This window comes from Bufo gargarizans, chromosome 10 (assembly GCF_014858855.1).
Source record: "Bufo gargarizans isolate SCDJY-AF-19 chromosome 10, ASM1485885v1, whole genome shotgun sequence".
Classification (NCBI taxonomy): domain Eukaryota; kingdom Metazoa; phylum Chordata; class Amphibia; order Anura; family Bufonidae; genus Bufo; species Bufo gargarizans.
Window position 1 is genome coordinate 110,577,633 of NC_058089.1, and position 72,089 is coordinate 110,649,721.

The following is a 72,089-nucleotide window of genomic DNA, read 5'->3' on the forward strand; positions in this document are numbered from 1 at the left end:
AGCGTGTTTGCGGACATGAGGGTAGAAAGGGCCAGCCACAGGGTGGACACGAGGGTAGCAGAGGCCAGCCAGAGGGCCGAGGTTCAGGGTGGACATGAGGGTAGAAAGGGCCAGCCACAGGGCCGAGGTTCAGTATAGATTATTCCACTGGCCTGTCCTTCCACGACCTCTAGGGAGATATAAAAAAAAAAAAATGATGGTTATCAGAGGAAACCGAGTGATCCATTGAAAATCCCCTTTATCCAATTTTTATGCAGCACCAATAGGAAAATAAAAGTATTTTAATTGGGGCATCCTAGGAGCTAATCTAGTGGAAGCACCCACCAGACATAACACGGGGGCTGCAAGAAAGCATCAGTAACTAGATCAGAGCTGCAATAACAGGCACGACCCATAGAAGAAAGGGGGTCTAGGAGGAACATTGGCCCCTTTCTGTAATCTCATACAACCTCTCTGCCCCCAATAGGATTTCACAGAGTGGGAGTCCTCTCCTGGTATCCACCTCTATTAGTCAGAAGCGAGAGCCCCAGTCTAAACGGGACAACCCCATTAGGGTCACAAGAATAGAGGGTCTCACAAGATTCTTATACACCTCTCCTGACATGCCTGTTTTAGTAACTACTTGCATTCCCCATGTAATAATTGTGGGGCATCTGTTCTTTTGACTATGTTGTGCCATTATTCCTGCTAGAAGTTATGAATGAATTGCTAGCAGTTTGCAATGAAGGTCTAAATGGGTGTTACGAATTTGAGGGAGGGGGGGGGGTCTCTGCACAGTTTGACACTAATCAGTGCAGGTACACACACCCAACTGGTAACACCCAGCTGGACCTTTGTTGCAAACTGCTAGTAATTCATTCATAAATTCTAGCAGCAATAATAGAAGGAATGGCACAACACGGTCATAAGAATAGGTGCTCCAAAATTTTTATTACATGGGGAATGCAAATAGGTACCAAAACACACTCCTCAGGGGAGGCGAGAGGTCCTCTTTAAGCTTATAATGGGAAAGAATACAGCAGCATTCCTTGACCAATATCACAGTGGGGCAGTCACATGTACATTTACACCATAAAGCGCTGTCCTTTGATAAAAACGAGTGCACTGACCTGTACGGACGACCCCTGGGCCTCTGACCCCTCTGGAAGTTTCCCCTGAGCCCTCGAGGTCTTCCGCGGAAGCCTCCCCTATCTGTAGTGCTAATTCCGGGCATGTTTGTCCTCTTTGGTTGAACCTAGAGAGGTGTTACAAGCCATGGTAGGAGCTACAGTTAATTGGGTCTCCATATGTAAAAGAGAATCTGGCAAAGCACAGGAAAGGTATCTGCACAATGAACTGGTGAGCATACCCCCTCCATAAGGGTATATCCAAAGGGCGCCCCCTCTTCCAAGGATTAGTCTATATTTGTTACACAAGTCCTCTCAACCATGTTAAAAGGTTCAAAGGACTCGTAGAGTAGCAGCCCTTGTTCCCTTAAAAAAAAAGGGACCGATCTGTCTTATGCCTACCGGTAAGTAATTATTCCCACTGTCGGGAAATATATACTCACTGACCAAAAAAAAAACACGAACCCAGATAGAAATATCAGATTGCTGCAAAACTCAGCATGCAGTCATGTCTCAGGCAGATACAGTATTTAAATTATTAGTTGTGGTCTGGCCACAAAAGGGCATAAAAGTGCTTCCCCAGATGCCCTATAAAAAAGGATCTCAGGGGCTACTTTCGGGTAGTGTACCTTACAGTGAGAGATCGTAGACTGCCAAAGACATTGAGATGTGGCGCATCATTAGACTGAAAGAAGCAGGATAGTCGTTTCAACAAACTGCCTGCCATCTAGGCCATTCTGCCCTAGTCTGTCAGGAGGTGCTGGGAGTAGTGGTTACCTGAGGCCCTCTACGACCCCTAGACAGACCAGCAGAGAGGATCATTTGATCCTTGACAAGTGCGAGCAGCTCCGAGAATTTTGTTGTCCACCATACAGACAGGTGGCCCCTTCATTACACATCATGGTCGCTGCCGGGACCATTTCCAGGTGCTTAGCCGAAGGAAATTTGGTATCACAGCGCCCATTACATGCCCTGCCATTGGCAGCCATCCACAGTCACCTTCGTTTGCAGTGGTGCAATGAGTGAAAAACCTGAACTGCCATGGATTTACTAATCCTAAAGATGTTAGCTTAGACCAGGGCTGGCCAACCTGCGGCTCTCCAGCTGTTGTAAAACTACAACTCCCACCATGCCCTGCTGTAGGCTGATAGCTGTAGGCAGACTGGGCATGCTGGGAGTTGTAGTTTTGCAACAGCTGGAGAGCCGCAGGTTGGCCATACCTGGCTTAGACAGTCTGTCCTAGACCTGCACCAGATTTATGACAGAGGCTCAGGCTGGATGATAAATCTGATGCAGGGACAGACACTTGTCTGGTTCTCCACCAACTACTGGCCTACTACGAGATATGTTTGCGCCAGAACTCTGGCGCAATTTTAGAGCAAAATGGTGCAAGTTAGTCCACTCCCTTTTCATGCAAAGCTCCACCCTTTCCCACTAAGCTCAATTCCTTTTCGAGCAAGTCAGAAAAAGCGTAGCACCTCTAGTTGTATCAAATTGCGCCACATTTTAGGTGCAGACAATTAGTAAATCTGGGCCACAATTCTCAATGAACCTCACCTTGATAGTTCGTCCACGGAACACAGATTCATCCATCGCCATGGCGGCTTCCGCCGAGCTCTTTTCTGCAAATTCTATATATGCATATCTAGGAGATGGAATATATTAGGGTCCACTAAGGTTACATATTATCTGTATTAGTTAAAGGGGTTCTCTGGGAATGAATGGCCGCCAGCAACCGGTCCTAGAATGTGAGCAGGACTGGTTGGCATAACTTGCAGAGCTGCCTGGGGGAGAGGGGGGCGGACTCACTACACACTGCCCTGCTCTACAATAGATGGTAATGTGATCCTGCCTATGATATGCCATCATGGCTGAGCAGCCTGACAGTAGAGAGGCCTCACCCCCTGGGCAGCTCTGCAACTGGAGGCAACCAGTACTGCTCACATTCTAGGACAGGTTTCTGATGACCTTTTCCTGGAGAACCCCTTTAAGATATTGCTTGTAGGAAGAAAAACAAATCTGTAATAGCTACTTGAAAATGAATGCTTACCCTTTGGGATGGCCAGAAAATTTGTCACATAGAATGGTTATCCGGTTGATGGACCCGCAACTGCTGAAGTGAGATTCTAAGTCCCGGGCTGTGCCTCCATAATCCACCTGAGATATTGAGACACAGAAGGGGCAGATTTCATTTTCTAAAGAAAAGGCTCCAGAATTCTGGCGTAAAACATGTGCCCCTCACTCTGCAAGTGGGGTGAATTTGCTGGAAAAGGGTTGTGGCTTGGTGGAAAGGGGCGTGAAGGTTCACGTTCCAAAAAACGGCAGAGTTTTACAGCAAAGTAAGTTATACAGAAATAAATACATACAGAATGTACTTTTGCACAACGCTGCCAAGTTTTGAAGACTTACATTTCCTACATACACTGAGCGTTTGTCGGCCTCCCGCTTTTCTTCTGTGGTCAGAGGACGAGGAGGGCCTGAGAAATGGACATAGTACATATATGAACAAGAAGATATCTCCCCCATCGAGAATTTCTGGATGGGGCGATGGATCTTTCATGCACAGCAGCCAACAACCAGCTTGGCTGAAAGAGCTTGGAACGACCACAGGAGGACATCTAGAATCTGTATGGCCCATACCAAGCCAAAGCGGACACCTGTATCGCAGGAAGGGGAGATGCCACCTAGTATTAATGTCACTGTCTCATCATATACCCTGCTGCAGAACCCAACATAAAGGGCACACCATCTTGGTTGTTTGACCACTGACCGAGCACCACTAGCAGTTTATACTTTCATCAGTCTCAGTTTTCCAATGCATGTCCATAGCCCCCTAACATGCATCTATCACATTACCTACCAGCTTTAGCATTTTCCTCTGACTTGGTCTCATCCCCGGTCAGCCCCTTCAAGCGTTCCGTCTCCTCTTCCATCTCCCGTACTCGCATCCTTATAGCTTTCAAATCCTGCAGAGCACAGGAACGATCACGTGAATACACATACGACTGCAACAATCCCTTTAATTACTGCACATACGGCCATCGTCTCACTCCCACCCCTCCCATAGGGCTATGGGCTAGTGCTACACGGCTACTTGGTCCATGAGTATTTGAAATAAGTCACAGTCACGCGCAGTGTTGGAGATGATGCTTGAAATTAGTGGCCACAAATCCATCAGGTTTGGATTTCTCGTGACTTTGGTGTCGCCATCACGTGTAGCAACCACAGTCAGAATAATTACCTGCGACGTAGACACCATAGGTCCACAGCTGCCAAATGGCCGCGGCTACACACAACTCATCCAGACATGCAGGTGGGTGAAAGATAGGAAATAATGGGGTCCAACATTGCATCTGTGGTTCAGGCAGCCGGACCCACAGTGAGGAGAATGGTTGGAAAGCCTGCTTGAATCCACTTATGCACAGGAAGATTTATTTTTTAGCATTATATTTTATATATTTTTTTTATTACCAGCTGTGCAGTAAATATTTAATCGCATTTTTTTTTTTTCTATGCCATATTCGGCAGTTGGGTGGGACGAGGGGGCAATCCAGTCTCAGGAAAGCAACTAACATTTACACCTGGAAACAGGAGTAAATATTGGCAAAAACCTATGCCAGACGCAACAACTGTCCCAGAGGCGCCAAATTTATGATAAGGCTCACACTTCACTATAAATTAGCCGAATCTTACAGCAATGCATGGGGGCAAATTAAGACCGGATGTAATAATACCATATAAGTAAATGTGCCCCTGTGACTTTCATACATTATGGAAGCAAAGAAGCTCTTCCGGATCCATCATACACCAGACCCTGACGTACCGCGTTTGCCTATAATGGGGCAGCAAGACTAGTCAAATGCAGCAGAAGTGTTGAAGACCCCCTTTCCAATAATGGGCAGGTAGGGCAACATACTAAAAATGCCATGAAAGTCTAATTAATGATGTGACTGCTGGGGTAAGGCCTCATTCACATCTCTGTTTGTGGATCCGGCAAAGAGTAGGCTGCCAGATCCCCATTGATTTCAAGGGGTCCGGCGGCGATCCAGCCTATTTCAGGCAAAAACGGCTGGAAGAGCCTGCTGGATCCACAAACGGAGATAGGAACCAGGCCTAAACAGGTCCCCAGTTTGTTTCTACGGCCAAAACCCACACGATCAGACAGCTGAGCTCCAGGTCTTGATTCTTTCAGGCTGCAGTGATCTGCGCATGCTTCCCTGTGCTTTAAAAAGAGGTTGGAAAACATGTCTGCTTCCTTCTATAAACAGCACCACATTCAGTGTCTGGTATTGCTGCTCAGCTCTATTAAAGGGCCTGTGGACAGGTGTGTGTTTTTTTTTTTTGTCTAGACGGAATGAAGAGCAGCGATGCAACTTACAGGGTCATCATGGTCGCCGTCTTCATGGTGGTCTCCATCACTATGCGCTGGTTCCGGTTCTGAATCTTTCCCAGACATATCCCACGTTACATCCCAGTCGGAAGGCAATCGGTGGATGGTTACCCACACCTTACTAGTATGGTCCAGGCCTGAGGAACACAACGGGTACAGAAGCCAATAGAGATGGAAGGGGATCAGTCGCCAAACCTGAGCGTGTACCTTTCACAGACACATAGCAGAAGAAGCCATTTTATAATGCTGAAATTCAATGGAGTCTACAACATAGATCCAATACATGCAAACACTGGACTATACACACACAATGGGGCACACTTCTCAAACTCGCCTGTTTTTAGGCTTTCAATTAGACAGGAGTATTTCCTTCACCTGTTGGTATTTTGCTGACTATCCAGCACTTCATGAATTAGACTAGGCGTATTGGTATTCGTCTGACCTCTAGTGGTTCTCTATCAGTATGACAGGTTCATATTCACTTAGACTGGTCTAATTAGTATGCAGGCGAGCTGAATTTAGGCACACGTCTCCACATTTTTTAGCCAAACGTAGCACAACTCGCCACTCAAAACAGATGCAGAGAAGTACACCAGTAGTCCTGAGCGAACTTGTGTTTTCAAGTTCGGGTTATCTAAGAATCCCGTTATGGATTCCTGTTACCATGACCACAACAGAATTCTATGACGGCATGCATCACGGAAGCCTATAAGAGGCATTCCATCATAATAGAAGTCTATGCTGGCCATGGTCCGCGGTAACAGAAAACATAACGGGATTTAGATACCCTGAACCTGTACACCGAACTTGAAAACACAACACTATACGCCATCCTTGGAGTGGAGTAGAAACTAGACATGTTTTTACGACTAAACCATGCGCAAAAAAAAAGGCGCACCTACATAAATAGATTTGAAAATAGGCGTAGCAGTTAGAAAACTTCTGAATTGGTCTGAAAAAATAAAATAAAATCAGAACACGCCAAAACAGGCATATTTTCAGTAGAAAAATAAGACTGTCTAAAACGGCATTTTGATGCCTAAAAAATGGCGCAGACACAATAGTAAATGTGCCCCAACTAGTTGGTTCCGCAGATTAGATACACCAGTAATGGAGGCTGCGACCATTCCTAAACCATCTCATGAGCGATTTAGGACGTGGCCACACAGGTGGATGTTTTTCAGGGATGACTACATTTTTTTGTAATGGCAGAGGGGGTGCACAGAGTTACCTGCTGATATCATGACACTCACACCAAGGTTCCTGCAGAAAGCTGCATGGCTACAGGGAGGAGACAGACACGGCTAATACAGCCACCCTCATGGTGCACACCCCTATCCCACCCTTTCAGACCCAGGAGGAGGCCTAATACTCAGCAGGCTAGGCCTCATACTACTCGGCAGCAATGCAAGAGTTAATGAGGCAGGTGCAGGGGCAATCAGGGACAGAGGGTGGTGGTGGGGGAAATGTAGGCAACCAAGCCTCTTACAGTCTTTAGGCTGGAGCTACACGGCCTGTATGGCAAAAAGGGCAAGTGAGAGGGGTCACAAAAAAAATTTCAGCGCTGTGTGACCCCATTCACACTTGCATTACAGCGGTCTTGTCATGTGACTCCTCTCATGGCCCATTACAATAAGTGTCATAATTGGTTGCTATGGGCAAATGCTCATTTTTCTTCCAACCAATCAGATAACTCCTCTCATTTTCTAACCTGTAGTAGGTAAAATAAAGCTTGAATCCGATTGGGTGGTACTGGCAGCACAGTAAGATGGGCAATCATTTTGTATGGACAGCAACCAATTAGAGCTTAGCTTTCATTTTCTATGCTGCTTTGGTTGCTATGGGTAACAAGGTCACATTCCCGAGATGGTTTAAATATGAAGACCCTCGTTTGATTTAGATAATTTTTTTTTTACCCATCTCCTGTAAGGCCTCCATATACAATTTTGCTCTGGGTTTTTTTTTGCCTTTCTAATTCATACTGGCATTTTTGTACTTTATGTGGTGTTTTTTTGCCTTTCTGAATGCTGTTTCTGCCATTTATTTTGTGGTAAAAAAAACACTAGACAAAATGAGTGGAGTAGATTTATCAAACTGGTGTAAAGTAGAACTGGCTCAGTTGCCCCTAGCAACCAATCAGATTCCGTCTTTTATTTTTCAGCGCTCCTTTGGAAAATGAAAGAAGGAAACTTATTGGTTGCCATGGGCAACTAAGACAGTTTTCCTCTACACCAGTTTTGATAAATCTCCTCCAATGGCTTTTTTTTTTCCAATATCACAGCAACCACTGAGCCTGGCATTTTATTTTTCTCATAGACCTCCATTGTTTGGTTTTGTTTTTGCAGCTTTATGGGGGCACAAAAAATGGCAGGTGCTAGAACATAATGTGGTGAAAAACATCAAAAAACGCTGCTGAGCCCACTCCATCACAGCACCACACATGTACGGTTTGGGTTCACTAATGACCTTCTTTGGGTGTCGTACATGTACAGCATTTGGTGGGTAGGGGTTAACTTCATGTATGTCATGTGTGTGGCCAACTTTACCTAAAGTGCCTGTACGGAAATGTGTTTGGGACCCTGCTTCACTGTGCATGCGCCGAGAATAGGACACAATAGCGCGTGTGTGAAATCTGAGGAGTTGGTAAATTCAGGGCATGTAAGCCCCACCCTCGGAATGACCCAAACCTATATGAGAACACCCGCATTTGGGTGTGGCCTACTCATTTTTGCCCTGAGACAGCCCAAATTTGCTAGAACTAACTTTGAAAATTGCAAATTCGTGACTCTTGGCAACTATGTACTGGGTACATGAGGAACAGAACGGTCAGGTACTACTGGCGGCAATGTCCAGCTGACACGCTCCCTTTAGGCTGGGTTCAGACCTGAGCGTTTTACAGCGCGTTCCTACGCGCTGTAAAACGCTCAACAGGCAAGAACCAATGATTCCCTATGGGAATGGTTCTCACCTGAGCGTTTTACAGCGCGTACGATCGCGCTGTAAAACGCCCGACGCCCCAAGAAGTACATGAGCTTCTTTGGGGCGTCTTGTCGCGCGTTCCCGTACATAGACTTCCGGGAACGCGCGACAATGGGCGTTCGCTTGTCTCTGTATGCGCGATTGCAAACGCCGGTACAATCGCGCATACAGAGCGCTCCATCGCGAACGCTCAGGTCTGAACCCAGCGTTAATAGTGGCAATGCACTTTATTTTTTTTATTTTTTGTAGATTTGGCTCCACACAAGTTCTCCATGAACAGACTGCACTTGACAAAAACAATAAGAGGACATGTGGTCATCAGAATCTCTCAGTAGTGCAGCCTCGAGCGTTGGGCCTGTAACTTCAAAAGAGCATATCTCAGCCTATCAGTGCTATAACAAAAAAATTGAGGTCACATATTTAATGTATAGTAAGGGTCTTTTAAAGGGGTCTCCCATGAAAAATATTATACCGTTTTCAAATGAGCACCTGGATCTGAACACTTTTGTAATTGCATGTCTTTTTTTTTTAGCAAATTTAGCATAGCCACTGAGTTATTCAATAAAATGTACTTGTATAGCGCCACCTGCTGTTTATTTTTTTCTTATTTCTTTGTCCGGCTCACTGAGGTGGCCGCACATGCTCAGTTTCATCCTTCAACTGCCTCCTGAGTTGTAATAGGGCTTATGCACACAAACGTATGTATTTTGCGGTCCGTGTGCATTTCGTATTTTGCGGAACGGAACAGCTGGCTCCTAATAGTACAGTACTATCCTTGTCCATGATGCGGACAATAATAGGACATGTTCTATTTTTTTGCGGAACGGAAATACGGACATACGGAAATGGAATGCACACGGAGTAACTTTTGTTTTTTTTTGCGGACCCATTGAAATGAATGGTTCTGCATACGGTTCCCCCCCCAAAAAAAACGGAACAGACACGGAAAGAAAATAAGTTCGTGTGCATGAGCCCATAGGGTGAGAGATGCAGCAGAATGGACACGCCCCCTGAGCTGCAGCAGAAAGGACACTCCCCTTGAGCTGCCAGATTGATATAAATCTAGCAGAGCAATGAATGGGGAGATCTCTGGATCCATGTGAGGTACAGGGCTGGTTCTAGTTTTGTTAGAAAGAGGTCGTCATGTACTATATGTCGATATTTTTTTTTTACATTAGTCACAGGATAACCCCTTTAAGTGTTGATGACGTGTATATGTATATACCGTGTACTGTATGTTTAAGACCTTGTACAGAAAACAGCTGAGTCTCCATATTAAAGTTTCCTTTATGACACATATACCGATCACAGAACAGACATTGATCTGAATGAATGATTACAGCTGTCACAGGTCAGACATACAACACATTGAGATACCAGCATGCAAAGATACGCAGCTCTGTGTCTGGCTGGGGCCACAGGGGCCCTGCCTTTCCCATCAGGAACGCAAACCCCTAGTTCTCTCTGCCTTACAGCAGTCCTGCTCGGTGCACCTTCAGTATGCTCTCCCGTAGCCGAAATCCCTTAAATGACAGCGATGACTGTCCCCTAGAGGTAACCTAACTCTTTTCGGACAGTGGCAGGAGGCCATGACCAATTTACAAATGAAAGTAATGGATACAAACAATAAGCCCATTGAATAGCAATAGTTTTTTAATAGTTTTTTTTTCTGCTTTTTTTTATCTCCTCACTTCTAGGAAACTGGTGCTTGAAAAAGTTTGGTGGTCAACTAGCTCCCTGCTCCGCCTACAGGACACAGCAGGTATTACAAGTCATAAGAAACTGCTTACAGGTAACAGCTACAGATGTAGCAGAGATAACAGGAATGGTGAGCAAACAATGGCAAGAAAATGTTAATTGACTTTTTCAATGCCTTTTGTCACAAGATAATACCCTGACCTGTGTTATCACAGTTCCTTTTAATTTTGCTACATCTGATACCTCTGCAAGAAAAATTTAAATCCCAGTTGACGTCATGTTCACCTCCTCGTTTTACTGCTTCTTAGATAAAAAGGTGTTTTGTTGCTTGTGCTGTGTGCTATCTTGTCTATTCTTTTCATTTGTTAGGCTACTTTCACACTAGCGTTTTTGCTGGATCCGGCAGGGTTCAGCAAAAACGCTTCCGTTACTGATAATACAACCATCTGCATCCGTTATAAACGGATCCGGCTGTATTATCTGTAACATACCCAAAACTGATCCGTCATGAACTCTATTGAAAGTCAATGGGAGACGGATCCTGGGATGCGGAGCAAGACGGATCTCTCATGACCCCCAATGCAAGTCAATGGGCACGGATCCCTCTTTCTCTGCATCCCAGGACGGAAAGCAAACTGTGGTTTGCTTCTCCGATATGAGAACGGAACGGAATGCATTTTGTAGCATTCTGTTCTGGTCAGTTACGTTTTGTCCCTATTGACAATGAATGGGGACAAAACGGAAGCATTTTTTTTCCGGTATTGAGATCCTATGACGGATCGCAATACCGAAAAATATTAACGGTAGTGTGAAAGTAGCCTTACCGTTACAATGGTATTTCATCTTTGATATTTTTTTACTCTTTGTTCCATTGAATGTAATGTTAAAAAAAAAAGAAATAAAGCTTAATCATTATATAATAAAAGGTTCTAAAGCTTTCTAATATGCTTTGTGTTTCCATTCCTTAGTTATTTCAAAACCTCTGATTGCTGTCAATGAATGGAAACATTACGTCCGTAACAGCGAATACTCCTATTTATGGCCAACTGATGCCGTTGGGTGGTTCTAATACGCTTAACGTGTCCACCATTATTTTAAAAATATAAGTAAGGCCTCATGCTCATGACCGTATACGTTTTCCGGCCCTGCAAATCACAGATCCGCAAAATAAGGACCCATTGACTTCAGTAGGTCCATGGTCCACATTTGCGGACATATTCTGTCTTTTTGCGGAAGGGACACGGATGCGGAAAGCACATGGATGATCCGTGTGCTTTCTGCATCCATATACTTGGTCGCAAAATGCGGACCACGGACCCACAGAAGTGAATGAGTCTGCAAAAAATGCGGATTCAACATGGACGGGTGCCATATTTTGCCAAATACATACGGTCCGTGTGCATAAGGCTTAAGTTCAAAATAATGTGCTAATTGATATATCTATAAAAATATATCTTTATAGTAGGCTGGCTCCATTTTTCTGACACAGAGCTCCAAATACTCTGCATCACAATGAATTATTCCATTCAGTTGCCACTAGGTGGAGCTTTAGGAGCTCACGACATAATGGTTTGTTATTGAGTTCAATGTATAAACAGTACACAGTAAGCTCATAAGCTCCCTCTAGTGGTGGCTGCAGGTAGGCCGAATTTTATCCTTTTTGTCTATGCAGGAGATTTGGAGCTCTGTATCAGAAAATAAATGGAAGATATCTTAATAAGTAAATTTTGGACATGGTGTTAAAAGGTAGACACTATAAAGCCGGTTGACCAGTCTGGCCCGATGAAGTCAGGTTTCCAGCGTCTAGATATGAAAGAAGAATTCTCACATTCATGGACAGCAAGCAGAGATCTTGACAACAGTGAATAATTTGTGAACGCTATACAAAGTTTCCGTCGCTTTTGTTAAATAATTAAGCTTTATTTACAGAATTCCGGAAAACCTCTTTAAATTGACGGTACCTTTGGCAATGGAAGTGATGTTCTACCAGAAAACACAGCAATGAAATAATTTACGAAATAATTTACAAATACAACATGAACCTCCTACAATGAAAATTCTCAACGACCCGGATTTTTGGATGCGGGTGACGGACAACCGGTAAGAAGGGGCTCTTGCAGGTCGGCAGTGTGACACAGGAAAGCCACGGCAGAAGACCTCCCCACTGCTTAGGAGAATCAGGCTTGTTTTAGGATACGTGGAGGCCAAAGCAGGAGATAGAAGAATGAATTTAAAGAGCTGCCATCTTTTAAAGCTACGACCTCTCGGAGTTAACGACAAGCCTCGGACTGTGAGGTCCCTGTTAACTGATCCTTGGGACATTGTATTTTGTATTAAAGCTGCTTTTTTTTTTTTTTTTTCCAGTCTGCACTGCCCAAGTCCTTTCTCCACGTTGACATTTTGGTTTAAGAAGGTCGGTGGCCAATGCGTAGTTCCACGTCGGGTGATGAACTTAAGAGGTAGTGCAAGAGAATTAAGAAGGGCAGTAATCCGTGCTGAGATTGAAAGTCCAGCTGTTCAGATCTCCTCCAATCCACCTTAAATAGGGTGCCATGTGGAGGCAAGTGCATTGGCTCTAATACCTCACAGCATCGTGGATGCAAACTGTGAGTTACATAAAAACTGGCCTACAACAAACTGTGCAGAAGGAAGTGCGCGAAGAACGTGGAGATCAACAGAACAGAAGACGCCGCATGAAACAGGATGGACGCCACCGTAAGAGACTGGTGGCCCGAGGGGTATCATACATACAGTAAGAGGATTAGAGAAGCAGTAGGGGTGCAGCATTACGCCGCTATAAATACGCACACACATCACATAATTTATATATTACTTTGTCACTTCCATAAGATGTATAAAAAAATAAACATCCTTCATATCTGAATCGTAAAGAGGTGGTCGCACGCCAACACAGGGGGCTCTTTTAAAGGAATACTCTCATATATTATGTGTACGTGTTATAGAATATACAGCATCCAGGGTTGCCTATTGAAACGCACGATCAGTTGTCTTATGAGATCCCTTTAAGAAGAAGCCGTACCCTCTCCCGACATGTCTGTTTTAGTAACTCCTTGCACCCCACGTGTAATAACAATTCTGCAGCATCTATTCTTATGACTCTTTGTACCATTCCTTTATTATTCCTGCTATGAATGAATTGCTATCAGGTCCAGATGGGTGTTACCAGTTGGGGGGGTGTCCCTGCACAGTCTGAAATCCAATCAGTGCTGCCCCAAATGGTAACTCCCAATTGGATCTTCACTGCAAACTACTATAGCAATTCATTCATAACTTCTAGTAGGAATAATAACGGAATGGCACAACATTGAGGCATTAGAACTGTTATTACATGGGGAATGCGAGACATCAGGAGAGGTGACAGCTCCTCTTTAAAGGACAGATTTCACCTTCACACTGGTATAGCATTATAATAATCCTATCATTTCACTAGGACATATTGATATTGTAGCGTGACGTGATCGAGAGACTCTATTAATAACATTTTACCTGCAAAAATGACTGTGGTATTTTATCCATGGGCAACAGGTGTCCATTGAGGTTTTGGAAGCATTCATCATTGTGGCCAGCAGGTGTCACTATAGCTGCTAAGAGCAATAGTTACTTCATGTGAGTGGTTTGTCATCTGCAGCCCAAAATCTGTTCTAAAACTACAACTCCCAGCATAGTCAGGTTGCAGACCATTGCTCTACACAACCGATACTGCATATCTTTGTGGACATTTATGTAAGAAAATGCCTTCCTATGCTATGGCAGGGGGTTGGGGGAGGGTGAAGAATTTACATGATTTGCACCATGTGGACACTAACTCCTAAAAATCCAGTGCATATAAGCTGGCGCTTTACACAGGCGCAGTAGATGCCTGTATTTGGTTGCAGTTGGAATGATGAAGGATGTTCACCCATGTACTGTTCATGTGAGGAAGACATATTGATGACCTATATTCGGACGACCTATAAGAAAGAGGAAGATGGGGAATTCTTCAAAATCATAGGTTCATCCAGGAATTTGATACTGATAGCCTATCCTCAGGATAGGTCATCAATATCTGATCTGTGGGAGTCCCACACCCAGGCGCCCACCCCCCCCCCCCGATCAGCCGTGTTAAGATGAGTCCCACACCCGGCAACCCCCCCCCCCCCCCATCAGCCGTGTGAAGAGACTGTGGGCCTCCGGTGACCTCCGTCTCACAGTATATAAATCACCGCGCTATACATTGTATAGTGGCTGTATTTGGTATTCCAGCCCGTGCCCATTCACTTGACTAGGACTGAGCTGCACATAGGCCATGTGACCAATGAACGCGATGTCACTGACCTAGGAAGGCCGCGGCCTCTTCAAACGGCTTATCGGTGGGGGTATATATATATATATATATATAAAACCTATCCTGAGGATGGGCTTCAGTACTAAATTCCCAGAAAATCAATTTAACCACTCTGTTATTCTCTATTATAGGATTGTGTTGTAATATTGTGTACTCAGGGATGTGTAATGAGCCTTTATGGTGGTCTCTGCTTCCTACTAGATCTTTTGGTCAAGCTTGGACTAATGAGCCTATATGGTGGCCTCTCCTTCTTATCAGATCTTTTGGTCAAGCTCAGACTAATGAGCTTATACAGTGGCCTCTCCTTCCTACACAGATGTCTTGGTCAAGCTTGGACTAATGAGCTTATATGGTGGCTTCTCCTTCCTATACAGATGTCTTGGTCAAGCTTGGACTAATGAGCTTATATGGTGGCTTCTCCTTCCTGTAGAGATCTCTTGGTCAAGCTTGGACTAATGAGCTTGTATGGTGGCCTCTCCTTCCTATAGAGATGTCTTGGTCAAGCTTGGACTAATGAGCTTATATGGTGGCTTCTCCTCCCTGTAGAGATCTATTGGTTAAGCTCAAACTAATGAGCTTATATGGTGGCCTCTCCTTCCTATAGAGATGTCTTGGTGAAGCTTGGACTGATACACAGTGGAAAAGGTGAATCCCTGGTAGACCTCAAAGTAAAAAGTGCATGTTGGTAACGTGTTTGGCCACACTGTGGCTGCTACGTAGAAGGTCACCCTTTCCAGTATATGCCATAAATGCCACCTCAGGGATCCTCGCCTATCGGGTAAACTTGAGCCCACCAATTTCCATCTGCCACAGTCTCTATACACTTCAGTGGAGACGTATCTGCGCACAGACGCAGTGGCCTTTCCATCGAAGTTTATGGAGAATGGGGCAGTGGGGAATTTGCCAAGAGGGGACAGGTAATATTTGCAAGCAGCTGTACAGATGGCCCTTAGAATTAATTTGACTGGTATGGCCTAGGCATTCCAGTTCAACACTGCTCTCGGTGAATTTTGCCAAGTCACGTGGCAAGCTGCGGGACTCCAAAGAAGAAGAGTCTTTGCAGATGCAGAGGGAAGTCACAAAGACAATTGGTCATCTAGTGGTTAAATTTGTCCCCACTATTAGGGTATGGGCGTACGGTGGGGACTGATTTTAGCACAAAATCGTGTGCCCATTATCTGCTGCAGGTGGACATGGCTTGGTCACTTGTGGCCAGCTGCACTGTGGGGCCCTATCCTTATAGTTGCACTAGGATATCCCTTAGATACCTGAGTTTACATTGGTATATCACAATGACAGATTCTGTTTGAAAGCTTATAATAAATGCTATTATGGTATTGGAAAAGTTGTGATTGGCAGTGCAACGTTTGCAATCCTAAATGGGCACTAACCTTACAATAACTTGTCATAAATCGCTAGTACAGGTGAACATAAGAAACTCTGTAATATATCTAATTGGAGAGAAAAATGCCTCTTTCTGCCCTATCCCTAGCAGACATTGTCTGTTGAATCTTGAGAGAAGAGACCGACTGCTCACTGAAGGATCAAATTACATACTGTCCATAGAGGTCTATAGAGAGGGGAGGAGCGAGGAAGAGTGAGCTGCTAAAGGGGGGGAAGGGGGCATAAAAAAGCATTTTTTTCTCAGATATTATATATTACAAAATTTCTTATATTCACCTGTATTATTCATTTATGTAAAGTGTGTTGAAAGGTTAGTGACCATTTAATGTCACGTGGCCACAAGTAGCCCTAGCCTTAAAGAGCGCTGTCACCTTTTAGTCAATATTCACTAGTATTCTCTACTCATTCATTTAATAGCCACTGTTTATGAGGCTAGGCCAGATTAATGAGTTGCTGGTTGCCAGTAAACTGATTTGCTGCATCCTAATAAAATGGCTTCAGCCCACAATATGTCTGTAGGTGGTGGGTGCCCTAAAACTAGCTGCCTCCAGGCTGATTTATGCTAAGAGGTTAACATTCAATCACTTTGCCATTACAGGTCTGCAGAGCTTCTGGGGAGTACAGGCCTCCACGACACAGTCCTGGGCGCTAGTGCTGCAACCAAATTATACTGTAAGGTCAGTTTAAGATGGTTGATGGCTAAAACCGGTCCTAGATCAGTGATCTGCAAGCTACAGCTATAACTCCCAGCATGCCACGTCAGGGTTTGCCTAGAGTTGTAGTCTCACAAGAAGCACAGTGATTAGAGGGTGCTGGTTCTACATGTGGAGATCTATTTGGTTTATGGAATCTTTTAGCCAATGCACCATAGGAAAAGTATGCAAATGATCTCTCCTCCAGAAGGAAGAATGCCGTCTCTCTAGTGCCACCTATAGGTATAAAGCAGAATTAGCCTGATCTGGAATTTCTGGCATGCACAGAGCAGATGGTAATGAACTGCCTCACATGAAAACAGCACAATTGTCCTTTGGTTCCTCACAGGTGCCACATTATACATTAGGAAGAAAGGGAACAGGCTGTTTAACTACCGCCGAGAAACATGATGGTGGTATTACTTTTGGGACCACAGCATAAGTCAATGACGGCAAGTCATTGCCCTACTTCAGTCATAGGACAGAAAGAGGAGCCCTCCACCACACATGGGTGCACACCTAAGTTCAGGCATCCTCAAACTGTGGCCCTCCAGCTGTTGCAAAACTACAACTCCCAGCATGCCCGAACAGCCTACAGGTATCAGCCTACAGCAGGGCATTGTGGGAGTTGTAGTTTTACAACAGCTGGAGGGCCGCAGTTTGAGGATGTTCCTCCACCCACCTAGGGTACGTACATCCTTGTCCACCCTGGATATGCCCATGTTTTTGTGCACAGTCTAAATATTTCTGTAATAAATCCGAGCTGGGGGGAAGGGGGGCTGTGATGTTCTATAATAACCATACGCATACCTTTACTGTCTATAATCACACAGCCCTTGTCACACTTCCGAATTTTTTTGATCATTCAAACTCCTGAGACCATAATGGGAGAGTATATGAACTGCTACTTCTAAACAAGCTGCCACGACATTCATGCCTGAAGTATGCTTAGGATAGTTGCACGCTACATTATGATAGTTTCCCTTTTTAGGGTTCACATGGGCAAGGTTTGTCCCAGCAACCGTGCACCCTGCTGGCAGTGTACTCGTGATGGGGACCACTGCCATGGTAGCTGCAGTATGCCACCGTCACTGAGTACAACTGCATACAGCACTGGAGCACAGAGGCTAAGACAAATGTTTGGAGAATACGACGGATCCGTTTTAGACCTCTGCTACGGTCACTTTTGTGTTGATCTCATCTGTCGCCCATTTTAAAAAAAAACTAATATATAAATTTGCAGCTGGCTCCCCGCCCATCAGTAGCCTTGCACTTTTTATATTGCACTCGTGTCCCCTATATGGGAATTTTTGCTTTTATAAATAGGAAATAAAAAAAAACTGTACAATTTTCCCCAAGGTGGGCTAAAGTCTGTGAGCCAGTATGGGGAGGGTCCTGGGTTCACCTTCCACCAGTCCCCCAAAGGACGATTTAGCTGCAACAATCCATGAAATATTCCAATTCAGGGAATCTCCAACGCTTGACACAGAGAAGAGCAGAACTGGGGTGTAGCAGAGACACTTCTACACAAGATCTCAATGTCTGTCTGAACGGGACACAAGACATGTCTCTAGGCGTCTTTTTTCCTTCCTCTCATACAATCCAAGGGCTGGACCAGAAATCCTCCTTGGACGGATGAGCAACGCGAGAGACAATGTACTGGACCAGAGGTAGAGGAGGAAGATCCAAGTGCAACGACGATGGGGCCCCCTCCGGGGAAGAATTTACCCAGAGGAACTCCCAGAATGCAATGGACGCCTGTTGTCCGCAAGGTGACTCCCTCCGTTCCTCTTGCCATGACGGACCAAGCTTTGGCAGGGCTGGTAATGTTTGGATTAGGGTTTCATTTTTGGGATTTCTTTTTTTAAAAGAGGTGTTCTTGGTGTCTGACATTTCTTGGCTGTCTAGCAAGGTAGTTTCATTTGTATATGTTTTTTTCTTTTTCTTTTTGGATTTTAATTAGGTTTAAAGCCAAAGATTTGAGTGTAGTTTTAGGTAAAATACTTCCCGCACCCCATAGTGTTCTAAGTCTGCCCCCTTTAAAAGGGGTTTTAAGCTCCAGAAAAAAACAAGAAGGGGTGAGGGCTTTTCTACAGTTAATTCCATACCACAGTGTCACAGATCCTAACCCACCCACAGGCAAGAGGGGGCTGTGATATTTTCACGGAATTTGACAAGAACCCCTTGTTCCCTGTCGGGTGCAGCCAGCCATGTGACTGGTCTGTGTTTGCTGATGCTGAATGCCTGTTGTACCCATTAGCGAGAAGCGGTATCCAGCAGGAGAGGTGTGGCAGGGGTCCCAGAGCGAGAGGCTGAACTGCTTGTGGTGGGACTGGCAGCAGGTGTGGCTGGGGTGGTGGGTGCTGGCTGTACACTGGGTGGGTGGTGCAGGGTCTGGCCGCAGACATGATGGTGCTTCTCCCAGTCTTTGTGTTGGCAGAAGGAACCACAATATCGTGCCGTGTTGCAGCCGCTGCAAGTCTCACTCGCTTTCCGGCCGCAATTCCAACAGCTCTGCGTGAGTGAAAACAATGAGATACCAATTAGACTCCACATTATTCTAGTCTATGAAAATGTAAAACCAATTGTGTAGGTGTATATGTATCCGCAAGACTCTGCGCAATGCCCGTGATCTTATCGCCTCGCTGTTAGGGCTCATGCACACGTCTGTATGTATTTTGCAGTCCACAAAAAACTGATCCGCTAAAAATACGGGTGACATCCGTGTGCATTCCATATTTTGCGGAACGGAACGTCTGGCCCCTAATAGAACAGTCCTATCCTTGTCCGTAATGCGATTTTTTTGCAGAACGGAAATAAGAACATATGGAAATGGAATGCACACGGAGTAACTTCCGTTTTGAAATGAATGTTTCCGCTTACGGACAGCAAAAAAAAAAACGCAACGGACACGGAAAGAGAATACGTTCGTGTGCATGTGCCCGTATAATGCTACATAAAGTATGTTGTGCTCCATGGCTGTTACCTCACTTGAGTCTTCCTGCTGATTGATGACGGACACGGCATCCTCTGATGCTTGCCGTTTTGCTTCCGCCAATGCTCGCTCCATTTTGGCTCTCTCTAAAGTGATGAGGTCGTGAGCCTTGCGTTCCGCTTCGGACACAGCTTTCTGCAACTCCGACATGGCCTGGCGTTTGACTTCGTTCACTGCCTCCTCTGTGCGGGCAGAGAGACAGCTCAGATGGGAAGATGAGCCCTGAGAGGTGGGGGGACTCAGGTATAGGAGGGGTTTAAAGATTTAAGTATATACCCTACAATACAACTTTTATATGTGTTATTTCATTTTATACTGGCCACGTAGCGGAAATGCATGCATATATCTGCTACAGAACTGCAGCCCGTACATATAAAAAGCATCATATACAAGCACCACAACAATTCAGTAGATGTATGCTATATCACCGAAGTGGCTTATGTTCTAATATTCAACTAGGGCGCAACTGACACTCTAAGGGCCCTTCATAAACCGCGAGCGGCAAACGGCAGGGTCACACATTGAGAGAATACTGGGTGCGAACACAAAAGACTGGGCAAAATGAGCAGTGAGATTTAAACAGGGATTTTCCAAGACTTTTTAACTGATGACTTTTCCTCAGGATAGGTCATAAGTATCTGATCGGTGGGGGTCTGACACTAGGGACCTCCGCCTGATCAGCTGCTTAAGAAGGCCCCAGTGCTCCTGTGAGTGCTTCGGCCTTCTCGCAGCTTACAAAGCACAGCACCGTCCATTGGATAGCGGCTGTGCTTGGTATCTCATTCACTTAAATGGGACGGAGCTGCACATGGCTATGTGACCGATGAAGATAACAACACTGGTCTAGGGTAAGCTTCAAGAAGGCTGCGGCATCGGTTCCTTCTCAAACAGCCGATCGGCGGAGGTCACCTCCACCAACCAGATGACCTATTCAGAGGATACGGCATCAGTTAAAGAGTTAAAAAGTCTCGGGAAAACCCCATTAAGGTGGACATACATCTTAGATGAAGATCCCGATTTTGGTGGGACGAGCTGACTATCTAATGTGTATGGGAGTGTCCTGACTCCCTCAATGGCAGATGTCAGGATCCCTTTGTTCTCAAGGGAGGTAAGCTGACATCAAAGGTGTTTGGCAGAAGCCTACTCCTCTCTCCCTATCGAAAACACATGTATACATGCATGCTCAGCCAAGCCAAGCATGCATATGTATCAGGGGATGGAAAGGAATAGCTGATGGCCAAATGAGTGTTCATCCAACACTTTTTTAAGATGCATGGCTACCTTTACACTGCAAATATGGCTGCATATGATAGGAGGATGTTAGTGATGAATGCATCAATAGCCCCTTGCTGCATTGTACCCCCTCACGGAGGCCCAAAGAGTTTATCACTCACCTGCCTTCCTCCATATCTCTTCTGGCATATATCCTGGTGGTGGCCTATGTAGGAATTCCCGTGATGGTTCTAAAGGGGAAAAATTGAATGTCATAAATGCGAAAGGTCAAAGAATTCCCTTTCCAATTCCTATCCCAATTTTGCTTGTCATTGCATATGTGTCCCTCGGGCGCTGCTGCCGCTGACCTGCTGGAGAAGACTCGGTGCTAGAGGAACTGTTGAGGTGTCTCCCCGGCTGGGGCACAGAGCTGACATTCTTTTTCAAGTCCTCTGCATCACTGTAGCGGCGTATCCAGTGGTTAAGCTCTTCCCTGTCTGCTTCTTGGCATCGGCGGAGGACGGTGAGGGAACGTCGTGTTTTTTCCACCATATCCATTATGCAGTTTAACAGCTGATAATAAATAAGAACGGGCAACGGTTTAAGAATTCATTTCTTCATACATTTTTTTTCAGACACTTACTCATTACCAAAAAGCACAAATCCGTCTATTGAAGGAAATATACTCTGGAGAAGCCAGTATCTATCAGTCCATTCTTAATAGTCTAGAGAGAAGGGACTATTTTTTTCTAAAGCAGTATCACTTTCCCTTTAATACCAAGGTTGCCTTGGCCCACTCACGTTGTTGAGATGCTTCCATTCCTCTGCCCACTCGCGTTCCGTCAGCCTATGGTCTATTACCTCGTGCACGGCTGAAATGCAAAAACATAATCTGGTTAGGTGAGGTCCCTTAATGGCTTTGTTTTACGGCAGTTGAAGATCCTCCTTTAGGGCTGTTTCACACGAGCGGATGCCGTGCGTGACATCCGCTGCGTGAATGACAGCCAAGACCCGATGCGGACAGCAGAAGCACGGAGCAGTAACATGATTGATAATGCTCCGTGCCTCTCTGTGATCTCTTTACTACGAAATCACAGTGAGATAAAGTTGTCACTGTGATTTCGTAGTAAAGAGGTCACAGAGAGGCACGGAGCATTATCAATCATGTTACTGCTCCGTGCTTCTGCTGTCCGCATTGGGTCTTGGCTGTCATTCACGCAGCGGATGTCACGCACGGCATCCGCTCGTGTGAAACAGCCCTTATGGAGTACGGACTGACGGGTGTGCCGCTAGCAATGCAAAACCGCAATACATCAGTGAGCTAGCAAGTGTCTTGTATGTCAGTGGTGTGATCACACCATTCTCTAGTAGTGATGTGATTGCGCTGTACACAGCTTGCAGGCTGGACTGTGATAGGCACGGAGTATGGCGGTGTTATCACGACAACTGATGTATGAGTGACAGGGTGTAATGGTGCAATCACACTGTTTTATTGGCATCTGCACCAAGAATAGACAATGAAATAAGTGCATGCTGTAACTCTACTACAACACATCAGATCTCAATCACTTGGCATGCCTACAGATATTTCTTCCATTCATTTCTTCAATTTATGGAATGAAGACACCCACTTCCTGTAAAGAAGCCAGCTTGGCGATCAGATCACCGGAAGTCCAGCATCTGAAATCCTTTAAGATCTGCTGTTATTGCAAGGGAAATTTGTAGCCAACCATCCATTTCCCTGCAGAGACTCCTTCATTCAAAGACAGACCGGGTCCGCTAGAGCAGGAGCGTTCATGGTTAGTGGCTCTCCATTCTGGAAAGCCTAATGCTAAGGACCCCCACTTTCAAGAGCGTCTCAGTAATAAAATATATACTCCAAAGTCTGAGCAGAGAGAACCATATACCTCACCTGCCTGTCGGTGACGTTCTCTCATCTCCCGTGGATCTGTATGTCGGTAGTGGTGGGCTAGCACCATATCCTCTAAGCGATAGTGTTGGGTAGGTGGGGGAGTGGGGTGCGGGAAGACCATTGGTAGGTGGGTGAAGGAGCCCATTACTGGGACTGTATCTTTGTGCTGGACTTGTGGTGCATGGACGCTTGGGGAGGTGATCCGGATGGAGACCTTCCTGCGCACTCTCTTTGGTCCTGACAGAAAAGAAGAGGATAATTAGTCATTTGTGGTCCTCTGCATTTCTGCAAAAGTAAACCATTTTTTTGCAATATCCTGTCCCTAGAAATGTCCTCAGTAACTTGATTATGCATACATGGACAACCAGGGACATCCATGAATGACCAGTTATAATAACCTGTGAATGAACTGGTTTCTGCGGGGATGATCTCTCCTTAGTAATAGTCTATGAAAGTGACATGGACATCCTGAAGGTGAGCCACCTTGACCTGCTCCAGCAAAGACACCCTGAGACCTGACTGTCCCTCTCCTCAGGTCATGTGTCCATATCACTTGCTTTCATTGTAACTAAAAATCCTATGGGCAGAATTTACTAAGTCCCAAAATTTGTGACTTTTCTACCCTTTCCAGCACCCTGGCCACTTTTGTATAAAGTGGGGAAGGCCACGGGCATGACTTTCACGGCCCGACACATTTACCACTATGTACACCAGAAAACTGCCCCACATTACACCAGAAATATACACCAGCAAAAACAGTTTCATTAATTTCCTGCTCCGAGGACCCTTGAAGATGTACTAAAATAATTAAGAGGCCAAGCACCTGCTTATTAGACTGGGGTAAGAAGTGCAGGTCTTAATAAAAGTGCTGCTATGTATATGCACCGGAGGAATGTTCTAGATCAAGCATTCATGTCAGATACCTATTGTCTTCTCAGCTATTGCCTAATCCTTTGATCTTTCGTGGAAAGTCACACAAGACGTTGGTTCTCTTTTAAAAAACTTAGTTTTGCCTTGCAGGGGACGCTGTACCTGTCAGGTGTCCTCCTTTTACCGTTCTCATTCACTTCCAGTAAGATCTCGGAAGAATCGCTCGGGGAGCTGCTGACGCTGGTGTCAAGGAGGAGCTGTTCATGTTGTGCTAAATACTGGGCAGGACTTTGCTTCGCCAGGCGAGCACAATGGAGAAGCTCCCGCTGCAGTAACGGGAGGTTAGCCTACAACAGAAGGTAAAAGTAAGCCTATCATTTAATGTACTTCAGTACTAGGATGCTCTAGTTGGCAAAGAAAATTTAAAGTACAGAGGCGGATGAGCAAGAAAATGGTCTGAAACAGCAGGTAATAAATAGGAAGGGGTCTGACTACTGGGACCTTTAGCAATTCCAAGATATAGGCTTCCGAGTGAACCCTCTGAATGGCGCTGTAGTATGTGTGCCAGTCCACTTTGCATTTACCTCTATAGGACTGATGGAGCACTGCCTATGTCAGTTCCATATAGGTGAATGGAGAGATGGATTGACATACGCACTTGTGCTCCATTCAGAAAGAGGACGCGGGACCCCCGTTCCAGACGTCAGACCCCAAGCGATTTATAACCTGTGGATAGGTGATAAATACTTTTCCCTTTAAGTGTCTACATCTTAGGGGGTTATACCTTAAGGAAGGGGATGACAAATGGACGGAGAGGAAAGTTGGTGGCTTCTTGTAGCTTCGAATGAAACTCTTCAATGGTAAGTGTGGAATTCTGCAAAAATAAGATAAAAAAATTACAAATTTTACTCCTGACGCATCTAGGATCTTCTTGATTCTCCAAGAAATCATTATTTCCGATTTGTTAGAAAGAAAAATATATTTTTTAGTGTAGTGTCCATTAGGCTATCAAGTTCAACACTAGTACATTACAGGCTCTGTTCACATCTAGTCGGGAGTATTCTCAGCCTCTGACGTACGGGGATACAGTGGCATATATTGGACACTGACTCCAGCCGCTACAAAAAAAAATACTGCATAGTGTGCACTTTTTTACTGCATCACTCTGTATAGGTAAAAGAGTGGGCCAAGCTTTCCTACAGGTATACCGACACATACCAGCCAAGCCTACGTCTAAAAGTTACTCTCTATATGAATATACGCTGGGTGTGTGGGGGCCTATGGATATGTTCACCATGAGCACCGGGAGATTTTTAGGTGCATATATGAATTTGAATAAAAAAATTGGGATGTGCACGAAATCAGAACTAGGACAGAGAGGTCATCTGCAGCTTTTCAGTCTTGTACTCACCACAAGCCCGAGCACCAACGCACGCACTCGTTCCCCGATCTCTGGAGATATATCGCTGCCAAACTGCTGTAAAGTAGTCAAGAAGCGCTTGAGTTTGCTCAGCTGACGTGCCCCGCAGGCCGGGGGTAACTGCTGATTGGTTAATGCGGCAGACGACGACGCTGAGGGTCCATTACTGAAACCATTGGGGGTAGAGGGTGCTCCGTTGATGGCGGTGGGAGAGTGGCTGCTCCCGTTCATCACTGTAAAGGAAGGGTCATTAAGGATTATTACTTCACAGCAGCGCACAGTTGCACAACCCAACGTGATATTTATAAACCACACACAACATTCCAGTCCTTGTCTGCCAGCAGTTGTGTTGACCAGACGAACAGAGCACCAGAAAGCCCACCCCTAATGCATCTCTCCCACCCATGTAGCGGCACTACTCTTTCTGAATACTCTCTGATTTTTAATACCCCTTGCATTGCAATTGCACGAAAAAAGACTTAGCAATAGAATATCACATGGTTGAGGGGAGACATCATATTCTACATAATTCTTACATTTGCATGCAATAGAAAATGTACAAAAATTACAGAGCCGCACAACTGCAATTAATGCACATAGACACCACCGATGCAAAACTTTCTGGGTCATTCAGATTATTTCTAAAAAAATATTATTCTGATGTTAACCAATAATGTAAAGCATAAATTCCTATATTTTACCCAATGCAAATGAGAACCTTCAGCATCAAGATCCAAGCTGCACAGAATAGTAACAGATTTTAACCAAAAATACTTGATTCTGTTCCAGCCCCGTTCTGGTGCAGATCCAAATTTTCTGCAAGTGTTTAATTCATCTGTTATATATTCTTGCCATAAAATATCTCACAAAAGACATGCCTGAGCAACAGGTACGGGAGCGTCCATGGTTCTGCAGCCTCCACTTACCTTTCCCGGTATCTCTACCTCAATCCCTATTGCGGTCTGCTCTCCTAACACACTGGCACAAAATGCAAGCTAGCTGAGGGGCGGCCCAGGAAAGAGCAGCCCAAAATAACCACATGCCCACAACCGACAGGTGGGATCCCAAAGTGACACAGAGTATGTGTGTGTGCGTCTCACATGCTCTCTATGTATCAGTGCTGCATGCGTGATGTGTGGGTAAACGTAGAAAACAAGAGAATACATGTGTGTAAATATCACCGAAAATACATCCCAGAACATAAGACAGCGGGACGTGTGGATTACAGGCGCAAAAACACACACATTAGAGATACGGATTATGGACACGCGCACACACATGCATCTGTTCCTCTACAGCTTAAACTAAAAACCCATCAGATCAGAAGCTTCCACAACCCAACATCTAATTATACAACATCTGGCCAAAGACAGCAAAGCTCATGGACCTGTTGAGAGACAATGCTGCCGAGTACGAGAGACTGGAAGAGACAGCGGGAGTTGCACAGCCAAAACAAAACTAGACCTCACCATCACCAGGCACCAAGTATGAGGCACATAGGAGAAGTTACAGCCATCCTCACTGGTCAGGCAACATCTTTTATTGATGGAACCATTTCTGGCCAAAGTCACCTGTTCTTCAAATACTCCAATATCAAGAGCAAAGTCAACCAGGAGAGGGACATCACATCTAGGATCCCACATGAACGTGTCAAAAAGAAGCCAGAACATTGTGGAGATACACTAATCATAGGGTCTCCATGAACACCAGGAGTCCAATCCATCTAAAAGCACTTAAAAAGGTTGTCCAGTTTAAAGAACCCATTCTCACAAACCCTACTAGGTAATTCCAGTGTAATAGAGGCCAGAGTTACAAAGAACATCTCTCTGGAGGACCTGTCCTGTCCTGTGTTACACAGACAACCCATACATTTGAGTGGACCTTGAGTAATACTTAATTTCCCTTGTGGTGGTGCTCCAGGAAATGAAGATGAAACACTTCCTGCCAGGATTCCTCACAGTTGATTGCAGGGGGTCCCAGCAGGAAGACACTTTGTGATCAGCTTATCGTCAAGAGATGATTCTAAGAAGTAGAGACTGTCTAAACTGGAGAACCCCTTTAAAGATGATATTCCACGTATTCCCTTAAATAGTTAGGTGTATGATCCAACACAACCAGCAACCCACAGCATAACTTATAAGTTATCAAGATCCATTCTAATCACTGGGGTCTATCGGAAAACTATTACATCTAGGATAACATGTGGCTTCACTGCACAGCATTATATTGGCAGCCAAAAGGGGGGAATATTCATGCCTATCAGCAAGGGCTGCCGAAACCTCGTCTTCATCAAAGTCAAATGATTCATCTACTAACTGAAGATAGGTTAAAAAATAATCAGTATGTAGTAAGCCACACAACACATGAGTCCCTGATCCCTCAACCCCCATGGACTGGAAGTTTCGGTGCTACTCAATGGGTGCACTTGCACCCCCTATCTTCTGATCCTGTAAATGCGCTAATTTATACTGATCTGTATGGTGACCTAAAGGATGACTGAAACACTCATAGCATAGGGAAGGAGCATTGATGTCATGAAGGTGGCTGATCAGATCAGCTATCATCAGTTTTAGTTAGGGCTTGAGATGTTCAGATCGATTTGTCCGATACCAGTTTTCAGATCAGCGATACAATTGGCAGTTCATCCATTTGACACGTCTGGTAGTCAACATCAATTTTCATCACGCAGATGAGCCTAGAGGGCAAAATGGCCAATCAAATGGAACAATTTGCTCCTGACTAGGATTTTGCAAAGAGGTATCTTCCAAGAAAAAGAACCATCTGATCTATTAAGGTATGGAGACTTATTGTCAATGCTTCATGGGAAACAAATATGCAAAGAAGTATCTCCCAAAGAAGAGAACCATCTCGCCAGCGCCACCTATTGGAAGTAGCTCCTGATGAGCCAAGATCTGACTTTCCAACAAGCCTCGGGATTTGACAAGGGAATATAGCCAGGTCAGATATCCATCCGTAGACAGCTTGTCAAATCCCAAGGCTTACTGGAAAGTTGGATCTTGACTTATACGAAGCCACTTCCAATTAGTAGTGCTGGTGAGATGGTTCTCTTTCTTGGGAGATACCTCTTTGCATATTTGTTTCCCATGAAGCATTGCCATCGAGGGTCCATACAGGGACATTTAGCACCCTGCCTCATGCTTAGGAGGAAAATATGTGCGGAAAGCTTCGGTACATAAAAAAACAAAAAACAAGAAGAGCATCTCACTTGTGCTTGGGGTGAAGGAGGAATTGCGGTTGGCCCCCTGGCTCAGGGCAGGTGAGGGAGGGGGCATGTTGGGCGGACTGGTCCTTGTCTGGGTCTTCACATCAGCCGGGGAGTCTGGCATTGTATTGGCCGTAACTGCGAATTTGCCTGTGAAGAGAAGACGGACACATGAGTCCAAAGGATGCGCAGAGAATTTACATCATCACCTAGAGAAAAAATAACAACCAAGTGTGTAGGGTCGAAATTACCATTCAGGTTGAGTAAAACAGGACAGAGAGCAGCAGTTAAAGCTATTCCCAAACACCTGCTGTTAGGATCAGCTGTGCCCCCTCCGTTACCCTCCCTCCAGGCTCTGCTATTATTAACCCTTGCCTGGCTGCCGGCGCTCTATTCCTTTGCCAGCAGTACGGTCCTCGGGGTTCGCCACAGTTTGAGAGCTGAAGACAGGTGTGCGGCAGCTGCCGGGATCTGTCCCGCTCTTCAGTGTAACTCCGGCCAAGACCAAAGAAGGGAACGTAGGGCAGGAGACAGGAGGGGAGAAGTTTGCCAGGGGCAGCCCTTCGCCCGTGGCCTTAACCCGTTCTTTGCCAAAGCGGCGCCGCATCTGTATTGTCTCTCGCCAGTGGTCACCTCAACCTACCGGGACTGTTTCCCTGGTGCCCTCTTCTGTAGGTGATCTTGCAGCCTGTGCCATAGATTAGAGGCTTCTCTTATGAGAATCCCAGTTCTCACCGCTGGGATTCTTTTTATTTTTTTCCCACCACACTGGGTTTTTGACAGGTCCCTGGAAAACTCCAGAGCTCCCAGCGTTGGCTCCAGCCAGGAACTCTCCTCCTCTCCTCGGATTATTTTTATTTGCTCTGTAATGGACTGCAGCTGGACGTTTGTGTGAATGTGACATCTGGATTCCATCACCAGCAGCCGCCCGGGCAGTCAAGAGAGAGCGAGCTCGGCGGTACTCACGTCTCTGCAACAACAAAAAAAACGTGCCACATGGGCAGGGAAGGCGAGGAGTGAGCGGAAAAGAGGGCACCTTCTTCCATTGTAAGCTCAGGCAATCTGTGCCACACAAGCAACCAGAAGTTCCAGGAAGCTCTGCCAGCTGAGGCTTGCAGTATGTGCCCAGCTGAAGCGGCACCAGTAGCCTACATCTGCTCAGACTGGACAAAACATGGCTGGCAGCTGCCTCCCGCACAATGAGAACAACACGGAGAAATTTGTTTGGCAGCCATGAAAAATACGTGGAAATTACTAGGAAAAAAGTTTCAGGGTACAGCTGCCCAGAGGAGGCGCCTGTGCCAAATTACCCATTGTTAATAGACATAATCAGTATTTTATCAGCTACTGGAGTGGACCTGAGAGTTTTTGGCATGATTTGATATTAAGTCAATAGTGATTATATATATCACAATTATCACACGGTCCAATAGTATGTTATGGCTGAGGACGTTATCTGATGGGAGGCGCGTGTTACATGTATTACTATAAACTGTTTCATGCGTGCACAATTTAGTGCAATATTGCATGGCGCTCTGGCCTTCTCTGCTTTCTATAGGCTTTCCATGAATCTATACACCGCTCACTCTGCTTTCTATAGACTTTCCATGAATCCATACACCGCTCGCTCTGCTTTCTATAGACTTTCCATGAATCCATACACCGCTCACTCTGCTTTCTATAGACTTTCCATGAATCTATACACCGCTCGCTCTGCTTTCTATAGACTTTCCATGAATCCATACACCGCTCGCTCTGCTTTCTATAGACTTTCCATGAATCCATACACCGCTCGCTCTGCTTTCTATGAAATCCGTACACCGCTCGCTATGCTTTTTAGAGACTTTTATATGAATCCATACACTGCTTGCTCCGCTTTCTATAGACTTTCTACGAATCCGTAGACCACTCGCTTTGCTTTCTATAGACTTTCTATGGATCCGTACACTGCTCACTCTGCCTTCTAGAGACTTTCTACGAATTCTTACACCACTCGCTCTGCTTTCTATAGATTTTCTATGAATATGTACACCGCTCACTCTGCTTTCAGTACCCTTTCTATGAATTCTTACACTGCTTGCTCTGCTTTCTATAGACTTTCTATGGGCCCCTACACTGCTTCCTCCACACTGCTCTGGCCTTGAAGGGCTTTTCCATTTTGCTCTGTTTTCTATAGACTTTCTATGAATTGGTACACCGCTCGCTCTGCTTTCTATAGACTTTTATGGATCCATAAACCAGCTGGTTTATTTTCTATAGACCTTCTTTGAATCTATACTCCGCTTGCTCTGCTTTCTATAGACATTCTATGAATCTATACTCGGCTCGCTCTGCTTTCTATAGACATTCTATGAATCTATACTCCGCTTGCTCTGCTTTCTACAGACTTTCTTTGAATCTATACTCCGCTTGCTCTGCTTTCTATAGACTTTCTTTGAATCTATACTCCGCTTGCTCTGCTTTCTATAGACATTCTATGAATCTATACTCTGCTTGCTCTGCTTTCTATAGACATTCTTTGAATCTATACTTCGCTTGCTCTGCTTTCTACAGACTTTCTTTGAATCTATACTCCGCTTGCTCTGCTTTCTATAGACTTTCTTTGAACCTATACTCCGCTTGCTCTGCTTTCTATAGACATTCTATGAATCTATACTCCGATTGCTCTGCTTTCTATAGACATTCTATGAATCTATACTCCGCTTGCTCTGCTTTCTATAGACATTCTATGAATCTATACTTCGCTTGCTCTGCTTTCTATAGACATTCTATGAATCTATACTCCGCTTGCTCTGCTTTCTATAGACATTCTATGAATCTATACTCCGCTTGCTCTGCTTTCTATAGACATTCTATGAATCTATACTCCGCTTGCTCTGCTTTCTATAGACATTCTTTGAATCTATACTCCGCTCACTCTGCTTTCTATAGACTTTCTTTGAATCTATACTCCGCTTCCTCTACTTTCTACAGACTTTCTTTGATTCTATGCTCAGCGCCTGGACCCCGGCCGATCAAATCTTATGACATGTTAGAAGTTTGTTAAAATTATGTTGGTTTAGCTGCAGGTCAATGTTCAGAACATAGGGGGGGGGGGAAAAAGGTAAAAATGCCCATTACTGTCACAATAATCTCATGAATTCCTGAAGAATTAATCACCAGAACAGAAATTTATTGCAAAATGGCCGTCTGCACCGTGTGTAGATGACAGATAGACTTTATTACAAAAAGATGTGAGGAAGCGGCAGAAAAGAGGAAGAAAATTAACCAATATTAATGCAAACAAGCACACGGGAAGAGGAAGAGAGAGCGTGAGAAATGGAGATGTGCTGGGACCATACAACCATCTGACAGGGGGTGAAAAATGGCGAGTAGAGAGCGTGGGAGGAGAGCAAGGGTTAAAAGATTTCCCCCCATCAGTCCCATCCATACTCTTTAAATGGCTGGAAATGCAGAGCAGATGTTGGGAGGATGATCCCAGCCAGAGCCAGCCCTGCTCCTAAATAAAGTAAAGTATTCCTGAAATTCAGGACTAAGCCCCGCCAAGAACAACTCCAGATAAGACCCTGAGACACTGGGCTCCATCTGGTCTGTGTTATGGAAACACTCAGTGCAGCTGGGAGCCAGGCAAAGGTTGGAGCTGGGAACGAAAGAATGTGCGGCCTGTAAGAGCGAAGACCGGACCGGCCGTACCTGCGGAAATGTCTGTTCTAGCACACACTTCCCCCATAATATAACAGTCCTGCAGCCTTTTCTTATGACTCTGCATTGTGTCGTTCCTCTGTTGTTCCTCCTAGAAATGTATATAAGCTTGACGGCTGGGTGTTATCATTCTCCTTGTCAATGAGGCTCGATAGTGTCAGAATATACAGAGACAATAATGGGACATGGTGTATTTTTTTTTTGCGGAACGGACATACGGAAACGGAATGCACACGGAATAACTTCCCTTTCTATTATAGACCCATTGAACTGAATGGTTCCGCATTTGGTCGTGTGCATGAGCCCTTCGTCACAGATTTCCAGGAGGAACAACAGAGGACAAGGTAGAACTATAAGAAAAGATGCTCCAGGATTGTTATTACAATACAAGTATTTACTAAAACAGACATGTCAGGAGAGGTTGAGGGGTCCTGAAACTGAGGAGCATGATGTCGTATAACGGACAAGGATAGGACAGATTCTATCATTCGTGGCCCAGCTGCACAGATGGAGATGCTGTCGTTTGTTTTTTTTACGGATCCATAGAAATGAATGGGTCCACGTGTGATCCACAAATGCGGATTGGACCAAAAGTACGGTTGTGTGCATGAGGCTTTGGGGGGGGATGCCACACCTTCAGGTTTTTTGATGCAGTTTTTTTTTCAGTTTATGATCAGGTGTGGATCATAACAGGAGAGAAAGTCTTAAAGGGGTCCTCTCACTTCAGCAAATGGCATTTATCATGTAGAGAAGTTAACACAAGGCACTTACTAATGTATTATGATTGTCCATAGAGCTTCCATTGCTGGTTGGATTCATCACATTATAGACCACTTGTTTCCAGGGGTTACGACCACCGCTGCAGCGCAATTATGAGGTGGCCAGGACAGGAGCTGCTGCGCATGCGTGTGTATGCACGCCCCCACAGTCCCGGCCACCACAGAGGCCAGCGCTTTTTCCTATAGTGTGCAAGCACGACCACCACTGGTGGAATGCAGAGTGGTCGTGTTTGGTCCACCATGGATTAAAGTAGTGCACGTCTCCGTGATTTTTTTCACTGACTCACGGCTCATGCACACGAATGCATTTTATTTGCGTGTTCGTTCCATTTTTTTATGCGGAACCATTCACTTCAATGGGTCCGAAAAAAAAAAAAAAACGGAAGTTACTCCATGTGCATTCCGTTTCCAGTATGTCCGTATTTCCGTTCCGCAAAAAAATAAAACATGTCCTATTATTGTCCGCATTACAGACAAGGATAGTACTGTTCTATTAGGGGCCAGCTGTTCCGTTCCGCAAAATACGGAATGCACACGGATGTCATCCGTATTTTTTGCGGATCCGCAAAATACATACGGTCGTCTGCATGAGCCCTCACGGTCAGTAAAAAAATACTGACGCGTGAACAAACAATGGTTACGTGGAAAATGCAAACAGCACAGGTCAGTGAAAAGCGGAAATGTGAACGAGGCCTTAGTGCTGGTAAAGACCCCTATCTATGAGACAGGAATGTGCTCCTAACAGTTGTCACCTCCCTTCCCCCACTCATAGCCCAAGTCTAGACATGGAAGAAGGATGCAGAACACGGAAGTTACAAGACAGACTCCTGATCTAGACCAGACCTGATCTAGACCGCAGAGGACCACCCCTCCAGAAGACCATTTTTCACTGTAATGCTGGGCGGCCACCCACCAAGAGCTCTCGCTGCATCTGTTTATAGATAAATTGTACTCAATTACCTTTAATATACATAGAATAGTCCCAGATCGAGCAGTTCCTATGAGATGCCTGCCCATTGTCACAGTCGGTGGAGCCTATCCAGTTCTAAAGCACCTAGCATGCCCTCCATTATAAACTTGCTGAGCGTAATAACACCTTTAATACAGATCTGCGCAAGCTAATATCCCATCTGTTACAGATCTGCAGGCAGCAGTCAGCCGCGGACACATCAAGGCTAATGCTGAGTGCATGGGGGGCCGGAGAAGAGCAAACCACCTACCCGCACGTATCAATACAAATCCCGGCACCAGGCATTGAGAGGTTCCCATCCCTCTGTGTGTCACAGCTGCACATCCTAATGTATGGTAAAACGTCTAGTGCCTCCCACAGTCCCTGACATTCATATCTCTGGCCCTTGAAGACGCCTTCTATCTTCTGTCAAGTTGCTTTAGTTAGATGTATCCTGGTTAACCCTCTTTCCGGTAAAATTGGCGAACAGCCAATGTGGCCGCCATACTAGGTATGGTCATTAAAGTCCACAAATCAAATTCTGCCTAGCTCTAGACACATATGGAGCTGATGGGCAGAATTAGTACATGACTTAGATATATTGCCATTCAGGAGTTATGGTAAAACTGGGTGACAACCTCACATAGATTTGTTATTGTGGCCATGTCAGGTTGTCACCCAGTGTTCCCAATAAAATACACTCATTGACAAAAAAATAATTCTCTGATTTACGCCGTCTTGTGGCAAGACCAGTGTCTAAAGTGCTTTCCCCAGCTATAAAAGGCTCTCAGAGACTACTTTTGGGTAGTTTACCTGTTGGTGAGAGATTGCCGACTGCTAGACATGCCTTTACGACTCACTCAAATACATTTTGCCCATTTGACAGAATTTGAGAGGGGAGGAATCATTGGACTGAGAGAAGCAGGATGGTCCTATCGAGGAACTGGCCACAGTCTAGGCCGTCCTGACCTAGATGTCAGGAGGTGTTGGAGCACTGGTTATGTGAGGACACGCACACACGGTGAACAGGCTCCAGACAGCCCAGAAAGACACCTGTATAGAGGATTGTTTGATCCGCCGACAAGCTCGGGGAGCTACCACGGTAATGTTGTCCACCATCCAGACACAGGTGGCCCCTTGATTACACACCCCTGTCTCTGCCCGGGCCATTTCCATTTGGTGTCCCAGCGCCCATTACATGCCCTGCCACTGACAGCCACCATTGCCTTCGTCTGCAGTGGTGTCGTTAACGAGAAGCCTGGACAGCTATGGACTGAAACCTTATCGTCTTTAGCAACAAATACAGTTTTTTTTTTTTTGATACAATGAAGGTTGGGTTGAAGTATGAAGGCCTTGTGGTGAGAACTTCAATCCTGCTTTTGCTATAGAGCAACACACTGTCCCAACTGCTGGTGTGATGTGGGAAGCCATCCCATACGACGGTCGGTCACCCCTAGTAGTGATACGAGGCACACTAACAGCTCAGCGATATGTGCAGGACATCCTGCCGCCAGATGTTTTCCTCTCATGGCAGGTCTTCCACCTGGTATATTTCAGCAGGATAATGCTCGCTCACATAGCAAGGGTTTCCCGGGAATGTCTCCTCCAGATTACAACACTTCATGGCTGCCCGGTCGCCAGATTCATCACCAATCAACATTTATAGGACTTCAGCTTCAGCAACCTACAAATGTGCAGGATCTACAGGCCCAACTGTAATATCTGTGAGATAATGTGCCACAGGATATCATACAGAACCTGTATGCCTCCATATCCAACCGTATCTCATCTTGTATCCAGGCTAGAGGCTGTATCTTATCTTCTATCCAGGCTAGAAGCCGTATCTCATCTTGTATCCAGGCTAGAGGCTGTATCTAATCTTGTATCAAGGCTAGAGGTTGTATCTCATCTTGTATCCAGGCTAGAGGCCGTATCTCATCTTGTATCCAGCCTAGAAGCCGTATCTCATCTTGTATCCAGGCTAGAGGCCATATCTAATTTTGTATCCAGGCTAGAGGCTGTATCTCATCTTGTATCCAGGCTAGAAGCTGTATCTCATCTTGTATCCAGGCTAGAGGCCATATCTAACCTTGTATTCAGGCTAGAGGCCGTATCTAATCTTGTATCCAGGTTAGATGCTGTATCCCATCTTGTATCCAGGCTAGAGGTCGTATCTCATCTTGTATCGAGGCTAGAGGCCGTATCTCATCTTGTATCCAAGCTAGAGGCCATATCTCATCTTGTATCCAGGCTAGAGGAGCCCAACAAGGTCCTACAACCTTCTTTCAAGTGTACAGTGTACCAATAAACATCATTACATTAACATAGAAAGCTCAAAAGAAAGTGTCCTTTTAAGGATGGGTTCGAAAACAAGGCTACTTGTATTTGTAGATGGTAAGCTCTTGCGGCTAGGGTCCTCTCCCCCTATGTACCAGTCCATTAATAGCTTCTTGTATTTGTTTTTCCATATTATGTATGTGTAACCCCCTCTTGATGTACAGCGCCATGGAATTAATGACGCTTTCAAATAAATAATAACAATAATGAATAATAATTGCTTTATGCTTCTGGAATGCTCCCACCACATTCATCAAATGTCACCATAGTCCTCCATTCACCCAAGTGTACACATTTTTGGCCTCTGTTGGGCCGGTACATGGTATAATTACCGTTTGCGGTACGGAACAGAACAGCACAGACACATCCAGCAAAGAACATATACAGTGCGGTATACATTTTAAACATGGGCGCCTATGGGTGATGATGCCAGTAGCATCAATTTGAGTTGTAATGGCGGAGGTATATACTGAAAAACACATTGTGACAGCTGTCCTAACGAGGATTTTTGGTGTGGATTGCACCCCAAAAATCATCAGTAAAGGCAGCCATAGTGAAATCCTCTCCAGTACATCACATAAATGGTGACTGTTTTCTGTTTCTCCGGTGTCCGGGGGTCAGCGATGTCCTGGGCGTCTTCCCTGACACAGCGGAGATAAAGCACTTTACTTTTAGAACATCACACCTCCTTCAGTACCTATGGGAATGGGACATGAACAAATCCTCCTGCAGCTCATCACGCATCACCTTGTCTAATGAACAGTCTGCAGAGTATTTCTTAACGTTTGACTGGCAGCCAAAATGGGAAAAGCGAGATAGAGAGAAATCTCCCCCCAAGGCTATGCCGAGAATTTATATATTATTTTTGCCATAGGCAATTTTTTTTGTCTCTGGTTTCTTATAGCATTTCCAATACAAAGAAAAAATAATAATTGGGATACTGCAATAAACTATAGTATATAATACTTGGAAGTTTGCCACCTAGTTAACCTTATGCTTGTGGCCCCTCTGAGTTAGGCCTCATGCACTTGACCTGTCTGTACCGCGATCCGCAAACCATGGACCCACAAAATACAGACACCTTCTGCTTTCGAGCTGCATTTTTTCTCACTCCCATCACTAGAAATGACTATTCTTGTCCACAATATGGCCTTAATAGAAGGGCAACCTCCTGAACAGAGTGGAGACCAGTGGGTCTGGGTCTGGAGGACATCAAAACCATTGATTTGAAACACAAATGTGTAATATCTCTTTTCCCCCTGTGGTGGCGCTGCAGGAAAACTGCACACTCACGGTCAGGTTTTCGCACAAATCACGGCCGATCACTGAGGATCCGGACGCGGGCACACCTTGTGTTCTGCTTATTGTCAAGGGCCGTTTTCTGGGTGAGGACACACATTCGCGAGATCGAGGTAACAGACAAGGGGAACGATAATTTAAAAGTCAACTTTGCAGAATCTCTACTTGTTAGGGTACGGCCACATGGTCTAGTTTCCTGATGCTGTTTTAGAAGCCAAAAATCAGGAGTGGATCGTGAAAAAAGAGAAAGTATAAAGGACAGAAACAACTTTTTTTCTAATTAACTCCTGGCTTTGGTTTCCAAAACTTCATCAGGAAACCTGAGCGTGTGGCCGTACCCTAACAAGCAGAGATTCTCCAAAATGGAGCCCCCCTTTAAACTACCAATCCTACTGTCTGTTATTTGGATCTGATGAGTTGAGTGGCATGGCAAGAAGACTTTATTCTTGCCACTCGGGCAGGGTGAATTTCTTGTCTCCTATCTATAATACATACACTACAGTAACACTTCAAGCCATCATCTGCTAATCCGGACAGTATGATAATCTGGCACTGTCCTGCACTGGGTTTTTTCTCCTCTGTTTTATGGCCTTGTGAAATGATATGCTGCATTATCATTTAATGTATAGGAGATAAACTATTAGAGGTGCCTGTCAACAAGATTTGTAGACTGTTTCCAATGACAACCAGCAGAATTGTGAATGCAGCTCTGGATTATGAAGGCATAAAGACAAGGGGGATGATTTACTAAAACCGCATTTTTTTTAACGACAGTCTTAGATTTCTCCCTGCGCTGCCATAAGATACGGCTAATTTATGATGAGGGCCCATTCAGACGGCCGTATGAACGGGTCGGCAACCGTTCCGCAATTCATTAAAATGGGGCCGGAAAAGATGCGGACAGTACACTGTGTGCTGTCTGCATCCGTGGTTCCATTCCGCGGCTCAGCGGAAAGGACAGAGCATGTCCTATTCTTGTCTGCAATTGCGGACAAGAATAAGCATTTTCTATTATGGCTGCAAATTGCGGAATGCACACGGCCGGTATCCGTGTTTTGAGGATCCGCAAAACACTACGGCCATCTGAATGAGGCCTAAGGCAGTCCGTGCGCCTGGAGAGAAAAACCCCTGGCTGGAGTCGTTTTTTTGCCACATTTATGCCTGTTTCCGGGTGTAAATGTGAGTAAATTTGCTGCCCGGCCCCTGACACACCACCATCACAGTACACTGTGTTAAAAAAAAAAAAGGAAGTTGCGCCAATTTTTACAACTAAATTAGTCACAAGTTTCTTAATGAATGATCCTCAAGAAGTATTACTTCTGTCTGGTCGGACATTGCTGAGTAGTAGGACAGGAGATTGGGTCAATAATCTATAGTAGATGACACAACGCGTTTCAATCCAGGGATATTTCTCGGCTCTGAATTACACCAAAAATTGTAGCTTGCGATGACTAACTGCCTATGTCTGAATGAAGCATTAGCATCTGCCATTACTGTTCAGCTTCACATTAGTCAGTGCATTTCAGGTGAATCCACAAACCCACTTTTACGGCGGTAAGGGCAATGAACTTGGGCGTCTTAGCTGGAAACGCAGTAAACAGCTTGAACACATGGAAATACATTACGGTTTTCACAATTTGCTGTTTATGTCCACAAATGACCATCCCTCGCATATTACATTTCCACAGTGGGTCTACAGCGGAACTGCACCTCCTGTAATCTGCAGCCAGTAATTGTCTCCATGGGATGTTAGGAGCTGTAGTCCGTACCCAGCTGGAGAGAACAGGGTTGAATTCACCCGATTCAAAGTGTTATGTCGCACTGAGCGCCATACAGCGAGGCTGCATCTTGGCACCTCCGCATCCATCTGTCAGGGTATAAATGATAACCATTTCACCCCCCCCCCCCCCCCTAAATTTGTGCGGACCTCTGCCAAACAATATAAATGACAGTCTGATGATCTTTGGGTTTTGCGTTCTTAATTGTCCCATGGCGCCTGGATGGCGCTCGTTGTCAGACTCGTCACACCAGGCCTGTCACTCACGCGCCTCACTTTTGTTGATATAAACAGGTGAATTGTTTGATGCCACAATTAAAACCATCTGCCATGCAAATGACTGCCAATTAACTCATCCTGTTTTAATTACCCTGATAATTGAACTCAATGTGTGGAGAGAATCACAGAGAAATACTAAGTGGTCATACGGTTCAAAATACCCGAAAGCCAAGGTAACGACGACTTAATATTTAAAGCGGTCCCTGTGAAGGATGCTTTTGTGCCGGTGGAACGTGCCCGCTGGACTGGCGCCAACTGTTAATGTGCGATTATTTAATTGTAATTGCGTTAGGCGACAACAGATAATACTCACTTGGTACCGGATCCTTCAAGGTAACCAGTCAAATTAAAATGACTCTGCATGGCTCTAATGAATGGCTTTAAGGGCACTTTTACACCGGGCGTAGGCTGAATTGCGAAGGGTTTTACGGTGGCAGCAAAATGGATGAGATCTAAACCAAATCAACTCGTGGCGCAGATTTGAAATCCGCAGCCTGTCAATTTATCCAGCGCATTTCTGCCATTGGGTGAAATCTATGTCAAATCCGCCTCAAAATCCACATCAAATTCTGCACGTAACTCATGTTTTTTCATTCTGCTTTGGCCGCATCAGATTGTCTGCAGCAAAATACGTCCTAAGTTCCCACGCACGCGGCCGTATATATTTTGCGGTCCGCAAAATATGGATACCGTCTGTGTTGCATCTGCATTTTTTGCAGACCCACTGACTTCAATGGGTCCGTGGTCCGCATCTTGCGGCCAAGTACAGGACATGTTTTGTCTTTTTGAGGAATAGACATATGGATTATCAATGTGCTTCCTGAGTCCGTATGTCCGTTCCACAAAAAGATATGATACCCCCACAAAATGTGGCCCACGGATCCACTGAATGGGTCCGCAAAAATAACGTGGATGGCACACGGGCCGCATCTATATTTTGAGGATCGGCGATTTGCGGACTGCAAAACAGATACGGTCATGTGCACGTACGTTCACATGGTGGAATTTCCATGTGGAATTCGGTGCATATTCCAAGCCCCATTATTTGGCGTTCATACGCCCCCGCTGTTTTTTTCCCACCCAGATTTAAAAGCGGCGTAAAGAAGAGACAAGTGACATAAATGGCAGTGGGTTAGTCGCACACAGAGTACCGCCATTGAGTCCACATGCTAATCCATGACAGTTTGAACTGCAATAAAGCAGCAGAAATCAGCATCAGATTCTGACGTGGGTTCTGTGTCGGATTTTTTCTACGCAGCTATAAGGGTATGTTCACACGATGGATTCTGGCCTCGTCAAAATCCAGTGCATACCACGGTACGTCTATTGGTTTAATGGAGGATTAACCGTGACCAGGCTGCCGCTGAGGCTTTCCAAGGTGTCCACGCAGGGTACACATCCATTCTTGGCGTGGTCCAGAAAAAAGACAGGCATATGTAATGTATAATATACAGTATACAGAACTGGCCAATTGCAGTAACTGGGCTCTGCCCCCGATCAATCACATCTGACAAATGTTATTGTCTGGATACATACGCTTCTGGAGTCCGCACTGTGAAGCTCAGATCCTCCAGCACACGTGGATCCCAGATTATTGTATTTCCGGGCTTGAATTTAGCAGATAAATCATGCACCGCCGTTATTCAGATTTCAGACAAATGAGGAAACAAGGCCTTGCAATGTAGAGGATGCCGTCTGGGTAAGGGCATCAGTTTGCAGATCCTGTCAGTGTTACTTGGCATATGTCAGACTGATGCACTGAAGGGGGTCGAGGTGTCTGCGTGTTGGGTGCGAGGATGATCGCACACCACAGATAGCACACTGTTTGCACAGGAACAGAAGGGCTGGCACTGATCTGTATCATGGTGTGTGGATGGCACGGCGCCACCCTTGACAGAACTTAGAAGGAAGGAGAATGCCTAGAGCTATAAAATAAGAAAATAATAAGAATCTGCTTGTATATAATAGCCCCGTAAATATCCAATATGAAGCTATATATCAGCACAAATCCCAGGAACCAGGTAGTCTCTGCTGCTAGAGACTCTCTCCTGGCACCTTCTGCTACAGACTCTCTCCTTTCACCTGGCTGTACTGTCTCTCTCCTGGCACCAGCCTGTAGTGTCTCTCTCCTGGCACCTGCTGCTAGCGACTCTCTCCTGGCACCTGCCTGTAGTGTCTCTCTCCTGGCACCTGCCTCTGGAGACTCTCTCCTGGCACCTGCCTCTAGAGACTCTCTCCTGGTACCAGCCTGTAGTGTCTCTCTCCTGGCACCTGCTGCTAGAGACTCTCTCCTGGCACCAGCCTGTAGTCTCTCTCTCCTGGCACCTGCCTGTAGTGTCTCTCTCCTGGCACCTGCCTGTAGTGTCTCTCTCCTGGCACCTGCCTGTAGTGTCTCTCTCCTGGCACCTGCCTGTAGTGTCTCTCTCCTGGCACCTGCCTGTAGTGTCTCTCTCCTGGCACCAGCCTGTAGTCTCTCTCTCCTGGTACCTGCCTGTAGTGTCTCTCTCCTGGCACCAGCCTGTAGTCTCTCTCTCCTGGCACCTGCCTGTAGTGTCTCTCTCCTGGCACCTGCCTGTAGTGTCTCTCTCCTGGCACCTGCCTGTAGTGTCTCTCTCCTGGCACCTGCCTGAAGTGTCTCTCTCCTGGCACCAGCCTGTAGTCTCTCTCTCCTGGCACCTGCCTGTAGTGTCTCTCTCCTGGCACCTGCCTGTAGTGTCTCTCTCCTGGTACCTGCCTGTAGTGTCTCTCTCCTGGTACCTACCTGTAGTGTCTCTCTCCTGGTACCTACCTGTAGTCTCTCTCCTGGCACCTGCCTCTAGAGACTCTCTCCTGGCACCTGCTGCTAGAGACTCTCTCCTGGTACCTGCCTGTAGTGTCTCTCTCCTGGCACCTGCCTGTAGTGTCTCTCTCCTGGAACCTGCCTGTAGTGTCTCTCTCCTGGCACCTGCCTGTAGTGTCTCTCTCCTGGTACCTGCCTGTAGTGTCTCTCTCCTGGTACCTACCTGTAGTGTCTCTCTCCTGGCACCTGCCTGTAGTGTCTCTCTCCTGGCACCTTCCTGTAGTGTCTCTCTCCTGGCACCTGCCTGTAGTGTCTCTCTCCTGGCACCTGCCTATAGTGTCTCTCTCCTGGCACCTGCCTGTAGTGTCTCTCTCCTGGAACCTGCCTGTAGTGTCTCTCTCCTGGCACCTGCCTGTAGTGTCTCTCTCCTGGTACCTGCCTGTAGTGTCTCTCTCCTGGTACCTACCTGTAGTGTCTCTCTCCTGGCACCTGCCTGTAGTGTCTCTCTCCTGGCACCTTCCTGTAGTGTCTCTCTCCTGGCACCTGCCTGTAGTGTCTCTCTCCTGGCACCTGCCTCTAGAGACTCTCTCCTGGCACCTGCCTGTAGGGTCTCTCTCCTGGCACCTTCTGCTAGAGGCTCTCTCCTGGCACCTGCCTGTAGTGTCTCTCTCCTGGCACCTGCCTGAAGTGTCTCTCTCCTGGCACCTGCCTGTAGTGTCTCTCTCCTGGCACCTGCCTGTTGTATCTCTCTCCTGGCACCTGCCTCTAGAGACTCTCTCCTGGCACCTGCTCCTGTACCCAAAAGTCTACAGTGTGTTGTCCGTCCTTGTATATATACGCTTTTACATGTAGGAAAATGGGCACCATGAAGGATGTGCAAATGCGTAGAGCTGCAAAGCATCCCTATGGAAGGAGAAACGTTCATGGCAGAGATCTTAAGGAGATCTGGAGGACGCCACCTGCTGTCAGGACCATGCAGCCCTTTCAGCTGTGGAGCAGGTGGGATCCATATCTCCCCCTCCACCCGATGTCATTAGTAGGCTTGAATTAGAACTCAATGGTAACTTCCTTGCAGGTTCTATCGATGACTAGATTGCACCAAACAGGTTTTCGGTGAATGCTCTTGAAATGTGTCAGCGTCCAGGTTGAACTCAATGCAAATCAATCTACTGGTAAGGAATGGGTCACACAAAGTTTTCGAAAAAATCTGAGTAACTGGGGAAAAAACAGAAGAGTTATATAATGCCCCCCTTTCATCTTCTGGGTTGCAGATCCCCGAGTTCCCAAGCTCCTCTTTTACCATCCACGGCTTCTCAGACTAGCTGATACACTTCCTGCTGCCCTCGTACTGCCCAGCACCGCTCACGTGGGCAGCGCTGGCTAATACAGGAGATGGGCTGGGTGGTAAGCAGGGAGTGTCTTGGACGACCAATGCACAATGTCCATCAGATAGTCTGGGAAGCCATGCGGCCATCTTGGATGACAGAGGAGGGGCCCAGGAATTTTCAGATCTGCAGATGAAAAGGGGGGAGTCAGGTAAGTGTCGTCTGCTCCCCAGTTAATGTCATTTTTTCTTCTTCTTGAATCGGAGGGTGACCTTAGAGTACATCCCCATGTGCTGTGTTTTTGCGGCGCTTCATCCACAAAACTCGCATGCACGACACTCACATGTTTTTGCCACGGACTTCACTCTCTCGATTGCAGAAGGTGAAATCCGCAGAATACGTTCACATGCTGCAGATTTTTAAATCCGCAACTCAGGTGAATTTGTGCTGCAGATTTTTGCACGTAGTGCGTGGATGATATTTCTATTTCTGGTACCGTACAATGATTTGTGGCAAGAAGATCTGTGACGCCAAATCTGCAGCTATTCAGTCATGTGTGAACCCGGCCTTAATCTCAGAAGAAGTTAAATTACAGTAGTTTCTTTACTAGTTTTTATTTTTTATATTTTTGGAGGGAGCAACATTTTTGCTGTTGCATCCATATTGCTCGTCGGCCTATCTGCTATGCCACGGCTGGTATGCAGAATTTAAAGGTAAAAGCTGAGTATTCAATTTCATTAAACCAAGGAAGGTTCCCATTGGATTTGGATATCTGCACAATGACCTGTTGGGCACTACAGCACCCATCAATTGGATTCCTGGTGTGCCAGTCATGGAATCTTTTAGAAGAGCAATGCCCCGATCCAGGACTACAGACGATGGATCGTGCCAATCCGGAATGGGGCCAATTACCGCCCAGCCTCTTGTTGGTACTTTGGTGGTGCTTGGTAAACTTCGTGGGCAAATCTGCTCTTTCTAACATTCGATTTCGATATAAGAATCGGAAATGACTTCTCTGCCGTAGATGGCAGGTGTCACATAAGTGCGGCGGTCCGAGCGCTTAGCCCTACAAGTGACCGTGTAACGTGTATTTGTGCATAAACCGCCAGCGATTTACTGAGCAAAGACTTTTTCCTCTTACAACATCTGGAACGTATCGACTGCGGATAATTAGTAGAATTAGTGACGGCGTCCATAACGGGCACCCATCAGCGCGAAAGAATGAATCAACCCCTAAGAGGCGGTTTTCCAGTTGGATCTTGGCAGGACGTCTCTTCCTGTGGGGCTCTTGTGATCTCATCGCTACCACAGAGGAAGTGCGAGAGCAGAGGGCGAGCGAGGGAATATTGTGTCAAGTTCATTTACCCCCCCTCCCGAAAAAAAAATAACAAAAATTAAAATTAAAAAGTCATGTTGAAGATTAAGCAGCCACTGAACTGAAACGTCATCTCCTCTCTCTTGGCTGTGCGACTAAATGTGCTTTGTTTTGCCGCTGCCGGCGGAGTATGACGTACGGGTAGGACACATCAGAGGGCACGCATTTTTGAGTGGTCCGGCTGATGAGACTCCTGCAATCCTGAACGTAGGCCCGGTTTCCGTAATTCGCTGCACGGTCCCGCTCGCCAGGGAATAAAACCAGCCCAGAAACGATTAACGGATTTATGACATATTTTAAGATAATTCCCATTTAACCCACCCGGAAAGCATCTATGAAGCAAGAGAGTGCCCCTCCTGATGCGTTACTATTGGTAGCGTGATGTCATCATAGCCTGCTAATGAGAGAAATGTGATATCATTCACCCTGACACTGAACCCAGACATACCCAGTGCCCCAATGCAAAATCTGTAACAGGGCCCCTCCTACCATGTCCCACTTATAACCCTAGCATCTTCTTCTGTAGCAGAGAGGCCTCTGGGCCCCACGGGCACCAGGTCTGGGCGCGACTGGTGCATCTGCACCCCCTACAATGGTACCCCAGACTGCAGCAGATACACTATATTCAGTGACCTATGATGAATATCACAGATTTATAAGAGTCAAGAAAAGGAGTGGTGGTCTTCAAACGACCCTTATTTACCACCTATGTTCCATCTAATTGGAAGGACAATACAGTGAGGTTTTTCCGATCTTCCCAGTTATAATGGGTGAACACCTAAGAACCAGTATTAGAAGCACAGTATCAAAAACGAGATCCATAGCTATGTTCATCCTGAGCTTTCTGACAATATCAACTCTTTATATGCCAGAGCAATAGGGGAAGAGATACAGTATAATACCGCATAATAATATATATATGCCACTCAGGGTGGGTAGACATGTGGGTGACAACGTCTATGGGCACAGTCATAGCTGACATCACTGGCTGTCAGCTTGGTAAAATTAAGCACAGTTGCCTAAGAGGACATTTCAGGTTGTATAGATATATATATATATATATATATATATATTAACAGAAATAAAAGTTTAATATATTATTATTTATATAAATAAAATGTACATTACATATAAATTCCCATCATGTAAGTGAAACCCCCCCTTCCCCCATTGCCATGGAAAAGTGAAGCAAGTTCCCCTACCTTATGCAACAAAGCCCACATGACGCAATTTCTCCATTATAACGCCGCTGCTGTAATGCAGCAGTTCTTGTGACAGCATAAAGTGAACGCTGCAACCCCCCAAAAGTGTCCAGTGACAAACTCAGCTCTGCTCCATCACTACAGCGATGCTGCAGCTTTTCTACAGTCTTGCATTTTTGCTACCGTATCTAAAACATCAGTCCAAAGGTGGGTAGCGCTGGGAAGAGCAGCGGCGATGAACGCTCCATGTGGTGCAGAGATTTGCGCAGGAGCTTTTCAGACGCCTGCGCCACGCAAAATCCTACAATTTTACCATTTGTAGAATTTCAGGTTCTCAAGTCAATCCTCTTCCATCCCTTGAAAAAAAGATGAAAGCATTGGCAGGATGCTGCTCCCTGAGAGACGCCCCCCCCAAGTAAATGTCAACATAAAGCTGATATCCATAGAGACCTGTCACTGACTGTAACGCGTATGGCCGCCGTTAAGGGGTCTATGACTTTAAGGGCTCCCTGCTGTCACTGCTGTCCTTGCCTGTCACCAGCCAGGTGTCAGAGAACTCTCTTCTGGTACATAGCGGGCGTCGTAACACTCTGTGTGACAGACGGAGGCTGCAAACAATACCCTGGCATCGCTTAGGAGAAGATTACATCTTGTATTGTTTGAGACATGACAGAGATTACTAAACAGTGCATGAAAGATCTACTGATCATCGCCAACAAGAAACATATCTAATAGGAGATTAGATTGCAAGCTCTGCAGACGAGTCCAGCCAGTGCTATCTAACTAGGCATATATCCCCCCCCCCCCCCCTTTCACTCCATACGCTGAGGCACACACAGAAGATCTCTGGCTTTTCTCTGAAATAATTTCCCAGTCTGGAAGCTGTTGGAGCTGAGACCTGATCCGCCCCACACAAGGGATTTCTACATTGCATTGTTTTCTGTCTTGGTTACACGATGCAGATAATAAATGCTCAATATTATTACCCACAAACCAAATATTAACATTAAGTGTATTTAGAACGCACAGCGACCGCCTGATAAAGGTAACAAAGGGGACAGAAAGTACTTTAAGAGATTATAGAACATAGCAGAAGAAAGTAACACCCGAGTCCTGTATGGGGTCACCTGTGTCTGCCAGCAAGACGGCATGGCAGAGGGGCAAAAATAGTGGAAAAGTCTGGTTATAGGGGATGTCAGGAGAGCAAATGGAGATCACACCAAAAGATGTATACCAAGATAGATATTAGATAGCAAATAGACAGACATGATAGACGGACAGATAGATGGGAGATAGATAATAGATAGACAGATGTTAGATGATAGATAGATAGATAGATAGATAGATAGATAGATAGATAGATAATAGATAGGAGATAGATAGATATACAGATAGGAGAAAGATAGCTAGATAGATAATAGATAGGAGATAGATATGAAATACAGTATATAGTGTATATATATAACACATATATATAGGTAGCTGTTTTAGTTACTATTTACTGTATTTCATATCTATCTCCTTTGTATCTATCTATGTAAGATAGATAATGAAATATAGTAAATAGGTATTAGACAGTCACTAAGACAACTAGCTAGATACATATATATTAGATAGATCTCTATTACATTGCCATTTTAAATGTATAATGTGAATATACTATAGAGATGCAAAGTTAGTCTCCCCTAAATCAGATGGATCGCAGATAGATAGATAATAGATAGATAGATAGGTAGATAGATAGATAGATAGATAGATAGATAGATAAATAGATAATAGATAGATAGATAGGTAGATAGATAGATAGATAGATAGATAGATAGGAGATAGATAGATAGATAGGTAGATAGATAGATAGATAGATAGGTAGATAGATAGATAGGAGATAGGTAGATAGATAGATAGGAGATAGGTAGATAGATAGGTAGGTAGGTGTTATCCCAGGTCACCTGTCACTCACCTTCCCAGGATCAGGCTGGAGCTGAAGGTTACAGATCACTAGGCACAATGATGGGTCCAACAAGAGGTAGGTGCACCATGTCACATCCAGTGGTCCCCCACCCCAGAGGTGCCCCCAGTGCCTCCTTCCACTATCTACAGGGCTGCTCCGCAGTTGGTGGCTATCCTTTGCTCCTCTCCTGGACACTTTGTTGTTTGTGCTTTCTCTTTTTTTGTTAGGGTGTTTGAGGGTCAGCAGTGCCCCCTGCAATCCCAGATGAAGGTGTCCTGAGCCTTGGTGTCCCGGTCCTGTCCCCCTGCAGCCTGTCCCTTGGCTTTGCAGTGCAGGGTGTCCTAGATGCCTCCTCCTTGGTTGGCTCTCAGCCTCACACTGCCGCTGCTGCTCTGCTTCTCAGCTGAGAGATGCACAGGCTGCAGTATGAAGAACTGCCTGCAGGGGGAGCTGAACTCCCACCTCTCCTCTGTTAACCCTGTCCTGCCCAAAGCACAACAACAACAACAAAAAAAAAGTCTTGTCTTCAAAAGGGAGGTATCAAAAGCTTGTCCCAGGTCAGATTTGTCTGTCTGGCTGCAGCCAATGCTTAGCTGTCCATATATATTTCAGAACATGAAAGTAGAAGGCTTCAAAGCTGCCATCATATCCATCATTCTGCACAGGGAAAAACTGAGGACTATAGATAGCTCCAGCTGTCCTAAAATGTGGCTGCTAAGGCTTTAAAGGTTGCACATATGGACTGGCAGGGTAATCCAGAGCATCATGCCTGCAAACTAAGCCAGGCAGCATGTGCAACCCTGTCATACCAACTTGTCAAAATGTGCCATGTGCTAAAGCAGAGCATGGGGCATCAGGCTACAGCCAGGGTGACAGCAGTCCTACCACCCCCAATTGTGGAGCCCTGGGCAACTGAAATCATCTGCTCATCTGCAAGTGCAAGGGGGAGGCCTGACCGTTCATGCAAATACCCAAGGGCCCATGGTTAATAAGCATTTGTCTATCTTTATTTTATTTTTATTTTTTTACATTAACGTGATAAATCTATAATCACTATACAGGATCGCAATTATTCATTGAGTTTTGCAACTTTTTCTGCAAGTTTTTACAATAGGAAACACAAATGTTATGTTCATGCCGTGAAGATGCATCAGCACGCAGCAGATCTCTGCAGATCCAGGCGCTTACTGATAAGGCGGTGCAGAAACGGATGTGCTGCACTGACAAAGGAGCAGCCCAAGAAGGCGACCAAAAGAACTGATGCCATCAGCGTTATGTATTCCGTTATGGCTTTCCGTTATAACATGGTCATAACGGAAAATAACGGAATCCATAAGCCTTTAAGAGGCATTCCGTTTTGATCTGTCATAATAGAAATCTATGGGAATCATAACGGATCCTGTCGACAGGACTTTTTTGTCTAATCTGCATAACGGGACCCAGACGGATGTGTTATGATTCCCATAGATTTCTATTATGACGGAAAGCAAAACAGAATGCCTCCGTTATGCATTCCGTCATAATACAAGTCTATGGGCAGCATAACGGATCCGTCCCAGTTTCCGTTATGCTGCCCATAGACTTGCATTATGAAGGATCAAAACTGAATGCCTCTTAAAGACTTCCGTTTTGACTTCCGTCTTATGGATTCCGTTATTTTCCGTTATAACCATGTTATAATGGAAAGCCACAACGGAATACATAACGCTGATGTGAACCCGTCCTAACCCATTTAATGCAGGCATCGTCTGCAGGCCAAAAAATGCATTTTGCTCCTGCTTTGCACATGACCGGCAGTGCTGAGCAGCCATAAACTACAGAGTATCTCAAAAGAAGTATTACAAAAGTATCATTTTACTATCCTGTAGAGAGAGAGAAAGAAGGAAAGAAAGAATCAAGGAAGGAAGTGAAAGAAAGAAAGAATTAACGTAAGAAGCGAAAGAAAGAAGGAAACAGAGAGAGAAAGAAAGAAAGGAAAAAAATGGAAAGAGAAAGAAAGAAAGAGTGAGAGAGAAAGGAAGGAAGAAAGTAGGAATCAAGGAAGGAAGGAAAGAAATGGAGAAAGAAAGAAAGAAAAACAAGCGAGAGAGAGAGAGAGAGAGAGAGAGAGAGAGAGAGAGAGAGAGAAAAGATGAAGAAAAACAGATACAGAGAGGAAGACAGAAATGGAGAGAGAAAAAGAGATAAATGGAGAGAATAAAAGAGTGAGAAACAGAAAGAGAAAAGATATAAAGAAAGATAGAATGCAAATGAGAGAGAGATAGAGAGAGAAATACAGAAAGGGAAGAAAGAAAGGAATAGAGAGATAGAGTAAGAGAGAAGAGGGAGACAGAGAAACAGCAAAGGAGAGAGAAAGAGAGTGTGAGAATGAGAGTAAAAGAGAGCGAGAGAGCAAAAGAATGGGAAAGATGGCGAGAGAGAAATAGAGAAATATTGAGACAAAGAAAGCAAGAGTGAAGAAGAGAGTAAAGAGATGAAGAGACAGAGAGGAGAGAGAAGAAATAGAGAGAAAGTGAGAAAGAGAAAAGACATCTAGTGTATACTATACACATCTGAAACATCTTTTTCTTGTTCACCACATTACAGATGGGTGTGCTGCGGCGTGGCACTGATGTCCCACTGTCCCCGAGAAGCGTGACCTGTCACTGGGGGCTGTCAGCGACTCCCTATCTCTCTGGGCGGCTGCAATTACCAGCACTTGGAAGACAATGCTCCCTGTGCAGTGTGACTGATGGAGCGGGCACTCAGGTCTGTCATATCACAGCAGACAGGCAGCTTCTCCTCACTTCTAATTAACAAGGCATAGAGATCAGCAGGGGCGGCGCAGCGATGCAGGGGTTAATCCAATCACTGACGAGGCCCTTGGACCATCCACAGTGAACTGGTTAATAGGGCAACTTGGTTGTGTTAAGAGAATGTCCAGATTGACAGCTCTGCCTCCGTATGGTATATGGAGAATGGCATGACCTGACTGTCGCCATGCTGGTCTTCCCCTTCTCTGCTGGAGTCATCCAAGTGACAATTTTTTTATTTATTTTTTAGGCCGGGAAGCTATTAGAATAGAGAAAAAAAAATTAGATTAACCGTCCTGAACCCCCTCCGTTTCACCACCCCATCCTCCCCATCGGGCTCTGTCTTCGTGACTGCAGCAGTGACGTGTCCATATGCCACATGTGACCGCTGCAGCCAATCACTGGCCTCAGCCATCTCATGTTGTATACCGCTGAAGCCAGTGACTGGCTGCAGTGGTCCACAGAGCTGGAGCAAGGGTCAGAGCAGAGAGGGGTCAGGACAGTGAGTATAATATTAAAAAATAAAAAATTCTAATAACGTCCCTGTTGTTTTAAAAAAACAGTTTTAACTTGGACAACCCCTTTAAGGCCAAGGCACTTGAGGCAGACCTGTTGCTTAGGAAACACCCCATATCAACCACAAGTGGGTCCTAGCAGTCTGTCTCAAGTTACCCACTGGTATAGAGGGCAAAGGCATATTAAGGTCTATAGAGGCTCCTGGGCAAAAAAAAATTATGTAAAGATTTCAGAAGGAATGGAAGGGAAACGAATAAAATACAAGCAAAATATACTAAAATATTAGAACCGTACCTGCTTCTAAATATTATGTCAGGGCTATCATAAAGGGCACAGATGACAGTACCAAGCAGCGTCTTGATAATACCACCATATACACTACGTGCAGAATTATTAGGCAAATGAGTATTTTGACCACATCATCCTCTTTATGCATGTTGTCTTACTCCAAGCTGTATAGGCTCGAAAGCCTACTACCAATTAAGCATATTAGGTGATGTGCATCTCTGTAATGAGAAGGGGTGTGGTCTAATGACATCAACACCCTATATCAGGTGTGCATAATTATTAGGCAACTTCCTTTCCTTTGCAAAATGAGTCAAAAGAAGGACTGACAGGCTCAGAAAAGTCAAAAATAGTGAGATATCTTGCAGAGGGATGCAGCACTCTTAAAATTGCAAAGCTTCTGAAGTGTGATCATCGAACAATCAAGCGTTTCATTCAAAATAGTCAACAGGGTCGCAAGAAGCGTGTGGAAAAACCAAGGCGCAAAATAACTGCCCATGAACTGAGAAAAGTCAAGCGTGCAGCTGCCAAGATGCCACTTGCCACCAGTTTGGCCATATTTCAGAGCTGCAACATCACTGGAGTGCCCAAAAGCACAAGGTGTGCAATACTCAGAGACATGGCCAAGGTAAGAAAGGCTGAAAGACGACCACCACTGAACAAGACACACAAGCTGAAACGTCAAGACTGGGCCAAGAAATATCTCAAGACTGATTTTTCTAAGGTTTTATGGACTGATGAAATGAGAGTGAGTCTTGATGGGCCAGATGGCTGGATTGGTAAAGGGCAGAGAGCTCCAGTCCGACTCAGACGCCAGCAAGGTGGAGGTGGAGTACTGGTTTGGACTGGTATCATCAAAGATGAGCTTGTGGGGCCTTTTCGGGTTGAGGATGGAGTCAAGCTCAACTCCCAGTCCTACTGCCAGTTTCTGGAAGACACCTTCTTCAAGCAGTGGTGCAGGAAGAAGTCTGCATCCTTCAAGAAAAACATGATTTTCATGCAGGACAATGCTCCATCACACGCGTCCAAGTACTCCACAACGTGGCTGGCAAGAAAGGGTATAAAAGAAGAAAATCTAATGACATGGCCTCCTTGTTCACCTGATCTGAACCCCATTGAGAACCTGTGGTCCATCATCAAATGTGAGATTTACAAGGAGGAAAAACAGTTCACCTCTCTAAACAGTGTCTGGGAGGCTGTGGTTGCTGCTGCACGCAATGTTGATGGTAAACAGATCAAAACACTGACAGAATCCATGGATGGCAGGCTTTTGAGTGTCCTTGCAAAGAAAGGTGGCTATATTGGTCACTGATTTGTTTTGGTTTTGTTTTTGAATGTCAGAAATGTATATTTGTCAATGTTGAGATGTTATATTGGTTTCACTGGTAAAAATAAATAATTGAAATGGGTATATATTTGTTTTTTGTTAAGTTGCCTAATAATTATGCACAGTAATAGTCACCTGCACACACAGATATCCCCCTAAAATAGCTAAAACTAAAAACAAACTAAAAACTACTTCCAAAAATATTCAGCTTTGATATTAATGAGTTTTTTGGGTTCATTGAGAACATGGTTGTTGTTCAATAATAAAATTAATCCTCAAAAATACAACTTGCCTAATAATTCTGCACTCCCTGTAGTGCACAGAATGCCATAGCAATGCCCAGTGCCTTACCGTGTCTTCACAGTAGTGCCGTCATATGTCAGCTCCCAGGGTTTGATTTGAAGTTGCTAGGATGGATGCCGCCACGGGACATTTGGCCCTATAATCTTCCCCCGGATGAGGGCAAAGAATGTGGCACGTACTGATTTAGTAGTGCTCAAACCAATCTGTCTATTACCACTATAATAATCCCATCTACTGTACAATAAATGTAGATGGGTAGTTCCTGTATTGCCATGATGCGTAAAAAGTCTGATCCAATGTGGCTTTGGGGGTCCAGTTCCTGGGGTCTGGAGATTGGGACCTGCAGGCCTTTACAACCTCTATATGCAAACGGTCAATATGCCAGTGTGACGGCTCTTACATCACATGGGTCTATACGTCCCCATTCACCTGGCAGAGGTCAAAGGAGTGTCGTTTTGGCCACCGTCGAGCTGGTGTACGTCAGTATACCTGCATAGAACAGCATAGCAGACCGCACTATTCAATACAGATGCATCCAGTAAAAAAGCAAATACATTTAAAAAAAATGGCAGCCTATGATTCCTGGATGGCCAAGCCGGGCAGCAGCGCACACAGGCCGAGGATGTAGGTTGGGAATCTTCACGACATATTCCACAGATGTGCAGTGTGAAAGTAGCTTTATAATACACCATATCAGAGGATGCTTTGTACAGACACTGAACCAGCAGGGGACTTCAGTCTGGGAGCCGCAGAATTTTCAGTACACACCTTGATGAGACTGATGAGATTTGATTGGCTATAGGACACAATGTAATGTGTACAGTAACATTCCCCAACATTATGTGTAGATTTAAAGAGAACCTGTCACCTCTCCTGACAAGTCTGGTTTAGTAATTACTTGCATCGCTCCCGTACAGGGGCGTAGCTATAGGGGGTGCAGAGGTAGTAGTCGCTACCGGGCCCAGGAGCCTGAGGGGGCCCAAAGACCCTTGTGCTGCACAAGAAGACACTGGTATTATAGAAAGTCCATGCTGGTTAAGGGTACTTTCACACTAGCGTTGTTTGAATCGGCCGGGCAATTCCGTCGCCGGAACTGCCCGGCGGATCCGGAAAAACGTGTGAAAACGGATTACATTTAATGTATTCTGATCACAATGAAAAAATGCATTGGAAAAAAACGGATCCGCCATTTATGGACTTTTTTTTCACATTTTTAGGGTTTAACATGCAAAAGCCGGATCCGGTTTGACGGAACACACGGCGCCGGCATTAATGCAAGTCAATGGGAAAAATGCAGTTCAGTCAAAGTGTTCCGGATTTTTGGCCGGAGGTAAAAATACAACGTGCTATGGTTTTCTGATAAGCCTGATCAGTAAAAAAGACAGAACTGGATGCATCCTGAACGGATTGCTCTCCTTTCAGAATGCATGGGGATATGCCTGATCAGTTCTTTTCCGGATTTGAGCCCCTAGGACGGAACTCAGCGCCGGAAAAGAAAAACGCTAGTGTGAAAGTACCCTTAGTTACACCTCTGGCTGGAGGGAAGGGGTTAGGTTGGGAATCTGGCATGGGGGGGGTACAGTTTCAATTTTTGCCTCAAGGCAGCATGAAGGCTATGTGCTTCCCTGCCCCTGGCCACAAAGCACTGACGGAAGGGGGGGCCCAAGCTGAAGTCTTGCACCAGGGCCCATGAGCCTTGAGCTACGCCCCTGCTCCTGGAGTAACAATTCTGGAGCATCTATTCTTACAATTCTATGTTGTGCCATCCTCGTATTCCTGCTAGAAGGTAGGATGAATTCATAGCAGTTTGCAGTGTAGGTCCAGATGGATGTTACCAGTTGGGGGGGGGGGGTGTCCCTGCACAGTCTGACACTATCATACACCCCCAGCTGATACCTGCAAATTGCTAGTAATTACTTTATAACGGCTAGCAGGATCGGCACAGCACAGAGTCATAAGAATAGATGCCAGAATTGTGATTACATGGGGGATGCAAGTTACTAAAACAGACTCCTCAGGGGAGGGGAGAGCTCCTCTTTAAACTGCAAAAAGTTGGAATTGTCCTTTAAGAAGCTTGAAGATTGCATCGGCCCTAATTATATGGAGTACAGGCCATCATGACTGCCGGTCAAGCAAACGCTTTTTAGTATAAATGGTACAGTAGATATTTGTATGGAAATATAAGGCTGGGTTCAGACCTGAGCGTTTTACAGCGCGTTCCTACGCGCTGTAAAACGCTCAACAGGCAAGAACCAATGATTCCCTATGGGAATGGTTCTCACCTGAGCGTTTTACAGCGCGTACGATCGCGCTGTAAAACGCCCCAAGAAGTACAGGAGCTTCTTTGGGGCGTCTTGTCGCGCGTTCCCGTACATAGACTTCAGCGGGAACGCGTGACAATGGGCGTTCGCTTGTCTCTGTATGCGCGATTGCAAACGCCCGTACAATCGCGCATACAGAGCGCTCCATCCCGAACGCTCAGGTCTGAACCCAGGGTAAGCCTTCGGACATCTTTACGGACCAGCGATGCACCAGAGGCAGTGGGAATATGGCATCTATGAGATGAAGAATTTGATACAGAGATTATGATGTCTTCCTAGGACATGAATGCACCCGGACCTGGTATATCATTGCCTCCTTAGCATGTGGCCTCCACACCGCCTCTGATTACAGAAGCCTCGGCCGGACCGTTTTTGAGAGCGATCTGCTGGTGTAGGGGGGGCAGATAAGCGCAGTCTAGAAGACTGGGACGCTGATAAGAAGCTGTCTGCATCCCGGAAACAGAGCTGCTTAAAACTCCAGGCAGCAGATGGAAGTTATAAGCAATAAGCCAGGATGACGCCTTTCAGAGTCTGTGCACTTTGCTGAAACATGGAGAATCAACCCTAGGACTCATGCACACTGGCGTGGAGCCTGTACAGAAGGCAGACGGGATTTGGCCATGTGCATTGATTCATAAAATGTTATGACTCCTGGCACCCCACCAATCAGCTGATTGAAAGAGCTGGCGTTCCTTGTTTACCAAGAACAGCGCCATACTTTTAGTAGTGGCTGTACCTGGAATTGCAGCTTGAAGGGCTGGGCCCATCTGGGACATTGATGGCAAATTGCTAGGATATGGCATCAATGTCAGAAGGGTGCGCATCCAAAAATCTGCGTCCCGCTCCTTTCTCCCAAAGTGAAGGAGACCACACCGCGCATGTGGAGCATGCTCTCCATTTATTGCCATGGGAGTTCCAAATATAGCCGAGCGTGATGGGAGTCCCATAGCAGTCAATGGAGAGGGTACTGAGCAAGCATGGTCACCTCTCCGTTCACTGCTATGGGACTGCTGTAAATATTGAAAAAAGTTTTGGAACTTCCATAGCGGTGAATGGAGGGTGGTCGCGCATGCTTGGCTGTTCTCTTTTCACTTCAGGGTCCCGTTCTGGAGATAGGAGTGGGTCCAAGGTATGGGGCCTTCCCCCATATGACATTGATGGCATATCCTAACACTATGCCATCAGTTTAAGGCTACATGCACACGAACGTTGTTTGTTTCCGCGTCCGTTCCGTTTTTTTTCCGGATAGGATGCGGACCCATTATTGTCCATTCCGTAGCCCCGCAAAAAAAAAATAGAACATGTCCTATTCTTGTCCGTTTTAGGCATTGTTACAATGGAAATGCAAAAAAAAAAACGGATGGCATGCGCATGTCATCTGTTTTTTGGGCGGATCCGCAAATTGCGAAACACATACGGTCGTGTGCATGTAGCCAAAAATTGGCCAACCCCGTTAGGCTGGTTTCACACAAGCAAGTTCAATGTGTTGAACTCGCAGCGTGTGTCTGCGAGAGCTCCCATCCTGACCTACATAGAGTTCTGGAAGTTATTAAATAACACTGACAGCATTATATCAGTGTTATACAATACATTCCAGAACTCTAAGGGTCATATAGCATCATAAATCAATATAATTCTATGCGATCCTATCATTGCTGCATAGGGAGCTCTCGCAGACACACGCTGTGAGTTCAACGCATTGAACTTGCTCGAGTGAAACCAGCCTTAAGCCCATTCACTTGAATAGGACTCGGCAGCAGTGAGATGCAGTACCATGAACAGCCACTAGCCAAAGTATGGCGCTGTGGCTGGTAAACAGTGAGAACCACAGCACTTTCAGTCAGCTGGCCGCCTGCATTCCATCCATATTGTAGTCCCAGGAACCCCCTTTAAATCCTAGTGCTGCTAAAGCGGCATGTGGGTCCAGTCGTTGTACTGGGGTTCCTAAGGCCCACCAGAGGAAACGATTCTGAGGACCCATCATTCACTTGCACCTGCAGGGCACATCATTAGTAAGGTCTCACGGGCAAAACACTGTCACTTTTCTCCTTTGGCTGCAGTAGGAATTGCAGCTTAGACTTTACTAAGTGAATGAGGCCACGGACAAAAATACTGCTGTTTTTGTAAGGGCTCATGCACACAAACGTAAATTTTTTCTGTGTTCTGTGTCTGCAAAAAAACGGAAATGACTCCATTCGGTTTCCGTATATATCCGCAGGGCCGTATGTCCTATTCTAGTCCGTTTTTGTGGACAAGGATAGCCATTGTTACAATGGATCCGCAAAAAAAACAAATTCAATACAGATGTCCCAAGGACGTCATCTATATTTTTTGTGGCTCTGTATTTTGCGGACCGCAAAATACATATGGTCGTGTGTATGAGCCCTAAGACAGAAGCCCCATTTTTTCTAAGCTCATACAAACTTTGATCCAAGGCGGTTTTCCAGGACGTAAATACTGATGACCTATCCTCGGGACAGAGTATCAATCACATCAGCAGGGGGTCCGACTCCTGACACCCCCGCCGATCAGATGGGGTGAGTGCTGCCACCTCTTCATAAAATACCAACCACGGCGCCATACATTGTATAGTGGCTGGGCTCGGTATTGCAGCTCATTCACTTGAACTGAACTGAGCCATGTGACCGACGGATGTGATATCCCAAGCTGAGGACGACGCCCATCCAACAGATGATCCGCGAGGGCTCCTCTTCTGTCATCCAAAATGGCCGCACTGCATTACCTGGTGCACAATGTGTATCGGCAGTCCAAGACATTTCCTGCTTCTCCAGCCCTGATCTTGGATTGGCCAGCACTGTTCATGTGAGTAGTGCTGGCCAATCCGAGGACAGCAGGAAGTGTCCTGGATGACCAAGTGCACAGTATGAGTTGGGTAGTCTGAGAAGCAGTGACGCCATGTTGAATGACACCTGCCGACGAAGCTGAGGCGAAACGCTCGGCGAGGTTCCTATCCTGACCTGTGCTGCTGCTTTCACCCCCCATCATGTCTTGCGGTATACATAGATTTTGACTATGATTTTTTGCTGGGCTCAGTTTACCCTTTATTACAGGGTCCTGTATTGCTACCCTTTGAGGGACTAATCCTCCCTCTTGTCTCGTGATTTAGCCTCTGTCTCCGGCCTGCGTATTTATCATCTCTATTACCCTTTTTCTACTTCCGAGCTGTGTCCCGTCTGATGGCTATATATCTAGGTGATGATCGAATGTCCTATACCGACTTATAGCAGCATTATTAGTGTTGCTTTTTAGGGACTGTATTATCTTTATATATATCATCTGTATACCTGACATGCTTTACATCTTTTGGTGGGTGACAGCGGTATAGGCCAGTGGATTGCAGCATTTGCCTTTCTGCTGGTTCTCTTCCCTGTTATCTTTATTTTTATGTATATTATGATATGTTTATTACAATAAAATGAATTATATATTTTTTATTACTTTGGGAATTTTTTGTTGTTATTTGTTGATTAACAACATTGTAGGTTTATATTGAATGACAGAAAAGGAGTCCGGGAGCCGGAGGGTCTGCAGCTGAAGAGATGAAAAGGAGGTCACCGGGTAAAGTTCATTCCTCAGTTAGGCCTCTTTCACACTACCGTATAGCTATTTCAGTGTTTTGCGGTCCGTTTTTCACTGACCCGTTTTTTTGTTTCCGTTCCGTTTTTCAATATGGCATATACAGTAATTACATAGAAAAAATTGGGCTGGGCATAACATTTTCAATAGATGGTTCGGCAAAAACGGAATGGATACATTTCCGTATGTGTTCCACTTTTTTTGCGGACCCATTGACTTGAATTTGCAGACAATAATAGGATGTTCTGTCTTTCAACGGAAAACAGAAATACGGAAACGGAATGCATACGGAGTACATTTCGGTTTTTTTGCAAAACCATTGAAATGAATGGTTCCTTAAATGGACCGTATACGGAACGCAAAAAACGGCCCACGAAACGGAAAAAAAACTGGTAGTGTGAAAGAGGCCTTAATGTGATTTTCTTTTTCTTTATTTGGAGGGTCGCTATAAATGGAATTTGGCAGCTACAAACAGCCCCCCCCAAACTGGAGTAGGCGGTGAATAGTGTAAGTGGTGCCGAGTCCGGACATGTCATTTTTAGTTTCATGCTCACTTGCATTCTAACTCTGTGTTCCCACAAACAAGCAGTAAAGGACTCTTAAGCTCACACACATAATGGACTCAGAGAGGAGTTTGTGGAAGCACAGAGTCGATTGAGTATGAAGATAAAAATTACATAACTGGACTCGGCACCACTTACACAATGCACAACACATTCTAGTTTGGGGGGGGGGGGGGGGAGGGGGGATTCGGATCTGACAGATTCCCTTTAAGGGAGTATTTACATCCATAAGGTTCCATTCACGCGATGGAGGCTAAAGGAGTATTGTTTTGGCCTCTATTGGGATAGTATATCTAACAGCATACCTTTTTTTTACAATTGTATGAAGCCTGCTGCCATATTCTATACAAAGACACCCTGAAATATATACATATATATAAAAAAAAATTTTTTTTTACGTGGGTGCCTGTAGGCTATACTGTATTTTGCCATTTAACAGGATATATATTCTGCTATATCCTCCTTCTTCTTCTCTTGCTTTCTAAAACTTAATATGGAGAAAACGGAATTTATCATCTTTCCCCAATCTCACTCAACCCCCCTCCCCCATCGATCTATCACAGTCAATGGCTGCGCACACTCCCTGGTCAACCAAGACCGCTGCCTTGGGGTAACCTTTGATTCCGCTCTGTCCTTCAAACCGCACATGCAAGCCCTTTCCACCTCCTGCCGCTTCCAACTCAAAAATATCTCTTGGATCCACACATTCCTCAACCAGGATGTGGCAGGAGCAGCCCTATGAAGTGCCTTTCGCGCTGTGGCATTAGAAGAATTTTGATATCTCTGACTTTTAGTCTAACCAGACTGTCTCCTACTCTGTAATTCTTCTCTATGGAAACACCAAATGCTTGAAATAACTTCTTTATTGACTTCTACTTTTCTTCATATATAACACTGCCACCTCCGCAGCAGATAGTCCATGTACATAACACGTGTTGAAAAGATATCACAAAATGGCGGTATGCATAAGATGGTGGTTCAACTGTTCAATCTTGTCATTCAACATAAAATGGTGGATATATTTCTCTCTTGAGTATCTGTACTCTCACTTTAAGTTATTTAAGCGTTTTATGATCTCTCTGAGAGGTATATCTGAGGTCTAACTAATAGTTCACTTGCTGAATTTGGTCGCAATTTGCAATATGCAGTTAGCAGTAATTATTTGCAGATTGGTTGAGTATGATCTGGTATGGTTGTATGCAATATGGAATTTAATTTTGGATTGTGAACTTTGTAGTTTGCAATTGAATTTGTGGTTTGCAATTGGTGGAACTGTAAGTAAACACACATCTAACTGGTTCAGTATACAGTTATAATCACTATATTAATAGTATGAACATTATATTACTGTTCTTAATACCTATTTTGGCCTCTCTGCTTCCATAAAACACAGGTCTTAGTGGAGTGAATGTTCAGCTTCTCTCTCTGGTGAATAATGATTCTAGCAGCTCCTGCTAGGGGAATTTTCCACACAAGCTGTGTGTGAGGCTGGCTGTAATTGGTCAAAACTATTGCTGTGTGTGAGGCTGGCTGTGATTGGTCTAGACTCCTGCCCAGCAACAACAGTTTAACTCTATGCTTTCTGTTGTTTCTGCTGTGTCATTGAGCTTACCTCACATCCATATAATGAATCTTAAAGTCATTTTATCTTTTATGCTTCTGTGAACACAATATATAACTGTTATATGACATCCAAACATGAAGTCACTGGAAATAACTCTGCTTTTGTCTTTAACACACAAACATAGGAACTGTATTAGGGTTATTGGTAGGTTTAGCTGTATACACATATAAGCTATATTAGCAACCTAGGACAGGTCTTAGCTGGCCAGCTACACAGGAGCCTGCAAAAATGCTTGTACATGTCATCACCATCTCCCACCTGGACTACTGTAACATCCTCCTCTAGCCTCCCATCTAGCACTTTTATAAGCCTCCAATCCATCCTCAGCTTTGCTGCCCGACTAATCCACTTCTCCCCCTGTTACTCCTCTACTGTCTTTTTTCTCTGCCAATCCCTTCATTGGATCCCCGTTGCCCAGAGAATCCCGTACAAAACACAAACTATGACATTGAAGTCCGTCCATAACCTGTCCCCTCCGTACATCTGTGACCTGATCTCCCGGTACCGTCCTACAAGTAATCTCTGATCCTCACAAGATCTCCTTCTCTCCTCTCATCACCTCTTCCGACAATCTCCTCCAAGATTTCTCCCGTGCATCCCCACACTCTGGAATTCTCTACCACAACATATCGGACTCTCTCCTACCGTGGAAACCGTCAAAAGAAACCTGAGAACCCACCTCTTCAGACAAGCCTACCACCAGTGACCCCGCTGCTGCTATACCGCCATATGAGTAGCTTTACCCTCACCTACTGTATTCTCCCATCCCTTGTAGATTGTAAGCCCTTGCCAGCAGGGTCCTCTCTTCTTTTGTACCAGTTTGTAACTCGTCTTGTTCGTGCTTAGTGCAATTGTTTTATATTATGCATGTGCACCGCTCCTCATATGTACAACGGCGCTTTAATAATAAACAATAATATATGCCACTTTACGCCTATACAATGGCATAGTTCACAGGCAATCCTCCCGACGTATACCGCAGACATCCACTGCAAACATAATGTGATTAGACCCTCACAAGGTTGCTTTTGGCCCCTCTAGAAAGTCCATTGTCAGGTTCTCTATGGACAGGTAATTGGGTGCTTGATTCCCTCACTAGTCCTGCAAACAAGCTGCAGGCTACTAGTCCTTTAACTTCCCGCCAGTTGTGTCTGCATGCTGTCTATCTGCTCCGCCACGCAGTACCTAGCTCAGTATGCAGCAGCTTTTGCTGTGCGCATGCAAAGAGCAGATAAGGGGCTCAGTATGAAAACAGGGAAGTCTCAGCCGGGTGTTAGCGGATATCACACACTGCAGCTGGGTCTGAGTGGCCACATCTGGCATCAGCCTCCCCTCCTCCCTCGGCCGCCTCTATAAACATCTCACCTCGCCCCCCTCCCTGCTCCATCCAGCTCTCCTTGCTATTATCTCTCCTTGTCAGTCTCTCTCAGGCGCTTTATTTAATATGGTGAATTAAACTTACTGCATTGTCGACGGTGCCTTCCTCTGCTCCCTGCAGTACTGAATAGAAAATCTTCCTTTCTGTCTTCAGGACTTCATACACTCCGGCTGGCGGCCTGCTAAAAATTTGCTTAGTAATTATTACATACATATATATATATATTTTTTTTTGCAATCACTATTGTATTGTATCAGATCTTATCGATGCACTTCCTTTTGTTTGGCAGCTATTAATATGATTCGCAATTGGGCCACCAATGGCATCTATAGGTTTGGGATGAAAGAAAATAATCTGCCTTGTCGTCCATGAACTTGAAAGTCAGCAGTGAAATGAAGAACATTGATTTACTCATCTCTATTCCTTTAAGGGCCTGTCCAGTTTAGAAAACCCATTCTCATGCACAATATTGTAGAAATCCGATTTAGTAGTGGGGGTTCTCCTGATCACGATCCTCACGGACAGTGCTTACAAAGAGTGTCTCTAGCTCTGGAGGACCTGTCCTGTCCTGCATTAGGCCTATTGCACACGACCGTATGGCTTTTTCAGTGTTTTGCGGTCCATTTTTCATGGATCCGTTGTTCCGTTTTTTGTTTCCGTTGTGTTTCCGTTTCTGTTCCGTTTTTCCGTTCCGTTTTTCCGTATGGCATATACAGTATACAGTAATTACATAGATAAAATTGGGCTGGGCATAACATTTTCAATAGATGGTTCAGGAAAAAACGGAACGGAAACGGAAGACATACGGATGCATTTCCGTATGTGTTCCGTTTTTTTTGCGGATCCATTGACTTGAATGGAGCCACGGACTGTGATTTGCGGGCAATAATAGGACATGTTCTATGTTAAAACGGAACGGAAAAACGGAAATACGGAAACGGAATGCATACGGAGTACATTCCGTTTTTTTTGCGGAAACATTGAAATGAATGGTTCCGTATACGGACCGTATACGGAACGCAAAAAACGGCCAGTAAACGGGAAAAAAAAAACGGCCGTGTGCAACAGGCCTTACATGGATGACTGTGCAGTACTTGATTTCCCCTGTGGTGGCGCTGCAGGGAAACTTGTTACCAGAAGATTACACATAATTGCTGGGGATACTCCCAGCATAGGGACACTTTGTGATTTGCTTATTATCAAGGTACCTACCTAAACTTGACCATGCACGTCATGAGATAACTTCTGGTCAATTGCTTGCTCCCATGCATAGGAATGCTGCGCCAACCAGCAGTTTAAACAGGCTGCAGTGATTGGGTGGGTGCTGCAGCTTTTCCCTAGGCCAGTGACTTCCCATTCAGCGGTTTAGTGAAAGGGTTTGGGCTGCAATACCCAGCACAACCACTATACCATGTATGGAGCAGCAGCAGCTCTCAGGGTGTCCTCTTCAAACAGCTGATTGGTCAGGGGGGTAACTGTAGTCATAGCACTTGCAATGGGGCCCAAAGGTTGGAGGCCGATCAGGTGCAAGAACATTGTACATTTTTGCGGGAAATAACAGTATGGCGGCTTTTTGCTATAATGTGGGTTTTCTGATATATGATGCGATTATACATATCTAACGCATGCCCCCCAAATGCCCGGGCCCCTCATCTAGATTATACTTATCCCGCTCCCCACATGGCCGCCACTGCATATCCCCGTCGCGTGGATCAAAACATCTGATACTGGGGGTGATCAAAACATCCGGCGATGGGGGGCGGGGGGATATTCTGGTGGTCAGCCAATAGCAGGATGCGACGGGGACGAGCCTCCCTGATGGGGCCCTATGAATTATAGTTACATCCCTGTGATTTGTGGTGGCACCAGGAGTCGGACGCCCACTGATCAGATATTGATGACCTATCCTGAAAATAGGTCATAAATATCGTACTCCTTGGAAGCCCCCTTTAAGAAAATAGTAACTACCCGAACCGCAGTGTAGCTATAAAGGATGCAACGATAGCAGTCGCCTTCTCTCGGAGGTGTCCCCTATGCTATACAGGATAATGGGAGCATTACAGTCTATATTCCTAGTTTCCAAAGGAGAGTTCAGATTTGAGCACCCTAAGGCTACCTGCACACATTGTGGATTATGTGCGGTTTTTCCACGCGGACTCTCATGCAGAAAAACCGCAGAGTAATACAATACCAGCAAAGTGTATGAGATTACACAAATCTTGCGTAGACTTAGCTTTTTTTCTTCCGTGCAGAAACTGTCCTGCCGTGTGGACTTTTACCTTTTGCAATGCATGAGATCTACAGCAAAACCGTATCAAATCCGCAAAGAACCCGCAAGTAAAGCCTCATTCACAAGTCAGTGATTTCCATCAGTGATTGCGAGCCAAAACCAGGATTGAAGCCTCCACAGACATGGGCTCACGCACATGAACCTATTTTCTTTCCGTATCCGCTCCGTTTTTTTGCGGACCGTATGCGGAACCATTCACTTCAATGGGTCTGCAAAAAAAAACGGAAGTTACCGTATGTGCATTCCGTTTCCGTATGTCCGTATTTCCGTTCTGCAAAAAAATAGAACATGTCCTATTATTGTCCGCATTACGGACAAGGATAGTACTGTTCTATGAAGTGCCAGCTGTTCCGTTCCGCAAAATACGGAATGCACACGGATGTCATCCGTATTTTCTTCGGACCGCAAAATGCATACGGTCTTGTGTTTAGAGCCGCACCTGGTTTTGGCTCAGAATCACTGATGGAAATCACTGACCGAACACTGAGGCCTCATTTACATTTCCGTGACAGTGTCACGTCCATGAAAAAAAGCGTACGTGTTTCATCCGTGAAGATGTCTGTGAAGAATCCATGGTTGGTCCATGTGTCCGCTTTTACCATCCGTGTGTCATCCGCAATTCACGTAAGTTGCTCAGCTGAAAATAATTTTCCAAAGAATCTCCTATTATTCTTCAGTAAAGAACGAATGCAACACGGATGCCAACCATATTGTGTCAGTGATTTTCACAGACCCATAGGCTTCAATGGGCGTGCTTGGTCCACATGACGGATCAAAGTAGTGCATGTCCCCGTGATTTTTTTTACTGACCCGCAGTCAGTAAAAATACTGAAATGTGAACAGACACATTTAAATCAATGGGTACGTGTGCTGTCTGTGGAAAATGCGACAGCACACGTCAGTGAAAAACTGAAATCTTCATTCAGAAGGACCTGCGCTGACGTCACCGCGCTCACCACGTGGTGAGCACGATTACGTCATCAAAGGTCCTTTTGCAGGTCCTGAAAGAAGAAGAAAGAAGACGATGCCGGCTGCGCAATCAATTGGATGAGGTGAGTTATGTTTTAATTATTTTTTAACAGCTCAATTGACATTTTAATAAGAATTCTGTTTTTAAATTTGCTATTATTTTCCCTTTATAACTTTAATGGGGTCCGGGGTCGCTCATCCCTATCATCTCCTAGCAACCATGCGTTAAAATCGCACCGCATCCGCACTTGCTTGCGATTTTCACGCAGCCCCATTCATTTCTATGGGGCCTGGGTTGCGTGAAATATAGAACATGCTGCGATTTTCACACAACGAACAGGTGATGCTTGAAAATCACCGCTCATCTGCACAGCCCCATTGAAGCGAATGGGTCCGGATTCAGTGCGGGTTGCAATGCGTTCACCTCACGCATTGCACCAGCGAGGGAATCTCACCCGTGTGAAAGTGGCGTTACAAACAACATCTCTTAGCAACCATCAGTGAAAAACGCACTGCGGATCCAATGAGTTTTTCACTGAATCCCCATTCACTTCAATGGGGCCAGGGCTGCATGAAAAACGCAGAATATAGGACATGCTGTGTTTTGCACGCAACGCAGAACTGATGTGTGAATTTTTTTTTGAAATGAATGGGTCAGGATTCAGTGCGGGTGCTATGCGTTCACGTCACGCATTGCACCTGTGCGGAAAACTCGCTCGTGTGAAAGGGGCCTTACACATACAGTTTTTGGTGTGTATTTGGTGCAGAAACTCACAGAAATCTGTCTGCCAGTTGGGTGGGACAGAGGCGGAGTGTGAGCTCGTTTGGGGCTGTTCCAACTCCAGCCCTGGCAAATTTAGCACTGGTATACTTTTTATGCCAAGCGCCATGACTGCCACAGATGCGCATAATTCATGACGAAGCGCACACCTCATCATAAAGGTAGACAAATCTTATGGCAGAGCAAGGGGGAAAACTAAGACCAGCATAAAAAGCCCCAATGGGTATATGTGCTGTCCGTGGAGACCCCCAGATAGCACAGGTCCGCGATTCACTAACGTGTAAAAAAAAAAAAACGGTCGTTACCTGCATGAAACAGCCTGGAAGAGATCTATGAAAACTGGTGCATAGTAGAGTTGGCTCAGTTGCCCCTAGCAACCAATCAGAATCCACCTTTCATTTTTCAGAGCTCCTTTGGAAAATGAAAGATGGAATCTGATTGGAACCTATCGGTTCCTTCTTTTACACCACTTTTTCCGTACTGTATGTGGTTTTTATGCCTTTTTTTCTGAATGACTGTGTGAACCACATTTGTTTTCTAGATTTTTTTTTCCAAGTTTCATCAGTAGGCTGTTTTTAAAAAAAAAAAATATTCCAGGGACCCACAACGCCACCTAATTAACCAAAACGCCAATATCAAAAAAATGCTTTATGTGTCCTGTGTTTCATACTTCCCAGATGCAAAAATCGCCACTTAAACCGAGTAAGTGCAGAAAAACAGCACAAAAAAAAAAAAAAAACAACAATGTGTGAACGCATCCCAAAGCAGGTGTGTCTGATGAATGGTAAGAGAATGATGAGCCGGTCACAGCTGTGCCCACCATAGTAATAAAAGTCATCTACTAATAACCATCCTATAACTGTGACGCCCTGCAGCAGCTCAGTATAAATAATACCGCTATATCATACTATTTTACAAGTGTAACGCTTGTGGTTTTTTTTCGTTTTTTTTTCTTTGCTTCTCTTCCCGTTCCTGGTCTTTTAATAGAGGGAGTGCTGTCTGTGCCGTCTGTGGTCACTCCAAATGCCCGATGTCACATTCAGAAAACAAGCTTGTTTAAGGCTCTAGCACCTGCCATCTGTCCTCTGCCGGACTCTGCCCGCTTAGAACCCAAGTGCCAGCCAAATACAGATTCATCTCCCAGCTGTCTGCTCCCAGCTCCCCTGAATCTGTGTCAACATCTATATGTGTGCACAGCCCTGTGTGTCAACATGTGTAGCTTGTAGCATGTGCTGTCTTACACAAATTAACCTGTTCAGGCCACGAAGGCATAAAACGGGGGGGGGGGGGGGGGGGGGGAGCCTGATTTAAAGGGCATTTCCACCTGCCACACAGAGGCCGGCAATCAGCGACCATTCAAGAAAGATAGCAGGGTTGTCCAGGATTAGAACAGCATGTCTTCCAAAAACAGCACCACATCTGTTCATTGGTTTGCATCTGGTATTGCAGCTGAGCTAAATTAAAGGGGTCTTTTGGGAGCTCGATATTGATGATTTATCCTCAAAGTAGGTCTTCAATATCTAATCGTGGGGGTCCAACTCGGGGAAGTTTGGAGAGGCCAGTGAAATCATGTTCATTGGTCACGTGGTCTAGTGCAGGGATGCCCAACCTGTGGCCCTCCAGCTGTTGTAAAACTACAACTCCCCCCATGCCCTGCTGTAGGGTGATAGCTGTAGGCTGCTGGGAGTTGTAGTTTTGCAACAGCTGGAGGGCCACAGGTTGGGCATCACTGGTCTAGTGAATAAGCCAGGACTGCAATACCAAGAATGGCCTCTACACAATGTACGGCGCTGTGCTCCGCCTCGGCCTCTGCGAACAGCTGATCGACGGGGGTGCCAGGGGTCGGATCCACACCAATCTGATATTGAAGACCTAGCCTAAGGAAAACGCCTTTAAAATGGATGGGATTAAATTGCTGTACCATACACAACCTGCGGACAGCTGTGGTGGTATGTTTGTATAAAAGCAGCCATGTTTTTCTAATCTTGCACAGCGTCTTTAATTCTGTCCCTTTAATATGATTCATGTCTATTCAGATCCTTAAGGCTGGGTTCACACCTGAGCGTTTTACAGCGCGTTCAAACGCGCTGTAAAACGCTCAACACATGAAAACCAATGCTTCCCTATGGGAATGGTTCTCACCTGGGCATTTTACAGCGCGTACGATCGCGCTGTAAAACGCCCGACGCATAATCAAGTACTTGAGCTTCTTTGGGGCGTTTTGACGCGCGTTTGTGGCCATAGGACACTGCAGTCAATCACACAAACGCGCGTCAAACGCGCGTTTACTATTACAAAAAACGCGCATAAAAACGCGCGACAAAAACGCGCGTTTGAGAAACGCTCAGGTGTGAACCCAGTGTAAAGGGAACCTATCCCCAGTACAGGCTCAACAGAACCCATTAAAATGCCAGCTTCCAATTTCCAGCCAGTCACATGTCATATGGTACCTGCAAATGCTAATGAATGACACATAGGCAGGAATAGATTGGCCATAGGCCCTACAGCGAAATTCCCCAGTGGGTCGATGCCCCAGGGGGCCAGCCGATTCCTCCTCTCCGCTGCTGGCCAGTGGCCGCAGATGCCCTCCTAAATTAAACTGTATCGCCACTGCACTACGGTATTGCTGGCCACGCCTATTTCCATTGTCCCTGCCTACTTTTGTCTTGTGCTGGCCCTGCCTACTCATGTTGCCCCACCTTCTGTCAATTTGTAATCGCCTACAACACGGGGCCACTTTTAGTTTTTTCCATGGCCACTAAGTTTCCAGTCCGCTACTGCACAGAGGAAATATATCATATCTGGGAAACCAATTCCCTTCCCCAAATGGGAATAATAGAGGGCCGTTTGGCTAATGCAGTCCCCACCAGATCAGCATTACGAGAGCATCTGTAAGGCCCCTTTCACACGAGCGAGTTTTCCGCGTAGGTGCAATGCGTGACGTGAACACATAGCACCCGCACCGAATCCTGACTCATTCATTTCAATGGGTCTGTGTACATGAGCTTTTTTTTATTTCATGCATCACCTGTGCATTGCGTGAAAATCGCAGCATGTTCTATATTCTGCGGTTTTCAAGCAAGTGCGAATGCAATGCGTTTTTCACTGATGGTTGCTAAGATATGTTGTTTGAAAACCTTCAGTTTTTTATCACGTATCACGCGCGTGAAAAACGCATCAAATGCATTGCACCCGCGCAGAAAAAAACTGAACAACTGAACGCAATCGCAGACAAAACCGACTGAACTTTCTTGCAAAATGGTGCGAGTTTCACTGAACGCATCCTGAACGCATCCGGACCTAATCTGTATCGTTCTTGTGAAAGAGGCCTTAGGGGCCCTGTCTGATGACAAAGGGGCACTGGGACACCCACCAATCAGAAGGACTGGAGGTCGCACATGTCCATTCATTCTCTTTGGGGCTCCTACGCCAAATGAGTTAGAAAATAAAGGAAAAACTATAAGAGAATACACTTTTTTGGTTACTTATTTTTCCAGATCGTCCTCGCCGTCTCTGTGCAGCAGCAGTTGTGCCATCCTCTGTAACCAGGCTCTTCTCTGACCCTTTGCTGGAGCCCAGAACAGTTTTACCGGATGGTAACAGATGCGGTTGCAGCTGAATTCTCCGTCCTCACAGATGTTCCACTTTCACAACCCCCCACAAAACCTCTCCACCTCACCAGGAGGAAGCACACATCACACACGGCTGGCTCAGTACTATTCCTGTGCACATCTGCAACCATGTTCACCCTCCTAGAACCACGCACCTGTTACTGCAAACCTCAGAAAGTCTTATCAGCAGGGCGTATCGACAGAAATCACCCGTATACCAGATCCTTTGAATGGTCCAAATCACGCCCAATATGTACTGGTTTGTGATGGTATTCAAATCCATTAATGACCAGGCCTGAAAAAAAGGCCTTAAAGGGGTTTTCCACGATTTTTTTTATTTTTTTTTACTAATGACCTATCCTCTGGATCGGTGGGGGTTGGAGACCGTCCAACACTTGGCACCCCCGCCGATCAGCTGCTTAGGAAGGCACCTGCGCTCCTTTGAGCGCGATATGAAGCACAACCGCTATACTATGTACGACTCTGTGCTTGGTAACCTGCAAGACAGTAGCAGCGCTCACAGAAGTGCCGCTGCCTTCTCAAAACAATTCATTGGTGGGGGTCCCGGGTGTCGGACCCCCACCAATCAGTATAGCTGATCACAAGGTCTTGCATATTAATGGCCTATCCTCAGGGAAAGCCATCAATATCTGATTGGTGGTGGTCTAACTTCCTTCACCCCCCTGATCGCTCGGCCAAGCTCGGTAGCCCCTTCTAACAGCAGATTGGCGGAGCTGGACCCCAATGATCACATATTGATGACTTATCCTAAGCATAGGTCATTCATATTTAAGCCGCTTTAACTTCTTCTGCAGTTTTACTACAAAGGAAATGGCCACTCTGTGCCTGGCCCCCTCCAATAAAAAAGCTGATCACAAGGGACGTCAAAAGAGCAACCCACCATGATCTTCTTCAATATCCTGGAGGACCCATCTAAAAGAATAGGGTTGTCTAGAGGGAACTGCCCCATAAATTTACTACATTCATAGCAGACGTCCATTTGCCTTACAGTGGGTCACCACTAAAAAAAAAAAAATGTGCGCAGCATACGTTACTAACCTTGCGGCCAATGGGTGCCCCATCTTAATTTTTACTATGACGCCCCGTTTCTGTATGTACAACGTAGAGAACACTATGTAAAAGTGAACTGTAGTGCAGAAAGTTAGATTTGTTCCATAACGCCCTGCATTAGATTACATTTAGGTAGTTTATGTATTAGAAATGGGGTATAGCGAGCAGTCGGGGGTACAGCGATTGTAGCCCAGGGCAGCCTTCTCATACCATTTAGCGTGTGAAGCAGCTGGTGCTATGGACTTGGGCTGTTGCCCAAATTAGTTTGATCTGCATGATACAATCAATAAAAGTGCTTTTATAGTGCGGTGGCGGGAGCTCCGGCTCTCATCTCTTCTGAATGCTGGCGGTGTGGACTGTACGGTTGCGTGTACTAGACAGTCAAATATGAATTCTTCTTTTTTTGGGACAAATTAATTTGGGAACATGTATCAAGTGGCACTATAGTTCTGTCAAACAAAATTTGGTTTTGCATTTTCTTTTTAGTCCAAAAAAAGCATGTTTTTTTATATTACATGAATTTTTACGGCTTTTGGTGGCATTTTTTTTTTTTTTTTTTAAATAGTGTGTTTTAACATAGGCATTTTCTGTGGGTTTGTTTTGAAATGAATTAGTTTTTAAACAGGAAAGTATCCCCCCGTCGGATATCACTTCCTCTAGA

General features: G+C 45.4%; 2 protein-coding genes across 2 annotated transcripts; both read right to left on the reverse strand.

The window, feature by feature from the left end:
* Positions 1-123: 123 nt before the first annotated feature.
* On the reverse strand, positions 124-5,625 carry PABPN1L (PABPN1 like, cytoplasmic). Its single transcript, XM_044270990.1, has 7 exons — positions 5,485-5,625; positions 3,967-4,072; positions 3,516-3,583; positions 3,157-3,263; positions 2,664-2,751; positions 1,110-1,234; positions 124-169 (listed from the first exon to the last, which is right to left on the reverse strand). Exons 1-7 carry the CDS (start codon positions 5,560-5,562, stop codon positions 130-132), a joined length of 612 nt encoding a protein of 203 aa, XP_044126925.1. The 5' UTR covers positions 5,563-5,625; the 3' UTR covers positions 124-129.
* Positions 5,626-17,846: 12,221 nt separating this feature from the next.
* On the reverse strand, positions 17,847-48,357 carry CBFA2T3 (CBFA2/RUNX1 partner transcriptional co-repressor 3). Its single transcript, XM_044269500.1, is given in 12 exon segments — positions 17,847-19,128; positions 19,601-19,791; positions 21,004-21,072; positions 21,190-21,394; positions 21,623-21,693; positions 22,734-22,857; positions 22,859-22,970; positions 23,766-23,950; positions 24,388-24,477; positions 25,015-25,256; positions 28,250-28,396; positions 48,010-48,357. Coding segments are annotated over 11 exon segments (1,668 nt in total). The 5' UTR covers positions 28,371-28,396; positions 48,010-48,357; the 3' UTR covers positions 17,847-18,870.
* Between the last annotated feature and the right edge of the window lie 23,732 nt (positions 48,358-72,089).

Bases quoted from the DNA above. Each gene is read 5' to 3' on its own strand.
- PABPN1L (XM_044270990.1), bottom strand. From the start codon at position 5,562: ATGTCTGGGAAAGATTCAGAACCGGAACCAGCGCATAGTGATGGAGAC. The intron at 1,235-2,663 runs GTGAGGTTCATT...ACACCTCTCTAG, and splicing joins TCCGTGGACGAACTATCAAG to GTTCAACCAAAGAGGACAAA. The intron at 170-1,109 runs GTCAGTGCACTC...ATATCTCCCTAG, and splicing joins CCCAGGGGTCGTCCGTACAG to AGGTCGTGGAAGGACAGGCC.